The sequence below is a fragment of the Molothrus aeneus genome, chromosome 4 (assembly GCF_037042795.1).
Source record: "Molothrus aeneus isolate 106 chromosome 4, BPBGC_Maene_1.0, whole genome shotgun sequence".
In the NCBI taxonomy this organism is placed as follows: Eukaryota; Metazoa; Chordata; class Aves; order Passeriformes; family Icteridae; genus Molothrus; species Molothrus aeneus.
This window is the reverse complement of record NC_089649.1, coordinates 36,238,251-36,310,339: the sequence shown is the minus strand read 5'-3', so window position 1 is coordinate 36,310,339 and position 72,089 is coordinate 36,238,251.

Here is a 72,089-nt window from a genome sequence, read left to right as displayed (position 1 = left end):
GTGGAAGCTGAGAGACACTGAAAAATAGTGTGAGTTTTACTGTTTGAGTAGTACATCTGGATGAAAGGGAAAAAGAAGATCACATAACAAGCAGTAATACAATGCAGCCTCATGTTCTCTAGTAGATTGCAATTGAGTCATTGGAGTGGCTGGGTCAAGAACTAGGCAAGACCTGTGAGTAATTAGTGTGCTAACTATTAATGTAAAGTAGGGTTGGTTTAAAAAAAAAAAAGAAAGAAAGAAAACCCTCATAGGATACAGATTATAGTCAATGTCCGTTCTGGAATTCTTACTAATTATATTTACTATCAGAGGTCTATTGAACTTTTCCACTGCTGTAGATATTTGTATCATAATTGCCATTATCAAACCTTTTATGAAGGTTTGCCAAACATCATTACTATTCACTATCTTTTCTCCTTCGCTCTTCCTATGCCTTACCAGTGTTTACTATAGAGATAGTGGACATCAAAAAGAATTCAATTGGTGAAGATTATGTCCACTCCATATTTTATTTCAGGAGCAGAAGAGTTTGTGCAAAATTTATATTTTTTACCATGGCAGATTTTGCTACACAGAAGAGATTTCCGTAACTCTTTTCACTTCCATTAATCTAGTTAAATCAACATTTTCTTCCTAGTCTAAACTTATATAACTTTTACACTATTTGTAATTATTTAATTATTTAAATTGAGCTGCATACATCGACCAAGACTCCTAATTTTTTCATGCAACATCCATTAAAGGTACTCATAAAAACAAGCAATAGTAAATACCATCTGTTGCCTTTGCTTCCCTCCCCATCTCACCATCAGGTATTTGTACACATGGATAAGCCTGAGCCTTTTTTCTCCAGTCTGAACAGTCCCAGCTCTCTCAGCATTTCCTCATATGAAAGGTGCTGCAAGCCCTTAATCATCTTCATGTGCTTTGCTAGACTGGCTTCAGTTTGTCCTGGTGGGGAGCCCAGACCTAGACAGAGCACATGACTCACCAGGAGAAGGGAGAGGAATCATCTATGTTTCCAAGATTATTATTTTACCCCTAAAAACTAGGAAAACCTTTTTCAAAAGGAATTTTCTTTTTTGTATCTTTCCAATATCCTTATATTAGTGCATGACACACTGTTTTGCACTTGTTGGCAGTCTACTCAAGACCCATTATTAAAGAGCTATTACTTAGAAAGATTTTAGTTCCTCTTGGAATTTCTAGAACTAGCTAAGAAATTTGTCTGCCTGTTTATCAAACCAAAATTCTTGTCCCTAAAATTTGCGAGATGCTTTACCTCCCATGATATCTGTGTTTTACTTACTACATCCTGATTTTGCAGAGGATGCTTTCCCTGTTCTTTTTCCTCACATACATGTGCTGCTCTGAAATCTATTACCTGACCTAAATATTTTTCACACTCTTAGAATTACTTTTCAATAATTAGAATAGTCTCAGGGATGAACAGTAGTAAAAGAAAAAAGTTTAACACAAGTTTTATAACAAGTTGCTATAATCTATATTTCAACCATAACTTTTGGATGAAATATGCTAAACATTTGCATATCATAACACACCATATTTGTATTCCCTTACAATTCCTGGTTTCAGACATAATCAGGACCAATTTAGATATAGACACAGTGGGGAAAAATAAAACATTAATGGGGAAATAAAAGCCATCTCCCAAACTAATCAAAGAAAATACAAATATAAAGAAAAGTTATAGTTACATTTGATGCTCTCTGGTGCATTTGTTTTTTATTTCTTAAGGTTAAACAAGAAACAGCAATTCAGACAGCTCTAAATATCCTGTGCAGTAATCTTAGAATTTATGGGTACCTACCTGCTGGTTACAGTTACATAGTATTTTGAATATAATGGTTTAGCTTTAGCTTATTGCCATGCTAACCACTGCAGGCTCCATTACCTTTCAAGTACCTATCATAAATGCTGCCATTAGGCATAGCCTTCCTTATGTGATACTGTTCCTAATTTTTCCATATTTAACAATTATATCCATGTTCTTCATAATTTCACCTGTCTTACTTGATGAAAAGGTGCCTTTGACTCTAACTAGATCAAGTTAATTTCAGTCTTGCTTTCATTCTACTTTCTTTTATAACTACATTGCTTTTGGTTCATGTTTTGACAGAACTCAGCTAGAATGCCAAATTCTACATTTCTTTGAAGTGAAGGGCATTGAATTAGGTTAAATGTGGAAATACAAGCTTCCTAATTATGTATGTTACCACTCTGCAGAACCATTAATCTTTTAAAAATAACACACTTGTGCTTCAGAAGGCACTGAATGGGTTGTTGGCTCTCAACAGAAAACATGAACAGTAATGCAAATGTACAATCACTGTTGCAGGGGGAACTTTGGAATGATTTGGGCTTCAAGCTTTCTCATTTGTGAACAAGACCCAGCTACTACTGCTGAAGAACATGAAATTGAGCTGTCATTACTTACTCATTTTATTTTATAGAGCTAGGAATCATTAGGAATCAAGGATGTGAGTAATGAAAAATGGAGAGTTTATTTGTATCAAAATCTTACTGTTATACCCCTCTTTCCAATTCAGTATTATTTAAATTTGTCCAAAATTATTCAAGTATAATATATTTTTATGAATTCTTCCTTTTATTTCAATATCAAAAAGGTAAGTTTCATCCTATTTCCTTCTCACAATGATCCACCTCTAAGGCATTCCTTAAAATCTAATTTATCTCTAATTCTTAACAAGCATTTTAAGATTGTTCACCTTTTCCAAATATCCCCTGCCTTCAGAAAGCAATCATGCTCATGCTGTTTGAGATTAGTCCCTTAAAGCATTATTTTGCATGGCTAAAGGTCTTCTATATAGCCTAAAGCATTTAGGATTTAGTGTTCTCCTCCGTCATTTTAGTTTCAGATAATCCTTAGCCACCTATGGGCACTATTACATGGGAAACTGAATTTCCTAAATTCAGCAAATAACATTTTAAGTTGCCTAAACCTGGATATTGTATAGAAAAAAATGTTAGTAAATTAATAAATTACCACATAATGTACTTTGTTAATAAATTACCACATAATGTACCACAAATGACTTTGAGATACAATTAATTGTGAAAAGAAATAAACCTGATTGTGTTTTGCACTGGTTAATATTGGTATAAGAAAGAGTAGCTAAAGTGACTTAACTAATTTTTTCAATTTTTCTTGGGAAATACAGAAAAGAATTGGAGTGTAATTTTGTCTAGCATTCAAGAATGTTATTTTTAAAAACAGGAGAAAAGGAGGGAAGAAATACCTCCAATATGAAGGTAGTTTGAGAGAATTGTGGTTGTTCTGCCTGGGGAAGAAAGCTGGAGAGGGACATTTGACATTGGTAGGAAGTAATAGGACAAGGAGGAATGGCCTTAAACTGACAGACAGCAGGTCTAGGTTAGATAATAGGAAAAAATTCTTTACTGAGAGGTGGTGAGGTTCTAGAACCCTTGCCCAGAGAAGTGGCTGCCCCATCCCTGGAAATGTTGAAGGCCAGGTTGGATGGGGCTTTGAGCAACCTGGCAAAGTGGAAGGTGTCCCTGTCCACGTTGGAGGCATTGGAACAAATGATCTTTAAGGTCCCTTCCAATCCAAACAATTCTATGAGAAGATGACTCTCACAGTAGCTTGGATAATAAATTGTAGGGTGTCTTCATTAAAATTTTAATGCAACCAGGTAAAAATAATTCCAAAACAGAGTACCATACCAACTACTAGAAAAAAAATTAACTCTCTCCTGGATCAAGCTAGGACACATGGTTTTGACACCAGTGCCCCAAGACCCTCACAATTGTAATATTTGTAATATGATGGGACATTTTCTTCTCATCCACAGACCACCTGGACAAGTGGTAAGTCTTCCTGAGGAGTGTGGAATCACCTACTGCCTTCAAACTACTGATCCTTTGAATAGTTACGCACTGTATTTTTAAATTCAGAACTCTTAAGTGGAATTTTATGGCACTAAATTTGTTCTCTAGGTCTCTAGTTCCACCAGCACTGCAAGATAAAACATAACTTTTAGAACCTGAAATTTGGGACTCATTTTAGGTGTAACCATTTAGTTCTATATGTAGAAAAATCCTACGATTACCTATTAAATCCAACATATTTGCATATTTTTCCCTTCATGCTGTAAAGAATAGAGTGAATACAGCCTTGCTTATAAGTAGATTTTTCATTGAAATCTGTGAATGGGCATGGTAAGAGAGCAAAACAAGACCCAAAAAAATTACTTAACCGTATTTAGGAAGTTCATAACATAAAGAAAAATAATTTGCAAACTGACCCTGAGAACACAAGCCAACCTATTTGACAGGTACTGCATGACTGCTTTGGCAGGCTTACAGAATGCTTACCAATGAAGAGGAAGGTAGGACTGGAAAGAAAGCTAATTAATTAGCATTGTTAGTACCTCAGATCCAAAGGGCAGCACAGACTTGTAAACAGCATTACTACAGTATCCCTTGTGCAAAACAAGAGGCGGAAGAATATGGGGGAAGCTAGAAGATTTGTTCCACACAAACTTTGTTAAGGGAATAAGCAGATGACAGAACTCAAAAATCAAGTCAATCTACTTTCTCTTGTGAATGTTCACTCCACTTACTAAACATGGAAATTTAGGAGTTACGGATGTTAAAAAAACAGGTTGCAGCTCAGCATTTGCCCTAAGCCCTGCTCCAGGCACGTACACTAGTAGCAGAATGATGCCCAGTTTTATCCAGAGCAGTCACTCTGCTCCACCTGAGCGCAGGCTGACTTACAGATCTTACCATCCTTTGTAGACCCTCTACTGGAACCCCTCCAAGGTTTCAGATTTTCTGTGTGACATTGATAATTTGATATTGCTGCAGGGGCAGAATAAATATACAGTGGCAAGCTAGGGCTAGTTACACCTCTGCCTGGCTTCTACACTCAGGAGTGCTTTTTGGCTCCTGCACACTAATTTTCCCTTACAGCACTGTAAGCACAATCTCGTATTCCGACAACTTGAGCACAGGACAAAATTGGGAGTAAAACCAGCTCTGTACAGACTTCACACTGGTATCAGAGTTTGATCTTAGTGAGTCTGATCTTCAGATTTGATTTTTCCCACAATTCATTAATTAAATTAATCTTTGTTGTAGCAAGAACCCTCTCATTGTCTTCAATAACAAAAATGAAATATTTCTGGATATGAATAACTGACACTGAATATGATCCAGGCCCTTTCAAGGCATAAAAATATTTTACAAATATACACTACTTAAATCCTTGTTGAATGTGGCATACCCCCTGATGTAAACATTAAAACTAAAGACTTAATACCTCTCTTACAAGAACTTATCAGAAAAGGTAGTCGAGTAGCTACTGTTGGACTTTTGCCCTCAACATATAAAAGATGAATTTTCACATTATTAAAAGTAAGACCTATCAGTGTAACTGCTTCAGAGTGTCTATGTTGTGACCATAAATTTGCTGCTGTAGTACTGCTCCAGGAGTTTATCCAAGATGTTATATAGAAATAGAATACTATACAGACACTGGGTGTTATGTCCACTATGAATTTTTATATATATAACTAATAATGTGTTATGCACAAATATTGTCAGTGTCTGTAGAGTAGATATACACTTATAGAGATAAACACTATGAATAAAAATGGTCTCATACCTACTTGAAAGCTCCCACTCTGTCCTAAAGACCTATTACATAGTGTCAGACAAGACAGCAATGAGAAATGAGATACTTATATTAAGATGAAAATGAAAAATAGCTAAAGACAGTACTGGAAGTCCTTTTGGTGTTTTATCAATGCAATTACTGAAAGTGTGAATATTTTTTAAAAGACTGTACAGTATGAAAGAAATGCTAAATGTGGGGACAGAAAATAACTGAATGTAATTTGGAAATCCTTTATAATTTGTACACTTTATAGTCTTTTTTTCTAGAAAATGAACACTCTTGTAGATTTTGTGGCATTAAAATGCATTCAGAAATGACCTCCAGCATTCTTCACCTTGTTATATATGCATGGTCAATACATTCATAATAAGAGAAGTAGAAATTTACTCAGATAAAGAGTGTCTGATAAATGATTGCAGTCTTCCATACAAAATCCAAGAAAGGAGCTGCATGAACAAGAAATAAATGAACAAGCTTAGTGGCTTCATTTTGGAGGATGCAGCTTTGGCCAAAGTGAAGCAGCAAATGTCACCTAAAACAGATATTCAGTGCCAGAAAACTTAAATATTGAAATGCTGCACTTGTTAAACACTGTTTACATCAGAACATAGATATCCTGCAGTTTCTACATGACATCACAGAGAAAATTTACCAATTCTTCTAACCTTTCTGCAGTTGTTATACCTAACACTAGGAAGGAAGGCTTCTGAATCAGGACTTGGCTGAGTTTTCCAGCAGTTCAACTACAAAATTCCAAGCCTCAAGCACCAAATTGTCTCAAATTCCATCTTATAACAGTTTAATTACACGGCCTTCTAGGGAAGCTTTTGATCTTGGAGTTCCTCACCAGAGGACTGTGCATGATCATGTTGTTATAGCACATCCACAGTGCTGGAAGAGACAGCACAGAACTCCCCCTTTGGGAAGGTACTTGGGCATTTCCCCCTAAAACCTGAACTTACAGTAAGCCATGGAACTCCATGTTCTGTGGGCTTCCCCCAGCCCTGAACCAAATTGCTCTAAAATAAAACCACCTGCATATATATTTACAAACCCCGATCATTCAGTGCTGTTTCACTCCAATCTGCCCCAGGGGATCTATTTATAAGGCTTGAGTAGCCTTCAGGGGTGGGCAGTACCACAGAGAAACACAGCAGTTGTCCCCTCACCTCTGAGGACAGCATCTTCAAAATAAGTGGCCCTCAGGCAGGACACAACATGTAGGGAAAACATGAGTCTAGCAATAGATATCAGAAATACAATCAGAACTGATGAAATTAAAATATCTCATTTGCGTTATCAACCTCCTGATCCAATTTTCTTTTTAACGTGTACTAGAATTCTGATGGAGTTTGTATACAAATGATTCAAAATAACTTGCTTAAAAATAGCATCTCTCTGAAAACTTCAGTTCTGTTGTTTCAGGTGGGGTTTTTTATGTTTTTGTTTTTTAAAAACCAGCTTGCTCTATATAGCCTAACTTATAACTGCTTTGATTTATCTGCCAAAGCTCTTTTTAGAATAGTCTTCTACCCTTGGAGAACTAGTGTGAAGGCTGGGAACCAGCCTCTCATCATACAGAAAAAGCAACACAAAATTTCACAAGGGAAAAGAATTATGAAGCTACAATGGGAGAAGTAAACAGAACCTGATAGAAAAATATAATATACTTACAGTACGTTGTTTGGATCCAGAAAATTTAGACTTTTCTCTCAGAACCTATAGAAGCTGCATAAGAAAGAGGAAAATGTTAGTATTTATAAATTATATATGATATGAAATATTATATATTTTATTATTAACATCAATTAAATTAATATTTTACTATAGTAGTGGTTTGTTTTTTAAACTGAAGATATTTTTAAACACTCACTTGTTTTGATTCTTAGGTTCTTACATATATAAAAAGAAATTATCAACTTTTAAGTAATACTTATCACTCTTATAAAGGTGAGAAGAGAAACATGTGAGAAGCAAAAATAAGCTTATAAAAATATCTTTACATTTTCTGATTTTCATAATCCAACAAATTGAGTAGAAAAAGAAATTTTTAGGGAGATAGTAAATTCCTCACAATATAAGTATGTAAATTTTCATTTATCTCTTAGGAGAAGCTTTTTGGTTTTTTTTAAATAGAAATCAAACCTTTTTTTTTTTTTTCTCCAAAATTGTCCCTTGCACATACTGTCCTATGAAACTGTGTAATATATTCCAGAAAATGTTTTAAATAATGTTAATTTTGGAGATGTAGATAATGAAAATACTTTGCCTACAAAAAATAGTGTGTTTCATAATAAAAAAATATTACTATAGTGACAGTTCAAGTTGTTATGGTAACAGGGTCTGTGAAAAGGGTAAATGAGCTTACAAAATGTTTAGGTATTATTCTGTCAAGAATTTATTATATTCAGCTTTCCCATTAAAATTCTTTTGAACTGATTTTGAGGCTAAAGTATGGAACAAAAGAACTATACCGATATAGAGTGATCATTAATGTTCTGAAATATAAACATCTATTTTGTTTACACTCTTCATATGTTAACACGTGTAATATTTGTATACTCTGAAAGGGAGAGCAAGCTCATTAAGATATCCTATTAGCCCATTTCATTCTCATTTTAAAATTTGCCTAAAAAAAGAAAAAAGAAAAAGAAAAAAAGGCCAGTCACAGTCAGGCAGTTGCTTTGACTAACAGCAATTTTTAGGGCACATCAGAATTAGCAACTCTGTTGAATCACAGAGCTCTGCAAGCTAAATGCAGTGCTATGCACACACAGGTGACAATGTCTGTGACAGGGGGGCTCCATCTGCCCAGTGCAGTCATTGTCTCCCAGACTGGCAGCCTGTGTTTGCCCACAGCAAGCCTGGGGGGAACCACACCTGTAGGGGCTGCCAGGATGGTGTGGTGTAGGGAAGTGGAGGGAAGGAAGAGAGAGGGAAGTCCTGGACTTCTGGACCACACAGGCATGAGGTCCAGAGCAGTCTGAGTGCTGTCTTTTGTCTCTGCTTCAACAGAGAGAGAGAGCAGCTGCAAGACAAGACATGGCTTTTGATTCACTGACTGCTTTGTGGTCTTCACCTGATCTTTTGTGTTGCTGACCAATGTGACACAGGCCTTATTAATGTTGAATATATAGTGCTCTGCCAAAAAGAGCAACTCTATTCCTTACTTTGTTGGTTCTCAGCAATGGGTCAATTGGCTTTTTTGAGCTTCCCTGGAAATAATTTCCATGCTGAGAGTCAATCTGCCAGATATCAAGTGGAAATAAATCACACTTATGGTACTGAAGCAATAAAACTTCCTGTGACTATCCAAAAATGCATGAGAAAAGAGAAATGATAGAAATACTCTGGTTTACACACTGCATATTTTCAATAGATGATCACATATTTCACACATTTTGACCTAAGATCATAACCTAATCTGACTAATATAATTATGTAACCTATCTGGGGCACTTTCAGAGTAGGGAATTTGATCAAAAATGGGAGAGTAAAGATTATTTTGCTGAGGATATGTACTATATTTTGCTTCTATTATTTTATTATAGATTTGAAAAAATAATTTTCTAATTTAGTTTCTAATGTAAATGTTCTGGAGAAACAAGGAATCACTTCTAATTGAAGTGACATACAGGTGAGATCTGGGATATTTTTGTATAAGTAATCTACATTGGAAAAAACAGCCACTCCAGAAATGAGAGTTTTTGATCAAGAGTCCAAACACTGGGTCTGAGCTGTATTTGCAAATCTGGAGAAAGCTATAAATATATATTCTGGAGCCTCATCTGAAGTTAAAGAAATTAGATTAAATGCACTTCTAATGAAAATCCAGAACCTTAGCTCCAAGAAGTAACTTCATTTGGAACTAGAGAACACTGTGGGATGACAGAGCTTATTAAATACTTCTCTGTAATTAGTGCAGTGTTTGAACTATCAACTAGTAAAGTCTCAAACTGTACCAGACACCTACACTGGCAGATCATTAGTAAGCTGGAAAACCTCCCTTAATTTGGGGATATACCAGAAAAACAGACACCAACCATAATTTCTGGATGCACAAGGAGGGAATTCCATAGACTTATGCATCCAGTGTTGATGCATCTACAGTGGGTGTTGCCTGGAGAAAGTAACCTGAATTACATAATTTGAAATACTAGTCCTTTGAAACAAACAAACAAACAAACAAACCCTCCCCAATACATATTTTTTTTTCATAAAGGGTAGTCAATTTGTATGAAGAAAAGATAAAAAAAAATTTAACACATTATGTCTTTCCCATTTCTATTATTCACGATTCTGTCCAGCTATGTGAAGTGTTTAAACAGTAAACTCTATTTAAACATTCAAAAGTAAAATATTTATTCTGTGTTTAAAACTCCTTTTATAGAATAGCAGAAAGTTCAATTGCATAATCCCAGCCATTGTATGTTTCAGTGTATGTGACAAGAAATGCTGCTATTTATAAACCTGTAAAAATAATTCATAATTCATACTACAAATAATTAATTTTACCTTTCTACTTGTAAAATGTGTGCAGTTAGGGGTGTCTGCAGAGACAGGCTTTAAAGACCATTTATAGCTTTCTGTAAACAGAACAGTCTCAGAAAATAAGTGCCTGTTAAAGCTGAATTAATTTTTGAAAAGTTGAATATTTGGAGAGCAGTAGGTACATCCCTTATGCATGAAAAAATAAGCACATCCAGTTATAGATCAGAATAGGCAGTAGTTAGAGATCTAACTTTTCTATGGTTTAATACCAGAATATTCCTGAAGATGAATTTGCTGTATACACAGAATTTAACAAAAATTTTTCAGAGATTAAATAGTTTTCAACTGGCCCAGAAGTGCATGGCTAAAGCCCTTACATAATTCTCTTCTTCAAGATGGCTGTATTGATTTTTCCTTCACTGCAGGGAAGCTGCTCCAGTGCAGTGCTTTTAAGACCATTTGTTATAAACCAAGACTCATTCACCCCTGTGGAAAATATTTCAGTATCTTTTGGAGAGACTTAAAACCAGAAAGGTAAGTTTTGGGAGTATGATGCTGTGGAACAGCATAAACTCTCTTGCATGATACAAAAACATCAAGCATTTTTTCTAGGAAGAATTGTGGCAATATTCATTGTAGTACTACTTTCTACATAAGCAGAAACATGAATTAAATGCATGGGGTTTTTTTCTTTTTCTTTTTTTTTTTTTTGCTTGTTTTTGTTATTTATTTATCAATTTAAATAAAAATGCTATCAAAAAATAGTCATATGGAACCAGATCATAAAAAAAGCAATTTAGGTACTAATATTATTTTTTCTATTAACAAAAATGGTAAATTATATCTCCTTTTTTTTTCCTGTTATTCATTACTTTCTGAAAATGTTCTTCATATTGTATCTTTTATTCTCTTATATTATCATATGGGCATTGTAATCCGTTCTGCAAATTGCATGGTCTACTGATTAATGTTCAGTATATTTGAACCAAATCACAGTTATGATACAGCCCTCCTGATAAAACTATATATATATATATATATATATATATATATATGTGTGTAAATAAGGCAAAGACCCCATCTACATGAGACTCAAAGGCTTTCTATGTAAAGAAGTTAGATATAAGTAAGATTATATTTAATTTTCTTCAGCTCCTGAGATAATCTATGAACTAGTCTGCTGTGTGCTGTGCAGCTAAATATTCAGATTATTTAGGATCTCTATTATTCCTTTCCTGGTCTATTTTTATGTATACACAGAGTACTTTGTCTCAAAAGTGCAAATATATGCAGTGCTATTTTACTGTTCTGAAACCTCTGTTTATATATTCCAAGCTAGCTGGAACTTTTTCAAGGACCTTCATTATCTCAGACATTTTGAGAATATTTTGAAAGCTTGAATAAATTGCCTAACCACCAAATGCCTAGGGTAGCTAGGCAGTGTCTGAAGACTTAGTGAATTGAGTGACTCTTAAATTAGACATTTGCATGGTTATTTTTAATTAATCACCGTATAAAACGTAATTAGCATGCACCACTTATCATTTGAATAGCAGTTGGCAATTTTTTATTTTGTAAATTCTTCATAGAGCACAGAGTTCAGGAGAAAAGAGGGAATCCCAGAGGCTGATGTCAGGAATAATCGGGGTGATTTAGTTGGCTGATGTCCAGGATATAACATGCAGTATATTTCACTCTTTATTGGTCAGGGTTTTTTAACTTGGACGTACACAACTATCCACACTTGTCATAGCTTCTCTTTGTTTTGGAGCAGTAACGTTCTTGCTAAAAAAATAACTGTGAGACTTGCAGAGAATCTCATTCTCAAGTGCTGTGGGGCTGGATGCTGGCTGTAAAGCCATCAGGTAGTACAGGTGAAGGGCCCCTGCTGTCTTCAACAAACATTTGTTTGTGCTGGTATGAATGAAAATGCCTAATGCTGATTTAGAGTGGACTGAAGAACACACAAGAAGAGCTGTAAGGCAGGGAGCATCCCTAGATGAACACTGGGAAGCCAATTTCTTCCTGTCTGGAGGCAGCCCGCCCTTAGCTAGGATTCAGAGGTACAGATCCATCCTAACAAAGAAAGGAATTGATATCAAAAGCTGGTGCACACCCCCAGCATCTCCTAAGACAACAGCTCTCCCTGCCATGGTGCCTAGAGATGGGAAGCACTTTCAGAATCACACAGATGCACTTTCAAAAGCCACGGAGAGAACATGATCTGTGCATGCTTGAACAAGTCCATTGCCTGCAGTTACAAGAGATTGGTTGTCTGGTCCTGTAGCACACTGATTGTCTGGGCTCATTAACATCTGTTCTTGATGACATGGCTCAAAAAGGCACTTTGTATTTGTTCTGGAATTGGTAAAGTTTGGAATAATGCAAACTGATTTCTCAGAGACTGTGTTTTCATTCTATCTACCTTGGTAGACATGAAGGTAAGACCACACCTGGCATCTACAGCTCAGTCCTATACTCTGGCCAAGACAGATTACTGCTGCTAAAGTGAAAATGTCTTGGGATTTTGCTTTCTTGCAGCTAAGTACACAAATCTATTAAAGGTGACTTGGGCACTAATTTTAAGTTGATCATGTTTCCAGAAGAGCAGCTAAACACAAATATAAAAAAGCAGGATAAGCTGACAGCATTCTCTTGCACAGAGGACCTTTTCCCTGTGAGCCACACGACAGCATATGGACTGCATCCTTCACACCATGCATCACCAGGGTGCACTGCAGTCAAGAGGGTGCTCCAGAAATTTCATTTCCAATAGAAAGATTTTTATCTTTAGAAAGGTTTGAAGAATCGCCTAATGTGAGGATGAGTTAATTGCTACATTGCATTTAACACTGGCCAAATTCTAGAAATAAGCTGAAAAATCTTTCTGAAAGCCTTTTTAAACCCAGCTCTAAGTCTATTCTGCACCCAAACAATAGAGAATTATTATTCTTTTGGATTTATACCACTCCTACCTAAGCTTTAGGAGGCTGATTTAAAATAAGACTTCAGCATCTGAAGCACAACTTAGACAGAAGATGGAGACATAAGTCAGAATTTATTAGTTCTAGAAGTCCCTGTTTATCTACCTCAGCACACTTAGAACACTTCATCATTACTGCCTCCACTTCTTTATCCCAGTAGGTTCTCAGGAGCTGAAAGTTTTTCTTTGGTGTATTTCCATAAAACCTCCATCCTGACACTGCTGAGCAGACAGACCGTATGACCTCCCTCCTAAACCTAAAACCATATTAAAAATTGTTTCTTTTTTTCCCTGCCCCTGTGATTCTTACCACTTGAAAATTTTCATAGAATGCCTTCAGAATAAAGCTACCCATAAAGTCATGCTAGAGGTCTCTTAATTCTTCTAAATATTGCATAGAAAAATATCATCAAGAACCTTCATGTAGCAACTCAATTGTTAGAGCATCTAAAAATGGAACAAAAAAGAATATGTACAGCTCTAGTAGAAAAAGAAAAAAAAGAACTTACCTGTGAAGGGAAGCTCTAGGTGCCAAGATTATTTATATATTTTCATGAAACATTAACTGGGTAAAACACGTAAATAGACTACAGACTTATACACTAGACTTCTCACAGTAATCAGCTACAATTGATATCACAGAATTGCAATTACTGGGTTGTTTGGTTCATCCCTCCCCCTTTCCCTGTCTTTAATGTTCCTTTTTAAAGGAGAACTATCAACAAAGCACTCCACATCAGAGTTCCAAAGTAGAGAAAATTAAAACTTTGAGCCTACTCCGGTAGGTAGGTCTGATAGGTATGCTCTAGAGAGGGAATGAATATAATATATTCTTTTAAATGAAAAGTCCTTCACAGGTTTTGGTTTCCACTCAGGAGGTCAATGACTTAAAATCAAGGCACTAGCATTATTTTGTAACAATACCTAACTCTCTTTTTTGATTTAGCCCTAGTTTTTTTTAAAGTTTGTTATATTCGCAACCATAAAAATTAAAAATAAAATCCCTCCATGGTAATATCTAGCTAAATCAACTAGAATAAACCAAATAGTTGAATCTTGAAAACTGCTTGCTCCTAATCACCCTTTTTCCCAGGAGACTCACCTACACATAGCAACATGCTCCAAGCAGGAGGGAATTGCTAATGCCTCACCCAAATCTTGCAGGCAGTAAATGTTTTCCCCAAACCTGCACCCTTCCAGCAGGCAAGTGCTTCAGACTAATCTTTTCCTTGTCCCTATTGCTGTCCAGTGGGGAAGCTTCCCAATTTTTTTTTCCCCAGCAAATGCTCCTCAACTTTTCATGGACACTTGAGAGTACAACATAGATATTATCCTAATAAAATGCCATTTTTTCTACTTCAGTAGGTGCTAATAAAATGCCTTTTTTCCCTATTGACACCCTTTAACATACCACTTGTTTTAAGCTGCCTGTATGCTTGTAAACAGCTAAGATTGCTGTAAATTGATCCACCTGACATCATTCTTTATGGTGTGGATAGTCAGGATAAAGAGAAGGCCAGGTTAATTACAAAGATGTGTTAATTACGTAATTAACACATCACAATTCTCTGTATCAGGTAGAAAGGAGGAGAACGATGACGGGGAGTTGAGTGAAGTTATAGCAGAGATTGGTTTATGCAGGAGGAGAGCAGGGGCTGGCTTTGATGAGACACCACAGCTGAGTGTAAATGCACTCTGTCAAAACCTAAATCTCTAGCAGGCTGCATTAATTAGCTCATTCATCTGTCTTCTTGAGAATTCAAGGAGTAGAAGTAACTTAGCAGAAATAACTCAACATACTAACTTAGTCAGGAGTTTGCCTCAGCTTCTAGAAGCCTGGGTGAGTCTGGCCTTTCCTGAACCTCACTGAGATCTACACATAGAAGAGGATTCTACTTTAAATTCTCATTCTCTACATCTTACAGTGAGCAGGAATATAGGAAGGAATAACCTTAAATAAATTTGGTTACTCAGCTCCAGAGAGATGAATGCTTGGCTGCTATTGAAGACCTCTATCTTATGGGGCTTTTCCTTTTATTACGTATCTCATAAGATATATCTTGTATCTCATATATTATGATATTTGTCTCTGAGTAGAAAATCAGTTTGGATCCAACATACCTGTAAGAAATGTACTTGTTAACTGATGATCAGTTTGATCCATACCTTCCAAACTATCTGTGAGTTTTTGCGACTTCAAGCTCACATTCCCAATACAAACTAAGGTACCAGAAAAAAATCTAACCAGCATAAAATATGAGGTTTAAATGGAATTGAGGCATTTAGAGCATTTGTTGAGCATGTGAATTTTAATTTCATGTCAGTCTTTTTCAGGCAAAGAAGACAACAATTTACAGAAATCTGCTGTGCAATTCAAAATATTTTTAATCTACCCACTGAATGAATTTTTTAATGCCATTTAACCTTTGAAATGCATAATGCCATCTGTCACTCATACTTTATGCTATCAAGAGATGCAAAATCACTTTCAGGCAATGAGGGTGAGGGGCTCAGCTGTCTTAAAAGGCATGTTCAGAAATACTGACATTTTCTGAAATAGGGAGGGGAAATAAAAGCTGCGCATTAAAACCCCCCACTCTAAACCAATAGTTTACCTTTTTGGTAATTCGTCCACTCTCTTCTTCCAGTGTTCTAACTAAATGACTTGCAATTCAACATGTTGGTTTCTTCTCTGTTATAGGAATTTCTTTACTTATCAATTTCCAAGTGACTACTTTGTGTCATACCCCTACCAAAAAAAAAAAAAAATCCATTATTGATAGTCTTGTCACTATGCAAAAGTGAATTCAGGGAATTTTTTCATCTCCAGCCTTAGTCTTAATGTGTCTATAATTTCTCAGTTTCTCTATCACCAGCATCTATCACAGGCAGTGAAATTCCATTTTGCCATAAAAATTCTGTAAGCCTTGAATCACACATTTGGTTGCTGTTGCCCTATAAATTAGCAATGTCAAATTCAACTCACTCTGATGATATAACTTTGTCCAATCATTCTTTTATTACTTTGAGTCTTTCTTTACTGTTAGGTTGTGACGGTAGAACAACCATACTTGTCTGCAAACCACATACTCAATATTCAACATTCTGAGTGTTACTTATGCAACCAGAACTAGGAAAGAAATATCAAGGTCTCAGCACACAGTTAAAATTATTAAAATTTTTGAGATATATAAAAAATGCATTGATATGTGCCGTGCAATACTTCTCAAACTTTTGCAGCATATGTTTATACTTGGTCTCTTTTATGAGGCTTAAAAATATAAAGTACATAGTGTATATCAAAACCCACTTGGTTTCTTTTAAGTAGAATACTCTTGACCTGTGCATAGTGAAGATATGCTGTAGTTTATAGGAGTTTTTTCTTCCCTATTTCTTTAATTTTATCTCTAATGAATTCTTTTCCCTATTATCTTCTTTCACACAAGTTACTTAGCATTTTCATACTGCTGTCTCCGTGTCCTGCTCAGGACTCATGGTTTATCTTCTTCATTTCAGCAAAGTAGTTCCAGTGCCTCTGTAAAACTTAGCATGGATTTATACAGAGCTCTTTTTCATATTTTAAATCTTTGAAGATAAAGCTATTAGATTCTCAGTTTTGTAGTCCACAATTCTAAGCAAGGTCATAGATCTAGGCCTGTATAAAACAAAAAGAATGTTATTTCTGCTACTGGATAGATAAGGTGTAAATCTGTGGTCATTATTTAAAAGATGCAAATCTATTTGCACTCTAACTACACAAACATATTAAATGATGAACTGAGCAACATGAGTAATTATTCTTCCATGTTGGCCTTTAAGAGTATTACTTTCACTTAGCTGTTTAAAATTTATGTCAGCTTTTCTAGGTTTATGTCTAGTTTATTTCTAGTTTTCATGATCATACCTTTTCCAGGACAAAATCTATGGCTCATCTTCAAGACTGTTTAACAGTTCCAGGAATAATTAAATCCATGGATTTTCACAGTTCTATCACTCTCTGGATTCCTACTTAGTTAAAGAAACAGCAAGGTACTACCTACTGTTTTACTTTACAGTTTTTAGCTATCTAACTACATGATCTTGTTCGTTAGTTTGTCTTCAGTATTGAAGATATGGATAACACACAGATTTGGAAGTAAAGCCTCCAAGACCTGTCAATTAAGTAACAGTTATTTAAGTACATTAGATAAAGAACTGTCTTACATAAATTATGCCAAAAAGTCCCAGCACTGTAGTTGCAGGATGATCTATTAATATTGCAAATATACACTAATCTATCTCCATGGTAAGTATTCATACAGCAAGACACAGCGTAGCAGTTGTTAATCCAAAGGATTATGAAAACCAAATATTTCAACAGAAACCCTGAAAAACTCAGCAGTAGAAATCTGAGAGGAGGTGAGAAGCAGCAGCAGAAAAGGAAGACTGAGAAGGAGAGAAAAGGAGTTATGTTGGAGCAGAAATAAGTGGAAGCAGTCATGGAATAGCATTTTATAAAAGATTCTATAAAACATGAAATTAAATTGGTCCAAGTTGTCATATCTGACATTATTTTCTCTGTGTGATGGTAATGTACCAAATTCTTTTTCTACATTTACCAATTAGTAGAGGTTCAAAATTCTTTCAAAGAATTGATGAGTTTTAAAAATGAGATACAGCCTTAATTGTAGGCTTTATGATGTAGATGGGAATAGTTGAATACATATCCAACCTCAGAAGACACATTAAATGCAGCAAATATGGGAAATGTTATCTGAAATGGAGAAGTTTGCAAGAACAGAAACCAGGTGAATGAAACTACAGAAAGCTGGTCTGTGTTGTTCAGTGCTTTTAAGAATTGACTTCAAAATCAGTCTTTCATTTTCTTATAGAGACACCATAAAGAGTATTGAGCCATTTTCTTACTTTTCACTAAAACAGCATTGTCATCATGAATCATAGAATCACAGAATATTCTGAGTTCAAAGGGACTCTCAAGGATCATTTGGTCCAACTCCTGCTCCTGCACAGGAGCACCCTAAGAAATCACAACATGTTCCTGAGAGCATTTTCCAAACGCTTGAACTCTGTCAGGCTTGGTACTGTGACACTTAGCTGGGGAGCCTGTTCCAGTGCCCAAACACCCTCTGGGTGAAAAACCTCTCCTTGATATCCTGAACCTCCCCTGTTCAGCATCACACATTTCCTTGGCTCTTGTCACTGGTCACCACAGAAAAGGGATCAGTGCCTGCCCCTCCTCTTCCCCTCACAAGGAAGTTGTAACTGCAATGAGGTCTCCCCTCCGTCTCCTCTTCTGCAGCCTGAACAGAACAGGTGACCTCAGCTGCTCCTCATCCAGCTTCACCTCTAGACCTTTCACCATCCTCACTGTCCCCTCTGAACTCTCTCTAACAGCTTTATGTCTTTCCTATATTGTGGCACACAGGACTCAAGGTGAGGCTGTGCCAGCACAGAGCACAGCAGAACAATCAGCTCCCTCGACCAGCTGGCAATGCTGTGCCTGATACATTCTAAATTTCACAATGGTTTGCTGACATTATCATTATTTACACAGAGACTCAGATTATTTTGGAAAATTCTTTTGCAACAGTTTTTGCAGATATTGACTTTGCTTTGCAAGAAAAGTATTTCACATTTGTTGAAGTAAGGTCATTCATGTGACAGGTGTTTACTCAGAAAAGATAGAACCATGTAATCTCACTGTATAGATGTTTTACTTGTATTTTACATATAGTACACAAAGAATGAAAGCAAGAAAATAATAACATTCTCATTTTGCAGGGAAAAGCTCTGAAGAACCACCTAGGTTCAAACTCTGTAAATAAAACCTTTATTAGCTGAAGTTTCTTCCAATAAATGAAATCCAAAGTATGTTCATGGTAATGGAGAGAGTTATGGCACCTTGCTGTGGGAAATGTCCCAGTGCATTAATTAAGAACCTTGCATCTACAAACAGTCCTGTGTTTTGATTTGTTTTTCTAAATACACTTTAATTATAAGCTACTAGCTTCACTGACAACAGTGAGGAGCCCAATAAAAAGATCTTGAAGAGCAGGTACACAGTGACATTTTATTACTGACACTTTGATAGCACTGTGTGTTAGGTGCTGCAAGATGTTTTAAAACAGAGAATTATAAACTGTAGTATTGATAAAAGTGATGTATTAAAAACCCCTACTTTTTAAATGAAGTGATGGGCACAATCCTGCTTTCACTGAATTCAGAGGTGGTTCCTCAGCTGTACCATCTCTCCACCATATACTGCTCTAAAACATGATAAAAACGCTGAGCCCTGAATGTGCTGGAGAAAATGTCCTTTAAGCCATGGTGCCAGAGACACTTTTGGCCCACATCTCAAGAGTGTCTCTACCAGGCAAAACTGGTCATCCTGTGCAAAATTTTCCCTTCTGTGCTTCAACCTCAACACTCACAAGAACTGCTTTTTGACAGTTCAGTGATGCTAATGCCTCTGCTTTCTCTAGCCTCATTGAACAGTGATGACATAATGGATTTCATTTGGGCTTATATGAAGGACAGCACACACATGGAAAGTGAATGCCATTCCTAGATTTTGAGAAGTTTGCTTAGCTTGTCTCACCTTGTTTGTGCACATTTTCTGCAATATAAGGGCATTGGTTAGACCCCATGAAACAGTGAAAAATAAGCTCTTGTTGATGCTCCTGTGGAAAAGTATATAACTTGATAGGTATTTGAAATTTGGATTAATAAATGTCTTTAATGTGACATGTAATTGCCAAACTAAGGATAGCAATACCCAAGTTACATTGCTGGTGTAATCTCTAATGACTTCTGACCAGGTAGATTTATAGACACATTCCATTTCCATCCAGTCAAAAGCTGTAATAGTGCATCAATCATCAATTGACATTTCAGTTCTGCCTGAGGACAGGGGATTTACAGAAATGGGCACAGGTCAGCATCTAGTAGCTTGTATATTAGGCAAGCAGTACATGAACTCAGATTAAACAAAAGATTTTAACATAGAAGCACTTTTTACTTAAATATGCATGCTCTTCTGTGGTAATTTCCATTTTTTTTCTCATTGTATTACTTATTTGTGTTTAAAAAATCCCAAACAAACAAAAGAAAATGCAAATTCTCTAAGCATGTTTGGAGAATGATAAAGGCATTTCAAATAAAACTTTGAAAGCCTTCAGGGAGATGGTAGCTCAAAACAATCATTCACAGCAAAATGATTACTGCATGTAAGTCACATAAAACAATTGGGAAAAAAATAAAAATCAGTATATAAATGATAATTATTCTATTGATTAATTACTGTTTCATATACAATATTAAACTAATCTTTTCTTGTAAAATAGGAAATACTTGCAGCGCATTCCAGGTTTTCTTTAGTTATAATAAGTGTCTGCTTTTGATTGAATGCCTAAAGCCTTTCAGGACCTCTGACAGTTTTGTGCCAGGTTGTTGCACAGAGACCTGTTTTTGTATGGAACGCTAGAAATTTAGGAACTCTAAATTCTGATTTTTAGAATTTTCATTTTTGTTTGACAGCTCAAAGGACTCCAAGCCTGAGACTTTAAAAAAACAAATATAGATAAGTCAAGCCATTCCTTCTTCCCTTTAGAGAGCATATAAAACATGTTTATCTCTTGGGAAGAGTATAAAAGCATATGTGAAGCTAGAGAAAGCCCTTGGTGATTAGTTATTTTCCAGAAGTTTCTAATAGTATTTTGCAAACCTGTGGAGAACCATTCCTTCAGGACTTTTTGCTATCCTAGTCAGTTAGGTTTAGTTCTCCAAAGCTGTGCTAATTTTAATTCCTTCAACAGATACTGAAATGTATGTTTCCAGAGAATGTGAAAAGCTATTTGGAAGTATTAATGGGTAGGCAGTAAGTTATTCAGCTCTTTCAGTATTAACAGATATGGATGTTTAAAAAAAATGTGCAGAATAGTTGTGATAATGTAAATATATTTGTATTTGGTATTATAATGTTAATATATAAGAAGCAATTTTCACTCTATTAACAGAAGTCATATTAACAGTAAGGGTCTTTCAGTTTTGCCTCTCTTCTGGAATTACCTACTATCGAAAAATAAACTAAATGTCTGTATTAGAGAACCAGCTGAATAAACACAGCTGAATTTAGAGTTCTAAACAGATTTTATTTCTTCATGATTGTCATTTTCTCCTCAGGGTTGGCATGTCACCTGTGTGCTATTGAACACAACACTAAGCACTTGATTGACACATGAAATTTTTCAAAGCCATCTCCAAACTCTGCCTTTCAAAAGGAAGTTTTCCTAACTGGATTTCTCATCTAAGTGATTGGTCTGCACCAGACAGGTGGGATGTGTAGTGGTTTACTTCAGGCTCCTGCTCCCTTGGATGCTTCCACTGACAGTGGAGTCACACTTCGGGATTCCTTTCTCCCAACAAGAATATCATAAGGCAGGAGTGAAGTCACTCATGTGGCACCACCCACAGGACTGGAATGCAGCTGAGAGGTCACTTGCAGCAGAGAACTTGTAGGTTTGGAATGGTTTTCATGCTTCTCACAAGTGTTAACCTGGGATGAGAGAGGTTCTTCCTCTGCTCAAACCTCTCAAATGGAATGCTTAATTCAGGTTTCACAGTAGAGACAAGGAATTTAGAATAATCACCAGTCTTCCTTTTATATACATCTGGATTTTCTGGTAGATTAGCGTGCAATTGTGGAGCTGGTGTTTGAGTCCAGGCCCCAACTTGGTATTAGCTATGCACTAATATAACATGGACCTGGATTTATGTATGGAATATGTCAACTAAAAGCAGCTCTTCTTTTATGTAAAGAAGAGCTGCTTTTAGTTGACATATTCCATGCTTACATAAGTAAAAGAAATACCACAATCCTGTGCAAGACATACCTGATTAGCCCTTTTGCAGCAGATGATTACAGGACTTGGTTCAGTTGTGATGCTAAAAAAGAGTGAAAGGGAAATTTGAGAGATGAGGGTGACTATATAAATTACAACTTTTGGAAGATCCTTTGCCTTAATGTAACAATTTCCTACCAACAAAACACATGAAGCAATAAAAGACAATGGTAGGAACAAAATTTATCCAAAACCTCCAAGCAAGCAACTCCACATCCTGTTACATTAAATTTACCTGTATTTTTTCATGCTTTATATAATGTTAATAAAAAGAATGTCTTTATTTTAATGTTCCACTGAAAAATGGAGTTTGAAATTATGTAAGTAGGTCTACATTATTAGGAGGAGTTCTAAAGAATGTAAGGATTGTGCAGTGATCTATGAAGAGTTATACACTAAAATTTTGTTCTGTAACTCCTTCTCCATCTTAAAATTATCAGAAATGGCCATGAAGGATCTGATGATAAAACATATTTGTGCTAATGCTGCTTTTCACATGATGGTTTAAGGAGGCTTAGAAATCAACAGAGACTCATGAATTTGTGGTGTGAAAAGGAACAGCCAAGTATTTTTACTCAATGAAATTTAAGTTTTAAACTCAAACTACAAGAAGCACTTAATCAAGTTACTGGCTGACATTCCATTAATCCTCCATGAGAAAATAAGAGCAGCTACCACCTCTTCCGAAAGACCTCAGCTAGGAAAACCACATGCAGCATTTTCTTTGGGACAAAATATTGGGCAAGAGATTCCACTGCCTTTTTGAAATTTGCAAAAAAATGACTAGAGTTTGGGTTTCAGCTCCCAAATATTTGCCTACACGTGTCAAATCTTTAACACTGCAGTATAAAAAGCCATTGAAATTAATTTTATATTGTTAGTATAGCAAACGACCCCATGCCAGGTCAGTGCAAATAAGGAAAATCTTGGCTGGTCTTGGCCTAGGAAAATATAAAGTATGTCAAATAGATGTCTCTCAAGTGTGTGATAAAAATGCATCTTTGCTCCCTGCAGCAGTATGGTATCTGACCTAAGAGCATTAGAGAAGAGAGACCATATTGAATGCTTTCATTTCCCCATAAAATGCTGATCATGATAGTTCAGACATACCAGATGGAAGTACTAGTGATAAATGGTGTTGATGCCTCAGGAGAAATGAGCTAGTAAAGTTATATTATGTTCAGTTGGGATTTTAAACATGTAATATATTTAAAACTGTTATTCTCCTGCAAAATCATACTCCTAATGATTCAGTGCCATATCACATATGGGGGAAAAAATTCCTGCCACATTTACTACTATGAAAAGCAGATTTTCCACATCACAACAAAACATCTCTATGCACAGCAAATATAATACTTTTTAATACATATAAATCTATGCATGAAATGATGAACGATAAGTCTAGGAAAATATAAAAATGTTATTGCTCCTTTTTTCCCTATGTATAGCAATATATATCTGAGAACAGTGAGATGACACAATTCTAAATAAGATAACTTCACATTTCTAACAGGCCTTTTGTTCTTTCCTAAAATTAATTAGGAATTTTGTACTAAACTCTGTCATTTGCAATAGGGGGTACAAGGCTATTTTAATTCCTAATTTGACGTGGATAGCAGTTTAACTCCTACTAGAAGATCTTTTAAGAAATTTTACTTATCTAGACATAATTTATGTCTTCTCCAGAAGCAACTCTATGGAATCTTCTCTTTGAATGTCAGAGAATTTTAGAGGGAGAAGGTAGATATTCTGTAAGTCAGTCTCTTTCAACAAAACCTAAGGAGTCAGAAGGTTGCAGGTAATTTGCCAGAGCATCCCATACTCTAGTTGTATTCCAAGAACTTACTGTCACTTATCACTTTACTAGTGATATTCATTCTCCATTCATTCCTTCTTACTAAATTGCCTTCCACAAGCAGCATTCTCTTCATCTTCCATCACAGAGTTGAAACACCAGTGAAAAGAAAGGAAGTAACAACCAGCAGAGTTGTTAACAGAGGTATTGCTCAGCTGTTCATTTTAGACTAATAGTCAGAAACACCTTTTACTAAACATCACCTTTTCCATGTGTTCTCATGGGTAGCTACCATTTTTTTTTCATGTGTCTGGGTTAAGAACATGCTGAAAAAGCACATGACTAATTTGTTTTTGGAGAGGAGGCAGAATGCTTACAGGGAGACTGTTATATCCAAGTCAGTGAGGACCAACCACACCTTTCTGGAAATCAGAGTGTTGATGGAAATGAGAAAACATATCCAGATAATACATACTTGAAAATGCCATGCATACTCACTATTCTTTCTAAAACAGAAAGAAATTAACAGATTTTAGAACCCAAATTATCTGTAAATCCTTGAAGAATAGAGGTGCAAGAAGAACTCTGATTTGCCATGCTTTTTGTGCATATTGCTCAAACTTTTTGTCCTTTGGCAACTTGAAATTTAATTTCCTTTGTCTAACTCTTCTTATTTAATTTTATTAATTAAAAGGCAGTCAAATTTAGAAGAAGAAATATTACAGAGGTGTGTAAGAAAATAAGACAGTGAAAGTCTATCACGTAAAGATTAATTTGTCCAATTTCAAAATGTATATTACAATATTTTATAGCTGACAGGTGATCATGGGCAGATAGTCATTACAATTTATCACAGCAGGAAGTTGTTAAAATGACAATATGGGCAGGTATAAAATTATATGAAGGAAAAGTTATAGAAGATAATTTTGAAACTCTAACAAACTTGTCCTTTTAAAGTTTCAATCACCAAAAGAGCATGATCCAAATCTAATCTAAGTTTAGAAAGACAGAGTTGGATCAGAATTTCCTGTCTGGGGGCAGGGGGGGAATTATGCAGAAAAATTTCCATTGTTACTTCCTCCTATTAATCAAAATCTATGTTTCATTACACAGGAATCGTGTAAAAGTTTTTTCTTCTCCTTGTTTTGAATTTATTGGCTGCTATTCCAAGAAAGAGAGAATGGGTGTCAAACCCCAATTTACGCCTTTGCAAATTTCTCTCTGTCTCCACGTTTGCAACCCTATCATTTATCAAGAGTAGCCACATGTTATTTTTGTGTGGAAAAGGAATGTCCTTTGGCACTGATCAGCCTTGAGTGAAGTTTTATAGCAGTCTTATAAATTTCTCAATAGCAGGGCTTATAATGAAATTGCATAAAGTACTGTGACCTAGTCTGCTAGTTGGCACACTAGGCACTGCTGAATGGGGTCCTTGTTAGGAACTAACAAAAGGAGCTTGAAATTTTTCTTCCCTATTGCTGCTAGCACTGCTTATTGCTTCTACAATTCTGGAATTAAAAGGTCCATGAGTTCGGATATTATGGGCTTTTCTTTGGGCTTTCTGTGCTCCATTTGGTTACTGGGATCCATTGCAAGAGTAGGCCCTTAGATCATAAGATCACAAGCTGTTGGAGGAAGGATTGTATTGTACAATGGGGTACAATGTCTAGCCCAGAGGAACTGATCAGACACTCTAGAGATGCTGTTGCAATAGAAACACTAACAAATAGTTAAAGTGAAGTATCAGTTTTATGCTTTATGGTATGCAGAGTTAGCAGGGGTATTAAGCTCTTTCTGAGATCTAATTCTTTTAAATTTTTTGTCTGCTTTCAAGACTGAAAATGTCTCTCTTAAAGGAGGTATATTCATAGAACCTAATGAAAAAGCTGTTTCTGTCAGGAGCACTTTAATAATGAAATACTGAAAGGAGGGAGAAAGTGCAACAAATATTCTAACCTTTCCTTTATTTTACTGCCTGAATTTTAAAATCATCTCCATGATCTGCAACTTTGAAACTAAACCAACCATTCAGGCAGGTGATGCTGGGTTTCAGACCACCACTACTTAATAAGCAAATGCTCATTTTAATAATTTGTTTATATTTTAGCTTTCTATACAATCAATACAGAAGCCCTTCCAACCCTCACTTAAATTAAAGTGGGATTAAGCGAACCATGACTACTGACCACACTATAAAGCATTTCCTTAAGTTCAAGCATACATTATTCTCTATCTCAGGATAAGGAAAAGAGTAGTCTCACAGCAAAGCACAGTTCATTACCACAAAAGCTACAATCTAATTGTATTTAGCTAAGCTTTCAAATTAGCTTGTTAGAGGTGACTGTTCTGTGCTATGTATGCAGAAACACAAAACATAACCTTTTCAATTGTAAAACAATATGCCTCAAGACGACACAGTCGTCAGGTAAAAAGTATTACTAATTTACATGCATCTTAAACCAAAACCTGTTTTGACATGTATGTTGGTGTTTCTTAGCATTTCTATTCAGGTGCCAGCTGGTGAGTAATGAGATTCACACTAAGTAGCACCACCCACATAAAAACCATATGAGAGAACAGACAGGACATTCACAATTCATATGAATCCCTGTGGAAATTTCCAGGTAGGTGGGACCACTCAGCCAGATAAGGGGAGTTGGGCTGAATCTGAAAAGAGAAGTGAGTCCATCTGTGTTTCAAATGGATTCCAAAACACAGTCACAGCATTTTTAAATTCCTGTTACTTGAATGTAGTCACTCAATCCTTAAAGCAGAATTTAGTTGCTGGAACCCAGAATGTCATTATGATGCTCAATACTGATGGGGTGAAATTTATTTGAGTACAGACCTGGAGAAAGTTCTCTAATACCTTATAATAAGCACCCTATTGAGAAAATAAGTGAAATATCTACAATGCTCTGCACTTCGTGGGGAAAAATTCTGGCTTCTGCTGAAGCCAATGGCAAAACTTTCTTCTTTCAATGAAGAAATACCTCACCAGTGAGATAAAATACAGAGCGAATTTGCAAACCCTTAAGCAAGGATTAAGTAAATGTAAAGTCCTTTATATTCTTTGTACAATGAATGGATTTTGTATTTTTCCACAATTTTCTGAAACACCCACAATTCACTCACTGATAATGAAATGTAGGAATATAGATTTTTTTAAAAAGTTTTTAAACATTACTATAATAATGTGTTTTTAAAAATGTAACATTTTGTCCCTCATTGTACCATTTGCATACTCACAAAGTCTAATTATAAATGTGCAATGGAACATAAAATGCCATGTGAAATAAGCAAGAGAAATTGATTTCATGTATTTTTAGCATATCTCACTCACCACTGTTCTACAGAATATAAAAAGAAAAGCATTTTCAACCTTATTTGTCCAATTATAACAGATTGCAAAAGCATAATTACTGTTCAGAAACTTCCAATTTTGTCTACATGAAATTGAATGTCTCTTACAACAATATAGACTTGTATCCATGTAGGAGGTCTTGGTTTATTCATCTATTGTTATGAATAATAAGGTTTTAATCGACTACTCAGGACTGCAGTCATGCTATGCTAGCATTGAAAATCATGGATGTCTAGTCCAGAGGCAGAAGTTACCCAGATGAATATTCATGAACTTAACTAAAATTCCAGTTAAAATTCAATTCCATCACTTTATTAATACTATCTGCTTATATTTAAAGTACTTCTGAGAACAACATCAAACATTATTATCTGAGAAAGACGATTAAGTAGCTTTTTATGTCCAAAATGTTCATGCATGACTGTAACATCCATATGTATAAGTTTAATACATTTCCTTCTGTCACTTTCATACATTATTTAACTGAACAAAATTCAATAAAACACAGACTCAATAGTTCACTTGTCAACATCAACTACAGTTTGCACAGGCTTTTCCAGCTAATCCATCTGAATGTAGTCCTTCTTTGCATTTCTTGAGTCAACTTATTGCATCTCAGTTTACCAGAATAAGCCAAAGTGTTTAAACATGAAAAACATGAATTTCACTTCTGTTTGCAGGTTTTTTCTCTACTGCTCATAAGACCTAATAGCCTAAATAAATTCTATACAATCTCATCCAGTCAGTGTAGTGCTGTCTTTCCTTTTGGCCTCTCCAAGCCCCTAGAGAAAACATTTTCTATTCATGCTGCCTTAAATAAGCAAGGAAAACAAGGGATTGGGGAGTACAAAACTAAGTTACTGAGTAAACTGAAAGCAAAGAATTCCTCCACAAGTTTTTTGTCTGTTCTTTTAGAAGAGACAGGGTGGCCTCAAGTTGCATCATCTTTCTTGGTGCAGTCCTACTATCAGAAAACCTGAACAAATCTCAAAAGTCATACTCAGGCTACTGTGACTGACACATGCAAAACATATCAAGGACTGCATATGCTTGAGGACTGAACCTTTATTTCCAAAAATCTGTTTTGTGAAACTGAATAAATTAGATGTTTGATTAAAGATAATGTCAAGGAAAAGTACCAAGAGGCAAATTCTGAGTAACAAAAGGATTTTTTCCATGTGGTCAAATTAAAAGATGAGAGTACTTACATAATATAATTTTTGGAGTTCAGAGAGGATAAAGACAATCTAACTGCGCTGTCCCCCAAATCACTTTGCAATGATCAGCCTCTCCTTTGGAGAGATGGTAGATGTGGAGATACCTTGCAAAATTACATGGAGATGTGCACAAATGACAAGGGAAAATCCCTACTTACGCTTATTTCCTAGGCCTTTTATACATTTTGAAAAAAAACAAACCAAAAACCACAGAGTGCAATGGCAAGGTATAAAAATAGAAATCAACGTATATTTTAAATGAGATGCAAAAACCCACAATATGTAGGCCTTGGTCTTTTTTTGCCCCCTTTTTATCACTCCCTTTGTAGCTTTACTTGTTAGCCAGTTTTCTCCTATGTCCTTCTGTGCAGAACAGATATGCCTCTCTGATTGCTTGGAGGTTTAATGTTTGCAGCTTGGCAAGGAGAAATATGATTGTGACTCCTGAAGCAGGTATTTAAATGCCTGATCAAAACATTCAACAATAGATGTAATTAAATAGGCTCTAATTCTACTTATGCGATTCAACATAAAGGAAGGAGCTCTATTACTTAGTGTTTTTGTCATTGCTTGGAGAAATGACCTTAATTTATTGTAATTTCCAGCTGGAAGATTACCAAATTGATTTTGAACTTAAGTAGCCCTGTGGGTGCAGAGGCATTTACTGCCAGATTACATGAAGCACACTGATCACTTCCAATTATAAAAAACTTATTTTTATTAATAAATAAGTTTACAGTTTTAAATAAATAAGTCCTACAGTTTACTTTTCTGTTAGAATCATCTTACTTTTTTTTTAGGTCCACCAAATCTCAATCTTCCACCAAATAGCTAATCAAAGTATATTTACAAAAGAAAATACAAGTTATATAGTGTATACATAAAGGTATAATTTTGTGTACCATATGAATTAAGGCAAAATAAAGTAGAGGTTTGTGTGACTGGGCTGAATTTTGCATAGAATAACCAGGTTTATGCAACTGATCTTAAGAGAAATCTTGTAAAGTTTTTATTGACAATATGTTAAAAAAATAAATTAAGTTTTATAACTCATCTTACCATAAAGAAGATCATGCAGTCCAGCTCAAACTGCAAGCCATGTGTATCACAGTTCAAATGTTCATTAAATTTCCCAACTTCAGTAGAATCTTCTGGTTACAGACAGCTATTTTATATGAAAAAGGTGTTATACACAAGGAAAAAGATAGTGTTTAAAATTACAGTGAACAAGCCACAGTGGATCAAAATAAGAGCCCTACCTCAGACTCAAGCCATGGAATAATTTCACAAAATTTGAAAGTTTAAAAACAAATTACAAATGGAAAATCACAGCAAGGTAGGTACGCACATTAAAAAATAACAAGCATGATCAGATTAAGGACATTTTGCGACTACAATCACTAATCACAAATCTCAGCAATGCTTTATGATGCCAAATTTGAGAACTTTAACAAGTCCTTTAATGTCATATATAATGCCTTTCCTGATTAAGGTTGATAACTTAATCAAAATGCAAAATATATTTCTTTTTTCTTTATGTTACTCCTCTTCCCATTCTCTGTAAAGCTTTATAAGCGATCATCATTCTTGAGCTGGAAGAAGACCAGGTTATATACATTTGAGATTTGATGAAAAACTATCAATTTTTCACCTGCATATCATGTAAAAAAAATTAGCTGTCAGAAAATATCACTACATTTCACCATGTTATACTGAACTCAATTTTTCAGACTAGTTCTGCTTGGTCTACAGAGATGGTACCAGAAATACTTCTGAACACCTTACAAAACACAATATTGGTCAGGACCCCCATGAAGAGTTTTTACTGGAGAGAGACCCAAAACAGTTACTAATTTTGGAATAGAGAAAGGGTATATGTGGATGCACACATGCATGTGTCTTAGCATTTGTACTTAAAATACTTTCTCCCAGAGAATTTTAATTGGATGCTTTTCCTGTTCTTTATTAAAATGTGCACTTGCTGATATCTCATATATTTTTCATAGTGAATATGGTTAGGAAATTAGAAATCCAGAGGCAATGCCTGGAAGGGGATCTTTAACATTCAGACAGGATTCCTGCTCAAATTGGAACGTTTGTCATGCTTATTGTGGTGATATCATAATCTGTGCACAAAATAACTAAATCTCATTCAGGGATGAGTGCAGTACACTCCTACAGAACTAAATGTGGTTCAAAGCTAGATTAAACTTCCACTGTGGTCCAAATACCTATTACGTTTCTTGTCACTTCTCTGTGTTTTTGTATAAAATACCTACAAGAAATTCATATCTGTCACAAATAATTGCATTCTGATCCATCACTGGAGCCAACTGAAACCAATTCCACCCCAGATTAATGCAGAATGGCTTCTTTCTTTGTGTATACATAAGGAAAGATTAAATGTTCATTTATGATTGTTTCATTTTTCCCTGATAATATGATATATTTATTACTATGTTTTCCAAAGTGGCTGCACTGTAAGTTGTTTTCTTTTCTCAAAAATTCCAATGTCTGAATGAAATTCTTTACTTGTTTAATGCTTTAGAAATATTGTGCTATTTAAAAATTTTTACTTCAACTGAATGGTCAAAGAATTTCATTAGTAGCTATTAATTTGGGATCCAAAATGTGTTGAATACCTACATGAAAACTCCAGAATTTCCAGTACTTCCTCTCTACCTATTAAGTTTGTCCCACTTCCTCGGTACTGAAACCATGACTCTTTTCACCACTTTCAGAATATTGAACATATATTGAAGCATTACCAATAATGGGGCTCCCAATGCACTTCTGAGCAAGCTGGAATTGTGACTGCCTGGGTGTCATCAGCTTGGATGCTTGAAAACATTCTGAAAAGATACATGACAGCAAAGCCTGCAAAATAACCCAACATAGTGAGGAGGAATCACAGAGTGAAGTTAAACCCTGTGCTATCCATTATGAGTTCACAGAGCACAAAGCCAGGCCATTTAGGACTAAAGGCCTACAAAAAGCACTGAAAACATCTTTCATGACCCTAGGCAGACATGGAACTTGTCAGGCTCTGGAGTTCCTCTTGACAGAAGCTGCATGAACTTGGGCTTCACTGCAGGTGCACCCATCACTCGCTGCCCTTTCTGGAGAAAATGGCTTTCTGACCACCAGAAGCATTTTCTGGGCTTTGTCTTACAGCCACTGCTTTCCTGAATCATAGCAATGGAAGAAAAGCAGAACATCCTGTTCAACCAAACTGCCATCCCTGACTTCCCACAGATGAATATATGTCTCTTCAATCCTTGGCAGCTGATCACCAGCTGAGAAAGTGACATGACAAATAATAATGACTTAAACTTTATGGAACAGATCACTTTTCACAAGACCAGGTGTTTACCACAGAACATTTTTAGGTGTACTCACCTGCCAAAACCCACTCTCCCGAGGAAGGTAATATGAGATAACTAACTATCTGTGTCTATGTGCTGACTCTCATTGGTGATATTATCAGTGAGAGTTTATGTACACTGGAGTCAGCATGGCAATGTGATACTGATAGCATACTCTTTTCAGTAAAGCTACAGGCATGAGACTGAACCATTTCTATTTCAGTAGTTGGCAGTTCAAGTGTTCCTCTCCTAGTTTCACAGTCTAAAACACCTGGTACAATGCTTTGCTGTGTGATTTCTGAATTAAAACCAGCAATTAAAAGATCACTTTTACCAATACAGGACTCCCAAGTCTAATCACACTCCTGCAGCATTGCTGAGTTCGTACTATGTGAAGTTTGCTAGAATGCTGTCTGAACTGGGGACAGGAGAAGGTATGTGACGTGCATGAGGACATCACAGAAAGGTTTGCACATTAGGCACATCAAATCCTTAGGCACCTACCTTAGCACACAGTGCACAGAGTGTAGGCAGCATCATCCTTTATTGTTCAAATTTTAATGCAAGACGTCATGAGATAATCCAGTTTTGCCTGAAAGCAAATGAAGAAAAATAGACATTTCTATTAGACTCAGCTCTACCTGGATACTTCAAATGAAGGAGTATTTAAGACAACTAGATGGCAAGCAAAATAAAGGTGGTATTTCTGAAGGTTTTATTTCCACAGAGGGGAAAAAAAGACTGAAACAGAAACTTTTGTATGTGTTGTGTACAGAGTTGAAAAGAAAGAGTAAGAAGCCTGAAGCAGTTTGGAAGATTTTTCTCAGACACTCTGGGGAAAATTTCAAAAAATCCTATAGAAAAGGAAGCCTTACATTTTTACCAAAAAACCCCACCCAAAATATAAAGGTCAACCTCCCCAGCACCTGAAGTTTAACAGGATAGTAGAAACACTGCAGAACTTCTGAAATACTGAAGAAAGTTTTTACTTCAAGGACAAGTGAAAATAAGGGGCTTACTGAAAGCCTGAGAGTAAAAGGATACCACTGAGCTCAGAAAATAAATAAATTCCTGAGAAGTGAACCCAGGGAAGAAATGCACAAGAATAAAGATCTGAACTGTAGTATATGAACCAGGAAATTATATCAGTCAAAATTTTAAATTTAACTAGTGCCACAAGAAACATTATACCCAGAAGCAGCCTGTGACCTCTTCATCAGCTGTGTTTTTTTAAAGCCAGGAGTGGGTGCAAAGGCATCCTCCAACCTGCTACTGTTTGCCAGCTAGGTAGAGAGGCCATTTGTATTCATATGTTGAATTCTGCCAGAAAGGATAGTGACAATCCAGCTTAAAATATTCCTTACCCATACTGAAAGAATGTGATGAATGTTTGCAAATGCTTCAAGCACTGTTTTATTGTAAGATTAAATGCCTCTTATTTGGATGCTTACTCTTTTTGAGAGTCATATCTGCTCACACTTAGCAAAATTATTCCTGTCAACTCCAAGAGTTCCATTTTCTGTTGGACTTCTTTGATCTCATCAGCACCTCTTAAGTAAACTGCATTTCTTTTTGTTTTCATGCACTCCAAAGGCTCATTTTCAAAATTAGTTCCTTATACATAACTATTCATTAGGATTTCTGAATTACTTAGAGTAATCGACATTTTAGGAATAAAAGTATTCACCTATTAGAGAGGCATTTATTAGCACCCTATGCAGCAGTAGATTATAAAATTTACCATCATGTAACAACATTAAGGATCCAGAACACTCTCTGTAAGTGGTGCTGTCTTAAGGACTTTTAAAAAATGGTGTCTCTGAAACCCACAAAAACACTCCATCTAATCAGAGGGTCTTGGCTTTGGCCTGAAGTGGGAAGGGAAGGGAAGGGAAGGGAAGGGAAGGGAAGGGAAGGGAAGGGAAGGGAAGGGAAGGGAAGGGAAGGGAAGGGAAGGGAAGGGAAGGGAAGGGAAGGGAAGGGAAGGGAAGGGAAGGGAAGGGAAGGGAAGGGAAGGGAAGGGAAGGGAAAGGAAGGGAAGGGAAGGGAAGGGAAGTCTTATGGATAAAATATAACGAGGAAGAAAAACAAAAATTATTTCATATCACAGGGTTCTCATCTGTTCCTGAAACACTTATATGCATATAAAGTACAGAGATGGGTGCAAAAAAAAAAATCAATCCTTTTCTCATCTCTCTCTGTACAGACAAGTGGCTTCATGTACTTATTGGAATAGCCTTTACCACCCTCCTGCCCAAATGAGAGATCAGAGATAAGGCCATGACCCTTGGAGTCTGGCTCTATTTAATATTTTGGAATCTCTTAGAGATCCAGCTTAGAGCAGTGAGTTTGGGATTGCATTGATGAATGTTTTGCACACAGTTTAAAAGGGCTGAGCATTTTTGGACTGTGGCAAATTTCAATAATTCGTTAAAGCAAACACTGATCTAACAAGAAAGCTAAGAGCTACATGCCTTTTGAAAACTTTGAAACATTTAATTTACCTTGCTGCATTTTCGCCATTACCCTGGCAACAAGCTCTCTTACTGGATATGTACTACTTGACACCCAACCTTTGGTATAATTCTACATTTTCTTTTCATTTAGAGTTGGATTTCCGATAAATTACACACCAAAGGACTCCAAAGATGAAGAATTGAAGAAGAACAGGTGAATATTTGTCACAGTAATTTGTTGTCCCGATGACATTTGATAATGTAAGAAGTTGATTTCCATTTGGTGCAAGGGGCATTAGTGCTCAAAAACAGCCTGGAAGGGTTTCATTACCAAATCCATTACAGGAAAACTAGCATAGAGCAGAAATATTGTGAGGGCAGCACCATTCAGAAAATATAGCTTTTATATCTAATAACTGGTGAAGGACATGATTCTAAAGTGAATTGAAAGCACATGCAGTTTCCTGTATTTTGAATCCTATCATTTGATGAAATATTTTGCAGGAATTTTTAATGTCCTTTAGAACCATTAGCAGGATTTTTTAATTATAAGTAGATCTTAAATCTGTCTCTGGACAGGGTAAACATTCTTTTTTCTATGAACAAGTTCACATCTAATTAGTTTACTGCACGTTTTCACTTTATTTTTCACTATAATTAATCCTGTACTTAATTTTTTCCATATCAGCACATTTCAGTGTTAAGCTGCTATTTATAATGAGTTTGAATTATGTCTTGATTTGGTTCCTTCCATTTATATGTGTGCTCCATATTCAAAACAATATTATGGTCATTCTGATTTTTCTTCTAATTTCTGGCACTGCTTCAAAACAACAATTTATAAAACACTAAATGAATTACACATTCTGAACTTAGGTAAACGATACTAAGGAAATACAATTATATATGCCAAGTGTCCAGTTGCCCATATAAGAAAGCCCTTACAGCATCCATCACTAATGGAAATGCCTCTTCCAAAGAGAAATCCTGCTCTTACTTGAAGACAGTTGGAGATTTCAGTGTGTGCCAAGCTAGTAATTTCTGACTGGCAGTTCTTTGCCTCTTCCACTAAAGTCATGCTGAAGGCTGTGTTTGAAATATCTTAGCACAGTTGTGTAAGCACTTGGATTCAGTAGGCAAATCCCCCACAAAGCTCAGAGAACAAGACTTAGAATTTTGCATTGACAGATTTAGTGTGAGTTTAATCTTCTGCAAAATACTTTCACTCTGATTCAGAAGTTGGTTTGGTAGTATGTTGCAAAAAATTCTGTATATTATTCTTTCTTTTTTTTCCCTAAGATAGTCTGGCAAGTATGATATCAAGACAATGAGCAGGAATTCTGACAAGGTCAGTAGAAAAGAAAAGCAAAGCAAGAGGTTCAAATGTACTGAGCAGGATCTCAGAATATGTAGTGCCTATGTTTTGTGCTATATTTGCAAAAATACCTGCTGGGTGTTTTACTGGCTCAACTCAAGTCAGTGAAAGTTTTACCCTCAAGTATGCTGAAATCAGAAACCTCATCCTTGGCTTTATCATTCCAGACCTTACATTCAGCACAAAGCAGGCATTTAAAATGAAATTTCCTGAAAGGTGGTTGCAGTCAGGTGGGGGTTGGTCTCTTTCTCCAGGCAGCAACTAACAGAACCAGAGGACAAAGTCTTAAACTGCACCAAGGGAAATACAGCTTGGATATTAGGAAAAGATTTTTATGGAAAGAGTGATCAAGTAATGGAATTGTCTGCCCAAGGAGGTGGTGGAGTCACCATCTCTGGATGTGTTTAAAAAAAGATTGGATGTGGAACTCAGTGCCATGGTTTAGTTGAGGTGTTAGGGCTGGGATGGACTCGATCATCTTGAAGGTCTCTTCCAACCTTGTGATTGTGTGATTCTGTGAATCACATCACCAAATGCCATGCCAGCATCTGATAACTTTGTGAACACTAGGACAGTTGTCATTCATGTTTTTGGTCTGCCTTCTGCAGCTTCAGCTTCAACCACATTGACTTCCAGATGTGTGAAGATCTGTCAAGTCACCTTTGTTTACTGTGTATGTGACAAATCCCGTGGTTCTTATAACTCCAAATAAATTCTGAAATCAATAGCATTTTCAGTTCCTTCATTTTCTCACAAGTATAATTATTAATATAAGACACAAATTTAATGGGAGCTGCTATCTAAGAACCATCATTCACATTTACTTGAATTCATTTTCTTGCTCACACCAAAACAAGACAACCACCAGTTATTCTTAATGCCATATGTACAAAACCTCTCCTGCACAGTTCCTGTGAAGCCTGTGGTTAAGTCAGGCTGTTGTACACAAGCGATCAAGTTCTTTTGTCAAAATGAAGCACTATTTCAATGCTGAAAGCAGATAATTTGACTTTATAAAAGGTAAAATCTCTGAGCTTTGTAGAAGCTTAGATCGACTCTTCCTAGATGTTTTCTTTATTGGCTTAGAAGGAGAGTTTTTATTATTCTGAACCATAAATCACAGTCTTATTTGAAGTAGACCTACTATTTTGGGGGAGTACAATAACACTCTGACATGCTAATTTATGGTTTTACATGTTGGCTCCATTGTCCACTGTTTAAGATAAGGCAACTCACCCTAAGGTTTTTTTTCTGTTCTGAGCAGAGAAATAAATCTGTAAATAAATCCAGAATGAATGCTAAAAGGAAACTGCTTGCACTATTAAGGTTTGAAATGTAGAAGCAAACACATGGAATTTACATTTTAGCAAACTTCCCCTAGAATCATGTTTATCAGGATTTATTTAAATCCTTTATATACTTTTTGGAAGGTATTCTGAAAAGCAAGAAATCTGATACTGAATGCCTGACATTAATATAATCAAACCTTATTTAATTAGGTAATTTTTTAATACATGAAAAAAACTGAAATGCCAAAAAAAGATAATAAAATAAAAAATGCCTTCACCTCCGAGATGCAAACTTAATTTTATTATAATTTAGAGTTTTAATTCCTGTCCTGATGTGACATAAAACTTGGACAGAGGAGTGGATAGACACATTCAAAAGCACAGGTAATTTCTTTGCTTTGCTTGGGTGATCTATTCTGGCTGATATAATCCAGTGGACAGCAGCAGCACCCCAGTGAGCTCTGCCTAGTACACATCACTCTCCCACTTTTGTGGTGTGATTTAAATGCCTCTGCCCTTCTACTCCTGCCTCCCCCCACTCCCAGTTTCATCTTTTGTACTTGATACACAGCCTTGGAAATTTTGTACTCTGCACTGATCTTCCCCGATGCAATGAAAACAAGCAGTATTTTTCCTCCACTTAGGCCAAACTGTACTCTGATATCTGAAGAAAATAAGGATAGACAATCTTTAACAAGCATGGAAGAAACTGTGCCTTTTATTTCATGGCCAATAAGCTGCTCACAGAAAATAGGAGAGAAGTACTGGTCAAAGATAATATGTTTAAGGTTTATCTGAACATGGCAACTCTGGCCAGCTCACTATCAGGAATTCAGAAAATATATCAATACTTCTATATCTGATTAATTATTAAAATTTATCTTAGATTAGATGGGAGATTTAGGCTTACCTGACATGAGAGTCCTCATGTTTATACACTACAGGGAGAAGGAGGGCGAGATACATCTATTATGTCTCTTTTAGTTTTTAAATTCTCTGCTAGCTTTGCCAAATGGTTTCACTGTCACTAACATTGACATTAATTTCAGTAAATATTCTTCAAGTGCAAAGCTACATGATATGCAACTTCTTTGCAATAACTCACTGATCTTTATTATAGCTGTCAGGTGATGCTGAAATTATAGCAACACCAAAGACATTGCCAGAAGTCTCTGAATCTGATATTTTAATTCCTAATACATAACATGTATCTTCAGTATTTTGAGCCTGCCATAGTATCAAATTTTGATCATTAAAAATAATTTTGACTATTAGTCTCATTCTACTATAAAGATGGAGTGAAAAATTCCAACTTTGTGCTAATTTTTCCAAGTTGCCTGGTCTTCAGCCAAAAATGACAGCAGGTCTTCGATTGCCCACGCTTTTGCCTATCTGCCATAAAAGGCATAATTTTTGAAACCTTCAAAGTCAACTTTCTTTTGAGCATCCAAGCAGCCATAACAGGACAAAGAATATCATCACCACACCAGTGAGCAGCTGAAGCTACCATCAGGTTTGTGTTTGCCTGTTGAAATACGACATAATCTATATAACATTTTGTAATACAGCCATGCTGTACACTTTTTGGAGTTTAAATCAGATGAATAAAGTGGGAAATTAGTAGCTTGGGGCTCAGATTTAGAGACAATAAATTTCATCAACATTTCTGATATGCATCCTGGAAGGACAAGGTGTTTTAATAAAAAAACTAGACCCTTGGATAGAATACAATATGATAAGAGACATGAGCATTTCCATCTCTGATTCCCATTTCTGTTCTGAACCTATTCTTATTCCTTCAAAAAACCTCAACCAACCATCCAAAACAAATTTAAAAAAAACCAAAAAAGCCACCAAAAATCCATAAAACAAAAAATCTCCTCCAACCCTGAAGCTCAGAAACACAGGAAATAAGTAGAGACAGAAACTGTTTAGCTGAATGAGATCAAATTTAAGTGCCTCCAAGATTACCTGTTGGAAGTGCACCTGTCAGACAATTCCTGACATTAGAATTCATGTCAGAAAGTAAGGATTAACCGAATCAGCCATTAGCAAGAAAAATGGAAAGAACAAATAGTTACAGGAGTATTGTAAGGCCTAAAGGGTACAGTTACCTGTCTCAAACACTGTCAAGAGCACAGAAGGAACATGACATAAGCTCCCACAGAGACAACTTGAGATAAGCACAGAAGGCAGGAATCTGAGACAGGAAAGCACTAATTCCAGCCCTGGCAGAAGTGAGATCTGGTAAGAACATTCTGGTTAAACATACCCAGACAAGAATTCCCACTGCTTATGCACATATCACTGATCAAGCAAAGATCACCCCAAGTTAAGGGAATGCACCTCTGTGGATACCTGGAACTTGGACTGTATAAAGATGGTGCCCTCCAGAAGATCAGCTCTGGGACCCCCACCACAAAGAAGCGCACGGTGAAGAAGGACCAACAGGACACTGGTGGTGACTATCTCTTGATAGCTTGATTTCTCTCTCTCTGTGTCCCTCTCTCCTTCTCTCTTCACTGCCCTCCCTCCTTCCGTCCCTTCTCTTGTTCTCCCTTTCTTTATCCCCCCTTCCTTCCTCTTTCTCTCTCTTCCTCCCTGTCCCTCTTTTATTTCTTTCTCTTCTATTTCTTTCTCTCTACCTCACATTTGCTGTTGAATAAAACACATATTACTGATTTCAGCATATGGTCTTGTTTGCACCTTAATTTGGGCAGAAGAGTCTCTCACTAATTGGATCTTAACTGGTAGCTGAAAATGGAATGTTTACATATTGCAATACTTGTCAATCAGTAATCACATCACATTAAAGTGCAACATGGGTTTCATTTCTTCACCCTTTCAGCTCTGAGTGATCTGTGTGTTGCATAAGATTAATCTTCATAAAAACTCCAAATCTTGTTACAGTGAGCTATAGCAAGACTTACCACAATGCTCCCAAAAGGGAATTTTTCTACAATTGAAATATCTACTATACATTCTGAGAGTTGTGCCATAATTATGAAGGTTGAGACATGCTCATATACATTATTGCATGTATAACCTTTGACAAAATGATTGGCCTGTGAGGTTGCCTGATACAGGCAAACATATTATTGCTGGACTTTTGTCCTCTATGCTGAGCTTCAATCTTTGGCGTTGCTAAATGACATTAATTATTTTGGATACGAATGAATCTTCTGTAACTGAATTATTGGCATTTTTCTTATGTTGCATAACAAAAATAGTGGGACTTTTTGTTAACAAAGTGTTAAAGGATGTGATAATGTCAAAAAACCAACTGAATACAGAAAATACTTTCTGTGCACTGTGCTGGCCACAGCCAGCTACTGAAGCCACAGATTGTTGCAAAAAATGATGAGTTGCTTCTGGGACACACTGCAGTGACCTAATATGCTACATGTTGTTCTGCAAATATCCTACTAAAGCATAGACAGTATATTAATATGAAAATATTGCTTCAGTGAAGATTCTTCTCTGTCAATAACATTAAAAATACCTTAAATGGGAATGGAACACATACAGGGTATGTCTCAAAGGGTAAAGGAAAAAGTCTAAGTTTTGGTCTGGATATTTTATTACATTTGCTAATTCAAGCCATAGATTTCTGTCACAAATAAAATTTACTAATTAAGCTTTGCAAATGATTTCCGCAGAAGCTGCATTTATCTCATATAATGTTATGGGTATTTATTTTATAGTTCTGGGGTTCCTCCGAGCTATCAATTTATATAAACGAGTTACACTTCTTTTCCAAGTGATCATTGCTAACTGATATTCCCGTGTGAAATAATGTTTTTGCAACAATATAATTTCAAAGTTTAGTGCATTTAAAAATAATTTTTATATGAAAATATGCAGCTGAAAGTGAAATCAGAAAAAGCAATGTATAATTTACTTTTTCATCTTCAGTTTTAGTTTTCTTTTAAATACTGACAAAACAAGGTAGCCATTGTTTTCTTTCAAAAGCAGGTATTCTTACAAAAGTAAAAATTGGAAAAAGTCTGTTACCTACTTGAATTTTTACTAGATCCTCAGGGATCTTTCCAGTCCCAGCTTCTCTTCTTGTAGCCAACAACTGAAAAGAAACAGAGCTGCTTATCTCTTCTTTTTAGTGTAATCAAAGTGAGTTATTAGCAATTGAAGGTTTGTCACTTAATGATAGCATAATTATGAAATTTTTTTCTTAGAAAAGTTTGGGCAAAATTTTGAAACTTCTCCTTTGCAAAGAATTCTGACATTTTGGCATGATTTACTGATTTAAAAACGGTTTTTACGAAGCAGAGCTAAAAATGTTTTAATTACTTCAAATCACTGACAATGTTTGTACAGCCCCTTCTCTACATGAGGAGGTTGCTGATTCCAAGAAGGGGTTCCTTCTACGTGTTTACTAGAACACCATGGCAAAAATGCCCTGCACCCTTTTTTTTCTTGGTATCACACTCCAGATGAGCTAATGCTCCAACAGTCTTGAGAGATTTTACCAATTTGCCCATAAGTTTTCTCTGTTAAACAGTGAGAAAGATGGTTGTTTCTTTCTGTCTCTCCAAGAAAAGTCAAGTTGAGGTGATGGTTAAAACTTGAAAATAAATATGGCAGACATACACATAGAGTGATAACTGCCTTCCTGAAATGAGCCTATATTTTTTTGAAATGTGACAAATGAAACTTCTGTTTGACACATATGATAATAACATACGATATAAAGATAAATTTCCTTGGCTGCAGTATGCAATGTATATCAAAATACAGTACATTTCAATAAATTGCAACATTTCTGCACACCTTCTTTCAGTATGTGATGAAATGCTGCATTTTTTTCACCTTGGTTCAATTTTCTTTAGGTTGCTACCAATAAATTTATTTAATAAGCATCTACACTGTGAATAAAATAGTGCTACTATATTCAGTGTTGTTTTGTGATAGAAAACAATTTGTTTACTTCAATTTCTGCACTCCCAGATCAGTATGCAATACAATATTTAGTCTGTCAGTACAAAATCGTTGAAGTACATCTTAGACAGTTTTCAGTGTAATCTTAGGTCTAAAATATATATTTTGCTAGTCTTTATGCAGGTTTTGGATAACTGAGTTAAATGTATTAGTTAAATATGGGCAACATTTAAACATGACCTCTCTTTCTGAAATTGTAAACAAAGCTCAGCTTGTTTCAACATTAAACTAAACAATAACAGCATGTTGTGTTTATCATGTAAGGGCATCTTTAATGTTTATACAACATCTATAATAATGAGACTAATTCTGACTAGAGCCTCTAAATGCTACTCAATAGAAAAAAAAGGAATAATGAGTATATTAATTTTATTTTTTAGTAATCCATGAACCCAGTAATGCAACCAGAACAGCTGGCATTCTTACTTAACTGATCAGCAAAAACTGAATAAGCAGTGTTATAATGAGATCTCATGATATTAAAACATCATTTAAGTTATGGTGGTTATTGTTATGGGTATGCAGTAAAATAAAACATTTCAAAAGCAAATTATGAACTAAACAATGCTCTGTAAGATTACAGAGTAAAGCAATTTATGTGATACATTTATCAGGTAGTTGTTTTACTCTGAGGCTAGGAATCATTCTGCCATAAAGGACACCTAAGGCAACTTTGAAGACTCCACAGCTTTTCTCATCCCTTTTTTGTTTTCTATATGCTCAGGTTGCCTCCAGAAGACGAGGGCAAGTTATCCTCACTTTTACTGCTAGGACATGGATCGCAAATATGACTTTACCACCCTGCTGCGGTAACTAGGGAGCACTGGGCTTGCTATATCATCATACAGTCTTTAGCATGATTAAAAGGGCTCTCCAGTTTCTTGTTTTTTCATCCAATAATGCAAACATTACTTTCTGCACTACAGTAAAAGATTTTTTTCCCCAGTTATTTATATATTCTATATTCCTGTTTTTCATTGTCTTCCATAATATAGAAAATATAAGATCTACTTTTCCACAGTTGCTGAACATTTGATCAAACATGATCAAATCATAGGGAGTTTTAATATCAAACACTTCTCTCTGGATTTTTATTTGATTCTCATTGGGCTTTTTTCAGAAACCTCATTTGTAAGCCTATTCCTCTCATTTTCAATAAGGGAATCTTTGTGTCCAGAATTTTTTCCCTCTGTGTTTAAGGCCTGGGAGGTAACTGCCTTCAGACAGCAGTTGGTTTCATGTCAGCCTGCATGTTTTTTCTTTATCTTCCCAACTGGTCGTCAAACTCCTAGCAATCCCCAAATGGAGCATTCTGTTAATGCAACTTAAATATTTCAAGCAGAGTAAAGAAGATAGCATTGGATACCAAATCAATACTATTTTGTCCCTAGTCAATCTTCTCCACTCTTCCCTAAAGAAGCCACATGACTCATATGACTGTCTCTATAGCTTAGGCTGGAGATATTTTTAAGATTCAAAATTTTGTAATTACACATAAACACAGATAAACATAAAGTTAAAAGTGCTGTAAGGGGAAAAAGAAGCATCTTAGCAAACAATATTTTGCTCCAGTGTCCCCAGCCACATGTAAGAGTATAGTGCCCTCAGCAGCTATGTTAAAGCATCCTCATCCTTCATCTAATCATTAATTACATTGAAGGTCATGAGTTAACCATCTGTCAGGGTGACTGGGAGGCAGTTCGGGCTGGGGGGAGCAGGGAAGAACAAACAGGCAGGCTGCTGTTTTCTCAACTTGCCACAGTATAATTTACAGAAATCTCAAGCACAGAGAAAGCCGTAAACTTAATCACAAAATGCATTTGTGACTAAGTTTAGGACTTCAGCCACATGGTAAAAGGGGTTTTAGAACTGTAGGAAAGATTAGATTATTTTTTCCATCTTTCATTGCTCTCCTTTTGCTTTAATCCTGCATTTCAGTTCTTTGCTGGATATACCAAATTTTGCTGACAACAGAATAATGATGACTGGATACATTAAAAGAAGGATTGCTGAGTGGGTAAGATTAAAGATCCAACTACCAGATAAGAAAGTTAGAATCTTACTAGACCTCATACAAGATAAACCATGAATATTTTTTCTCTCTTAAGAACCCCAAATCCTCTTCCCTATTGATTTTTTCCCCCTATGTGATGGAAATATTTGGTGTTTCTATATAAAATATTTCAGAGAGTATGTCCATCATAATTCTTCCTGAAACATGACTACAGGAAATTAAATAGGAATTTTCTTTATCTTACATCATAAAAACTCTGTAGTAACAGATAACTACCAATTTTTTTAAAAAACCCCTGAATCTACAGGAACCATGAAAGGTCCAGGTTACCTGATGCCTCTTTTTAAGCATAATCTGTATTTGTGAATATAATCCTGGGCTGTACCTTTTCTTTCCACCCAGCAGCAGAGGCTGATACTAGGTCTGGGTAGAAGTGTTGCTGTACATATCCTGAGCCACAGCATTACATCAAAGAAAATACAGAACAACATTATTTCTTTCCACGAGACACATCTAGACACATTGAGAAAGGATCCTGGGGATTCTGGCTGTACCCACTTTCCATGAGGGAAAGAATGCTGACAAATACAGCAATTCTGCAGTTTGGGGTTGACTAAATAAGGGTATGTAAATAGTTTTACAATCCAGAGCTGGTCAAGGTATTAGAGTCTTCATTATTTTGCCAAAAATGAACATGGTACATCTTGTGGGAAACATTGGGAGAAAAAGCACAAGAAAATGTTCCTTTTTCCTCTCCACTTGACTGGAAGCTCTGGCTATTTAAAGAGAAAACTTGCCCTCCCTTGCAATAGAGATACACATTTATTTTAGGTGTGTCTTACAATGTGTTTTTATGCTTCAGTATCACCCTTTCTGTAAAATTTCAGAAGACTTGGAGCATGCAGAAAACCCCAATGCTTATTACACTGACCAGCACTGTCTCCTAGCCTTAGGCTTCCCCTGTGCATATGCCTCGGCCTTGTCTATCCTATGAATGTGTTTGTGTTCTGTGTTTAAAGAACAACACCCCCAACCCAGCATGTCCCAGTGCCCTATGCCAGAACAAATAAAAATCAATATAAAAACCATGATGGGAACCATTACTTTCTCACAAGCACTGGGAATTAAAGCCTGGATGACCTGGCAATGGTAAAACATTTATCACTTATTGATGGCAGAATAGAATCTCATTACTTTTCTATTTCAATACCACAACAGGGATGAGAAGCAAATAAAATGTATAGAAGAGGTCATCTGAAGAAATACCACTAAGAGCATCATTATGAAATACAAATATTAATTAAAAAATACATTATATACTGTGAAATTTAACTCATACCCATAAACCAAAATTCTGCTAAATTCTCTTTAATAATGCATCTAGTCTCACTGCAAAAAGCCTCAGAATATCTGTAAAAATTAAAGATGATGCATGTAAGCAAAGCTTTTCAGAATTGGAAGTACTAGCTAATATAGCCCCTTTAATCTGCAGCAGCAACAGTTTAAGAAGGATTCTTCTTAACTGGCTTCCCTGGATCTTATCTGAAATCCAATATGTATTTTCCATGGCCAGAGTAGAATCATGCAATGAAGAAGTCACAGGAAAATCCCATTAGGCTCTTCTGATTTTTGAAGGACAGAATTTTAACAGAGAAATTCCATTCACATTCCTGAGTGGCACCTATTCCCTGGTCTCACCCAAGGCAGAAGCTGACTACTAATGCTCTTCATGATCATTAATTTGACACAGCACTCCTCTGAGTTCTATTCCAAGTCAAAAATTTTACTAAGTAAGTTTGTGGTCAGTGTAGTGAGGATCATAGTTAACTTTAGATTATTTATATCATATCCAGTGAGAAACATTAATAGTTTGGTTCACTCATGATTTTTCTTTTCTGCAGAAATGTTTCATTTTGAAGAGGTTTAATAAAAATTAGACTGACACATTTAAACAAGCAGTATTGAATATCACAGCATCCCTGATTAAACATTTAGGGTGGCCTGTCAAATTCTTGGCAAAGTCTAGAATCACTCCAATTTTCCAGAAGGCATTGGCATATACATAATGTCACCATTTATCACAGATCTGCTGAGCTGCATTTTTAATGAAAAAGAAATCTTTTACCCTGCTTATTCTACACTGTGTATATTTACATTGTATTTGAATACAGACTAAATTTTAAGGTGAACCATAAATTGTTAAAAACATAAGTCTTAGAGTTCTACTTAGCATTAATTGCTAATCTTACAAATACAAGAACTCAAGACCATAAAGACAGCTTATAATTTATAGATCCAACAATTAAGGATCCAAGAGTCTTTCATATATTTTTCTTTACATCTCTATCAGGCAAAGTAGTGACAACCAGAGTAGAGATAGCATAATTTCTTTCATTCAATCCTTGACATCACCCAATAACTCTCCAAAATTTTTCTCTCATGGATTCATGTTTTTATATGAAAATAAAACTCAGAAATTGTCTTTAAAAAAATAAACAAGGAAAAGTAAAAACATTCACAACATTTTAAAGGAAGATCCTCATAATTTTTAATCATAGTCAGTGAACTTACATTGACCATAAAAATAAGTATCTTGCAGAGAAAGATTCTTCACTGAATCAAAGTTTTTGGTTGTTAGTGTTTCTCATTCAAACAAATATTCAGGCCATTCAGGCAAGTATCATTTTGACTCTTGCCATTATTAGTTGTCTTTATCCAGAGAAATAGGGGTTTTTATAGAGGCCAACGATTTTGTTTTACTCATTTAGATACATGAGCGAACAACAAAAATGATTCAATCTCCCTTTACAGCAGAGATAGTAAGGGTATCTATGGACAGTGTGGGCTCTAAAACACTACACTTAAAGATACAGTGTAAAATGTAACACTCTGTATTAGCAACTTCAAATAACATATGGCCAATCTTTCTCACCAATGGCATGAATTCCTAATTACCTCCTCTCTGAAAAATATTTAAAATGTCACTATGAAAAATTGTATAGAACATAATCTTTCAACAGCATTGAATTGCTTGTGTTTCTTACATGGACTTGAAGGTGGTATTTCATATTGGTCATACTCTGGCTTCAAAACACAGTGACTGCTTTACTCAAGATTACATCATCAATTATTAAAATCTATAAATTTATGGATTTTATAAAAACAGTGCTTTGGAAGGCATTAGTATACGGGCATACACTCTTGCATGCATTTCAATGATTCTCATATACTCTTGTCTTCGAAACTGTGTTTTTTTGAACCATTTGTTCACCATTCAACTGCATATAAATGTAAAGCAGGGTAAAAGGAATATCAAAATGTATCCATCATTCTCAAACTGAAGGAAGCATCAGAAACGCACTTGACTTTATCATCAGTTCAGTGGAATATATCTAGATGGCAGAATGCATCTATTATACAAAGAAGTTGATCAGTAAGAGGAAAGCCCACTTTTAAACTACAAGATCTAAGTTTCCAGCTTATATGTGAAAATTCTCAGAGGAGCCATCATCTCCTTTCTGTCCATCACCTTTGCTCCTTTCTCCAACAGTGCATGTTGTTTCTGTCACCTGTAAATGCACAGTGACAAGACCCCAGTAACATGCATTTTTCCTCTGCTAACCATTTCAAAGAAAGAACTTTTGCTTTTCATGAAGGATTGAAAAAAAAATAATAATAGTAAAAATATTCCAGTTATTTCAAATGTCCTGTTCTGCTTTAAATACTTTGGAGGCTTTGGAAATATCTGTAGAAAACTTTGGACAAAAATCTTAGAAATGGAATCTCAATTGAGAGAAAAAATTTCATTCTAAAGGAATTTTTAGTGTTTGCTGAAGCAACTTCTTTACTGGACCTTGAAATTTGACTGTTTTTTTGAATACTGACAAGGCTGTGGCAAGCAGAATCTGTTCTACACAAAGGGAAAAAAGTCACATTTATTTCCACCTGGAACTATATTAAAGTCGGTTTTCAGAGGACTCACTTGTCCTTTTGGTTGATATTTCTGTGTCTGAGAACCTGGAGGTTTTGAGTTTCAGGACAGGACTCAGGCAGATTTATGCTTAATGTTGTACATGAAACAGGAAAGGGAAATAAGGAGAAACAACAGTGGAAAACAACACACAAGGTTTTTGTGGGTGAGATGGCCAAAGAGCTGAATTGATTTTATCTTTTCTACCAGTCTTCCAAAGGAATTCCTAATGGAAAGTGAGCTAGATAGCTCTACTTGCTTTGTTTCTCTCCTAGGAACAACTTGACGTGCAAGGGGGAAAAAAAGAGTATAAACAGGAAAATGTGGGACCACCCCAGTACAAATCCACCACATTCATATCCTGGGGATCTGCACTGCATATACCAATCACAGAATATTAATTTATGCATTCCTTTGAGCTGCTGGAGCATCTCTTAGGCAATGCATCTCAGGTGTTTCATGCTCACTGTTCATCTCTGAAGTTTAGGCTAGTGTCCTGTCGTGCCACAGAGTCTCTCCACTTAAAAAATTATTTTTGTGGTTTCTAAAGGTCAGATCTTTGTGGAACATGAAAGAAAATACTGATTTTCTGGGAAGGAGTGATCCCATTGAAAGCAGTGGAATTAAGTTTATAAAAAATTCTGCTTAATTATGGCACATAGCCACACCAATGTTTCAATTGGAAATTTTGGTGTTTGCTCAACAATTGACTTTGAGAACTGAATTTTCAAGGTTAAAACTAACAGCAATATTTACAATTCCCCAAAAAATTAAAATCTCAGATTTTAATACTCTCTCAAATAATATTTTCAATTTGATATTTAATAGATGAGGTTTTTTTAATGTAAACAGAAAACAGAACTTTTACTTCATAAACTGCACTTTACCACCACTCTCCAAGAAACCTCCACTGTCAAAACTAAAAAGAATCCTGTCAGCAATTTCATCCCAACTCTATTTTCCCACCCCACAATTTTATTTTAAAGTATGTTAAATATGTATATTTATAGAGGATTTTTAGTGCAATGTACCAGAAAGGGAAATGATGTCTGATTAAGTTGTTCCACTATGTAAATGTTTCTAATAATTTATAAATCAAAAGTAGAAAAAGTTTAACTATAAATACAGCTGCTGCTAGAATATTTTATCCATCAGAAATTATGTGCACAATGATGGTCTAGTGAAGTTAAATACTAAAAATAAGAAAATAATTCATGACAGAAAGTTCATACATTCTCATTTTCTTTTTTAAAAAGATTGCAGTAGAAAAAACCAAAATGTGTGCTGTGACATTATTCACTTTTCAGCACTATTAATTCAATTTACTCTGGCACAAATACTGATGCTTTGCAGAGCACACCATATCTAAGACCAATCGTTTCAAGGGTGAATATGGGAGGGATTTCATTTATTAGATTTCTCCTGTTTCCTTTAATATCTCTTTTGGTAGGGAGGATCATTTAGGCTTTGTTTCAGATCACAGCTTTTTACTGTTAGTCTTCATTAGTGATGAAAATCTGGAGACCTACTACATATTCATTTAATATAGAATAGAATTATTCATGCCTGAGACAGAGAGGTAAAAAAAAAAAAGAGAAAGCAAACCTCCCTACTAAAAAAGGACATTAGTAATTTCTCCCTGTCATTTTTTTGGCAGCTGATGTTCTATGTTTTGTAAACCATTCCATCTAAAACAACTGAAGCTGTAAAACTAATGTAGCAGGTCAGGGAAAACAGCCAAAGCCAGGTCAGAGAATCTTAACCCATGTCACCAGTCCAGTCAGTCTTGTGTCACATCACTTACTCTTCCTTTTTCTATGCAAATTTAGCATTGCTTCAAAGGAATATTATCCTCTACAGGCTTTCAGAAGCCGTTGCTCCAGATATATAAGAACTGGAGGTTTTGGATACAAAAGGAGTAAAGAATTTTCTCAAAGGAATTTTTTAGAAAGAATTTGCAATAAGAGGATATAAGAGAACTACTATTCATGTGACAGGAAGCAAGAAGAGTAGCAATGAAAAACAAACCAGTAAATTGAAGCAAGGGAGATAAAGGAAAAGAGGCAGTTATTAGTTTAAATATGTGAGGCAAGACCCATTGTCAAAAATGTGGCAAAGGGTTTGAATTTGATTCTGCAAGAGATGAAGGCAAAACCCCCAGAGCTGAGCAGAGAGAGATGAGCATAGAGGATGACTTATCAAGTATTCACATTTTAGATACAAAGAAGGGGCAAATTGCCCACAAGGATGTGAACTGAGAAGAGGAAAGAGTGGATTTTGTTTATAAAATGGTAAGAAGGCTAACTGAGCTAAAAAAGAAAAGAGCCAAGAATGGCACAGAGCAGATTAGCCAGAGCAAAGAAAACAGTGAAGCTCATGAATAAAAAAATATTACCCATTGATCTATTCCTACAGTACACCTTTTGTCATCTTTCAACCACAACACCAGAATGGCAGCTGTGCTACTTTCAAATGCAAAAATCTTACCACCGATTCTGTGAATTTGCACTGGCACATGTTGAAAAAGTTGCTGCTCACACTGTCTTTAAAGCACTTTAGAGAACAGAAACTTCACATTTTCTGTAACAGCAACTAAGGACTGATGAATGCAACAAGGACATTTTATGGAATGACCTCCATCTCACTAGCACAAAAATAGTACTTAATAAAGATGCCTTTCTCCAAACTTACAGAATATTTATCTACACATCTCAGAACAAAACACAAATACTTCTTACACAGTCCTACCATGTAACTCTTTCTGTGATTCATTGACTTCGTTTAGAATGCATTACCTGGTATTAGACTTAATACAGAATGAAAGAAAAATGCCATTCTAAAGGTCAACTATCCAAACTTAAAAGAAGATTTTTAGAGATGGGAATTAAAACCAGACATATTAAAAAACCCTCTCAACATTGCTTATTTTTACAGGCCAACAGCAAAGAAAACTTGGTCAAACAGAGTGAGCTTTAAGACATATTAAAGAAGAGTTCATTAAAATAACCAGGAAAAATAATCTTTTGTACATGAAACTACAAAGCCATTTACTTGTAAAGCCATTAGCACATTTAGAAGTGTTTCTGACTAAATAATTCCTTTTTCTAGGTACTTTACATTGTATGATTTTCCAATTTTATTTTTTTTCACATATAAAATTCACATACTCCTTTTTGTTGCTAACTGCTAAGATATAAAAATAGGGAGCCCCCAACAGCCAGCTAGTGGCTCTCAATTGGATCAGTATGTCAGAAAAATGTTTTTCTTTCCAGCAAGATGAAATAATTAACACTGCATTTTCCAAACAGTTTCTATTTGCTGTGAAGCATCCACTTCTGTCATGAGATGCATGACTCCTCTGGGTGACATTAAGTTCAGCTCCAGCAGAAATCTGTTCCTGATCCTTATTGACATAAGACCAAAGTGGTATCTTTGTCTACACCATAGCAGTATAATCTACACAGTTATCTATTTCAGCACAAGTTCCCACTTCTGAAGTAACCTGTTAAGAGTAATTCTTCAGGACATTTCTGAAATAAGATTCTCTTGTTCACAGATGTGGAAGCTGAACTTGTACACCCAGGAAATGCAGTCTACATACAGCAATGAATGGGAAATCACCAAAGCCCAGCTGGACTGATCTACTTTATCATTTATTCACCCTCTGTTAGATGATCAAGCTTTTAAACTTAAAATAGGAATGGGTCCACTTGCTCGACAGATCAGAATCTCCTGTGCATCAGTGTAATGCAGAGCATTTATGGTTTCATCAGTTTTAAAAGATAAGGAGATAATTATTTCCACTTAAAATGGACATAAAAAGTGAACAGTAAAAGTGAAGCCCTACAGATGTTAATTTTATTTCTGTATCCATATTTCAGCTCTTTGATGATCAGAATAATTTAATATTTTCTAGGTTTTAGGTCCAGGCAAAATCTTGAGAACCCTTAATTGTAGTTTATAGCTTTATTTTAAATAAATATAGCAAGCAATTTCTAGAAATGTCGAAATATCTGAGTTTTCCAAAAGTCTTTTGTCCTACACAAAGGAGAAAAGGAGATGTTTTTAAAATTCCTACCTTTAATTTTAGGCAAGTAAGAAAATTGCCTTTGAGTCTGGGGAAATATCTTGGCATTTTCCTGCAAATATTAAAAGAGGACAGCATTGCATGGAATGCAGAGACTTAAAGCTTCAAGAGTCTCACTAGACTCTATGAACTTCTACTGTGCAAAAGAAAAACAGGTAGATAATGACACATGGTAGAGTTTAGTAATGAATAATACACTTTCCTTGGAATTTTTCACCATTAAATAAAAGACACAAATACTTAAGAAACTCTAAATTAAAAAAAAAAAAGCCTTTGCACTTTTCTGGAAACTTAAGGGATTTAATTACCAAGATACAAAAATATAACATGAGCTTAACAAAGAGTCTTCCAAGAAGCATATCAGCATCAGAATATGATTTTTTAAAAGCTGACTAATATAATCATCAAAGTACTGCATTCCTAGCTGCAACTTTGCCTTGGAAGCTAAATGTCTAAGCATACCTGATGGACATTTCCTTAATGTGTCCTATCAGTGTGTCATGTAATTGACATGCATCTTTCCCTTTAAATTAAACCAGATTTATTCAGCAATGCAAAAACCTCCCACATTTCTGTCAATATATCTCTGCACACAGGAATAGAGAAATTAAAAGTTTCCAGTCTGGTTAGCCATGAGCAGATACAATGCAGTGACAGCTTCTTCCTTGAACATAAAATTTAAGCCCTGAATATCTGGGTTCCGTCTCTCTCTCTCTCTCTCTCTATATATATATATATACACACATATATATAGGGGTGTGTACACACAAAAATATGTATATATGCACATATCAAATATTCAGTAAGAGGAACAGTGAAGATCTTACATGAATGATCAAAGTTTTAAACAAATAGAAAAATAAGATGAGCATTTGCGAGGTGAGACCTCCAACAACCCGTCTGCTGAGACACATGTAAAGAAAGTTGACTGGCCAATTGACTTAAAACTGCATCAAAAACCTGAACTGGTAGACAGAATGCCTTGGAATAAAAGGAAGCAATTACTAATGCACTTTCATCCAGGTTCTTTCAAAATGTGACCTACAGGGGTTGAAAAATGCCTGTTGTGATGAGAAATTTTGTTATATTGTGGCTCCAATAAAGGCTGTGTTTAAAGCCCATTTAAAACTAGTGATAGTTCCAGTTCACTTCAGGGTTTCAGAGAACAGTGTATTTTGTTGAAAGAGGAGAGATACGAAAAAACTCCTTATTAAATTACTGTCATTAAATCTAAAGGGTGTAACTGTACCAACGTAGGTGTTTACAAATTAATATTTTAAGGTAATGATTTCAATTATCTGTAATTTTGACAAAACAGAATCATTAAAGATTAAATTTTCCATGTAAGGTTACTTGAATTTTTTTTACCTTGATTTTGGCAAAAAACAATTTAGAGAAAATTGGGTTTTCCCTAATATTAAAATAAATTCTTATTGATGATAGATTCTCATCAAATATTAACTGGAAAAACTGTGCTTTCAAAGTATGCATTTAAAATATAACAGGGACTGTTCTCACAGAAATCATGAGCTGGCTATGCCTGTGGAAGTTTGCCCAAATTGTCTGCTTTTAAAACCATGTTTAGAAAAGTGTTTACGTGTTTATAAAAGACAGCTTTACTGTAATTGATAAATTACATTTATACTATGAGTGGTTCAGACAGAGGCCATAAGATATTTTCTTAGCAGCATCTGAGGATCATGTGTGATCCAAGTCTGCCTGTTAACACTGATAATAGGAGCCAATCTCAGGCTCAGTTCTTCCTTTTTCCTTTCCTCTCCAATCTCAGCTTCCCTAGAACAAACTCGGGGTAACAGCAACATCACAAAACCACACTCACAATTAAGACAGCTGAATGAAAACCTGTAGAATGAAATAATATTCTTTCCTTAGCTACTGAAGTGCTATGTATTAATGAGCAAGTTACTTGAAATACATTTCTCTTGGATGGTCATTACTAAGGTCATATAATTAGTGATCACCTGATTTCTGACCTATGGACCCAATATGCAAACCTACTGAATAATAAATGCTGCAGCAGAAAGTCAGCAGGGGCTTTGCTTTGAGCCACTGTACCAGGGAGCTGTTTGGAATGCTAAGTACTCTGCAAAGCAGGTCATGGGTGGCTCAGTTTGTCACCCAAGCTGAGTAGCACTTTGACCTTCATCTCCATGTATGACAGAATATGACAGCATGTCACCTTCTCATCTTGCAAGGTGATCTAAAAGTAAATATTTTTAAAACAAAGCAGGAATGTTTGCTGTGGAAAAGCAGCACAAGGCAGTGTTGGAAATTCTGGAATTGAAATAGGTTGGTACAATGCAAATAGTAGTACAGAAAAGCAAAATTGAAATTGATAGCTTCATCTGTTGATGCCAATCCTGCCTTAAGTCTTTGAATCTCTCCAAGTAAAGCAAATTAAAAAAAAAAAAAAGTGCCCTGAGCATTAGTATAATGTGAAGTTGTACTGAATGATTAACAACCTGTATGTTATTTCCTTCTTGAAGTTCATAATTAATGCATCAATGGACCAGTCAAAAGACAGAAGAAAAAAATATCTCTATTCAATTAACTTTGTTCTAGGATTTTCTAGTATATAGAAGGAAAATTGACTTTTCTTCTACCTATTCTCCAGAATAATATCTGGAAGAGTCTTAATGTTTATTCAATTGTTTTTTACTCACGCACATTTAAACATAGTATAAAAGACTGATGTAAATACAGAAATTTAGTTAACTTTGTTACTTTGTTAGCTCATTTTGCTTATAGTTGAGGTTATAGAAGTTCAACATGCATCAAATTCAATATGAATCAGATTCAATATGTTACTTGAAATGACATTTTCATTCCTACAATAATGAAAGTGAATTAAATATTTTTTCCTCAATAATAATTATGCTCATCTTTCCAGTCCAGTCTCAGAGAACATGTTGTGCATATGTATAAACAGCTTTACTTTCCTTCAAAAGAAAGACTAAATTTTGTTGTTCCTGTTGCTTTTACCTTCTCTTCTTGATATACTCAAAATTACAATCACGATACCCAAGAACCCTTATTTTCAGGGAATTGGGAAATACAGACTGCCATTAAATGTTATTTCATGACTCAGCTTGCTGAGTTAACAATAAAGTTACCTGTTACTCCTCAGCTGGCAGTTTTTGAAACTGAGAATATGAGCAGGACAATTTTTTCAGTGATTGAACTTCAAAACTTGAAAAGCCTGCGGATTCAACACAAAGTTTGGTCAAAATCAACAATTCTTGCCCATTCTTGTTAAAAAAAAAAAGATATTCAGTATTTTCAAAGGCTTTTGACAAAGCAGATTAATCCAAACATAGCTCCATAAAGAAATTTCAGATTACTGGAAGTAGCAGAGTATTACATTTCACAAGAATGATTAGGAAACTTTCCAGTTGAGGCAGATGATGGCATTTATGTGATGTGTGCAAACCACTACTCTGGGCTCATACTGCGAATTTCCTTCAAAAAAGGATGTATAAAAGGAAAACACATAATTGGCAAGCCTGCAAGTCAAATTTAATCAGGTCATTAGTTCAGAAACCCAATGGTGAGCTTAATTAGATATGAGTTATCTAATAATTGTGAGTGTCTCTGAGGTACATTTGTTTGGACATCTATTACTAAGGGTCCCTATCATTGTTCTGACCTTACAGCTAAACTAAGGAACAGCCCCTTTGAGTCCTATATTGGGTTCCAGCTATCTACATATTAGATCAAATTATTAATTTGAATGTCAGTAGAGATGAGTTCTTTGTAAAAATTCTGGCAAATTTTTAGTGGTTGTATTTCCTGTTTTCACATATGCTTGGCTTGAATAAGTTTGATACTACATCTTTGGATATCTTGAAATCTCAGATACTCACTGGTGTCCCTGGCTAATTTGGCTTTTCACTCTCACCTGAGATAAAACCCTGGACTCTGTCTAGGCTAAATACACCCAGGCATAGCACAGTTTCACCTTGCTTTTCACCAACACTTCTCTTTCTGACATTAAATCTACCTTCAAACCTAGAGCACTATGAAATTTCAACACAGTAGATACGAGTATAAAATTATAAAATATGTGCCATAACTTTTGTTTCGTCAGCTAATAAATCTCTGCCTCTTGGGCTCAGAATTTATCTTATCCAGTATCCACATCTGTCAGTACAAGCAAGAGCACACAGTTATCCTTCTAGGAAGAGTAAACAATACATGCACACTATGCATTTAGATTAAAAATTACTTGTAGAACTAAAGGTAGAAATCTATTCTCATATTTATGGTAAATATCAAAATAAATGCCTGATATTCTGCACTCAAAATTGCTATGTCAGGAAAATATGTTTGTGCTACTTACTGACAAATACAGACTTGGGAACTAAAGTGAATATTTGTAAACATTAAATGCAGTATTTTTCTTCCTATAAGTACCAGGAGCTATAATTAAATTTTCCCCAAAAGGCATATTTATGAGTAGATTAGCAAGTAGGTGTGAAAGACCTTTCAGGATCTTAAACAACAACCAGTTTCTCTCTTTCTGATTTTACATATATCTTACATGGAAAATTTAGTTTCTGTTTCATCCTCAAGCAAGTTACTGTATTGTAATGAAGCAATCACCTCAGAGAAGGTGCTTGGACAGAAAGTTTCTCTTGGTCTGGGTAGCACTGTGGACAGAGGTATCAAAGGCCTCTGTTAGTCCAACAACTTATACTTACTGCATTGAAAATTAAAATGAGAAAAAATTGAGACTGAAAGAAAAAAAATACTACAGTTTTCCTTCAACTTAGATGAGATGTTATGAAGAAATAATCAAGCTGGAACTTATTTGAATTTTTAAATCAATACAGGAGTATTCTGTCTGTGCAGCGATAAGACAGAAAGATTCAGCCTTTCTATTGGGCTCAAGGCAAAAGTCATAGGTTGAAGTGTAATCAAAAATTATCTCCTAGATCTTTCTAGCCTTTTTTTAGTCCCCCCACCCCTGCAGAGGAATCCTCACTTGATGGTCTCAGAGCCTCAGATTATCTGTCAGACAGAGAAAAGCTGTCTCAAGCAGCAAGGACCTCTAATCAGATATTGACAGATAAGATGTTCTGGGTGATGAAAATAGATTTAAACTCCAAAGTAGCATTTTTTTTATTAGAATCATGGCCTAACTGTTAAAGTCATGATATAGGCTAAATTATAAGGTCTAAGTCTTCCAATCAAAAGCTTATCAGCTTTCCCAAATACAATGAATATAAATTTCCCACTTTAGCCAAGGTCAAAAACACACAGATCAACAAAATTCCTCATATTTTCCTCTAGATTGATAAAATACATTTCTTAGTAATATAAACAATTTTCACCTGCTTTGAAAGACTTGCAAGTTTCAAAGGTATATAGAAAAATTGGAAATACTGACAGAAATTATCATACTCTACATTTAAGTAGTAGAGCATTCTAACTGAGCCCAGTGTAGTATTTAACAGCTCGCTTAAAGAGACTCCTGTAGCTAGAAAACACTACTCAGCTTCAAAACTCAGTTCAGGCTTACATGAAATTGATGCAGTTAATTATGCATTCCATAGAATTATGTTATGTAGTAGAAAAGAAAGCACGAGGTAACAAGAATTCAACTGTCACTAACTAAATGTAAAAAATTAAATACAAATGAAAATCATTCTCTCCGCTGAGAAATAGATAGTTTTAAAGTAAATCCAGCTTGAACTGATAGGTAAAAAATTCCCAATTCACAGCAGAATCCTACTAACAAATGCTGTTGGTTGAGGAAGAAAAGGGAGAAGAATGTCTTCAAGCTGACATCCTGTAGAACTTCAGCATTGAATCAAAGTAATTTAAATTAATATACAAATATTACCCTTATGGTGATGATAACCTTGATGCTGCTTTGTTAGACCATTGAAGCCTGTACATTAAATATTTTCCTAAAAGCACAGGACACTTGAAAAGGAGGGGAAAAAATCCCAAATAACAAAATAACAAAAAAATATCATATATATATTTTCCTCATATTTGGCTTTGGATTCCAGAGGATAACAGCTACTATCAAAAGGGAGTTCATAAAATATGCTGCAATGTAGGAGAGGAGAGGTGGGAAAGGAAAGCTATCATTTTTGTACAGATACATCACATATGTGCATCACATAGGGTTTCAGCCCAGGGAATATCCTTCCCAGCAGGATGATGACAAAAAGTCATTGTCAGAACAATGCAATATCAGGCAAGGTTAACATAAAGTGCAGTATCAGAGAGAGAGTGAGTGTTGAAAGAGGTGGGTGGGTTGTGCCTGAGATGGAGATGTGGTCAGCCTGTGTGGTGCAGAGAGCCCCAACTGTGAATAAGCAGAGTGTTTATAATAGATGTGCAGTAATGACACAATCCAATAAGACATGTAAGATATAACATACATCCCACAATATCCTGGGTCCTATTTCATCTATATCTCAAATACCAGAATACAGAAAAATAAAAAACACATAGATTTTTGTGAATGAGTTTAAAAGCATTGCTAGAAAAAAAGAGAGTACAAAAAAGTAAGACAAATGAATGAGGAAGCTGTCCTCTGCACTCATGGCACAAAATTCAATGTAGATCAGTACCTTGAGGTCATATTTACTTGGCCAGTGCTAAGACTAAATTACACCTATGATTCAGAATAGTTTTTATAAAACATTTTGAGTTTATAGGCAAAGTGTATTACAGAACACTTGGAAATGTAAAGTAGAACTTTGTTTTGAAGTAACTTGGTTATTGAAGTATTTTCAAAGTGCTGTGGCCATGCAATCTAATTCACATGAGAATGTGACTCACTGTCACACAATAATGCTTCTAGTTGTATATTAACTTTTCTCTGACTGTTAAAATTATATGCAAAATAGACATCTACATTTTCATGCAATTGTGTGCTAATGCAAATTCAGTCCTTGTTAAGGTAGGATGTGATAAAATAAACCTGACTTTTTCAATTCTACTAAAAATTTTTTTCGTGTAAATATTGTCAAAGCAATCAACAGATTTCATGTTCTGAGCACTTTTTAGATAGTTTAAATCAAATATATAAACCCATATTGCATATGTATAGAAATTGAGGTAATAGCTACAAAAGTGAAAATGCAAATGAAGTATCCTTTCACTTATTAATATACAATCAAAACAGTGTGAGAATCATTACAGCTGAACTAACAATAATAGCAACAATAGCAATAACAACAACAACAAAACCAATTCTATTATGAGATTCTAGCCTGTGCCAGTATTTAACAATACTCAGGAAAAATACACTCACTCCAGTCTGCTTACAACACCCAAATAAAACCTTTCCAAGGTAAAGAGAGCTTTCCCACACAAGCACAGAAGACATTTTCCTATATTCTCACTACATTCCTCAAGAAAGTTTTTTTAAACTATCAAAACAATTCCGGGAAGGTATGACTTGTAATTTACTGCAAATCCAAAATTTAGCTAAGCCTGTGCCTTTTCTCTTGTAATACTCACAAAGATTTTTATCAGCTTTGACTGCTTATAGGCTTTGTTGATAGAGGAATCTCTTTAAAAGCAAAGAACACTTAATTAAGTCTCAGAACATCAACTTTAAGCAGAAAAATGACATCTGCTTTACAGATAGGGAATTTCATGAGTTCACAGAAGTAAAACAAGGTCAGCTGTGGAACAGTCACTGAATTAAAGGTTAATCTCAAACTGGCAAAGCTCATGTTAAATTGAGAGGAGACTAATTTTACTGCAGTTTCCAGATTGACAGTGCCAGGCACTAACTTGTAATTACAAGGATTTTGAACTAACACTGGCTTGGTCTTTTTTCTCCCAATGTAGATAATTTCCATGTTCTTTAAAGTTTGCTCTCTTTTTCAGATCAATTACCCCCAAACATTTGGTAATCAGTAGATACCTGCTCTGGCTCTCTCTGCAAAGCAGTGAACTGTCAAATAAACTGCATAATTACTACTTCCTGATCCTAGCACTGTTATGCTATAGTTCTAATTTTGATAGATTTCCTTTAGCACCTTACATTTACAGTCCAAGGTACACCATTTACAAAATGATGTATCATTTAAGCAGGAGTCCACTTTATTTTCACTTGAAAGGACATAAACTTTTTTGGATATATTCAGATTCCAAAGGCAATTGTATCATTGATTTCAGTTCACTCAACAGTTTTGGTATTTAACTCAAATTTTGCTTTCATTTAAACATATTTTTGCAGCCTTATTTTGTGTTTCTTCTCAAATCACATATGTTGCCTATTTAATTAATAGGTTGCATTTACTAAGATTTGTATCTTCAGGTAAATGTTAACAATGTGAATTCCTCTCATATGTAGAAATTGTCATTTCACTGGACAAAAACTCAGATTTTATGTATGGACAGTTTTGTAAGGTTTTAAGACATGAGCATGGTTTGGAATGCTTTTTAATAATAACCCCCCTAATAATATAGTTATTATATTTAATAATAACTAAATAAAGGTTTATTTAGCTCCAAACAAGTTAAATTTTCTATCTCCCAGCCTCACATTATTAGTGTACCATGCACACCAGCAAGCTCCAATGTTTCATTATGTTCACTCGCATGATATGCCATGGCTTCTCACTGCACATAGAGGTGGTTGATAGCCAATCTGACACCTGTACTAGCACTGGATGGCTCTTCTCTCCTTATTGACATTATCTGAAACTACACCAGAGGGTTTCACCTGGAAAACAGTGTTTAGACACTTGCTTGCATTCTCCTCAAGGTAGGTGAGCCTATTAACCTAGCTCCTTTGTGTAGATGATAAGACTGAGGTGTGTACTCAAGTAGTGTGTCTGTGAAAACATGCTGCTAAACATCAATATCAAAGCCAATTGCAAATTCCAACTTAATTTTTCTCACTTTAGCTAAAGGAACTAGAATTGCTTTAACTTAGATCCTGACAGCAGAGAGGAGTAAGTAAACAAATTGAAGTGGATTTTAGCTTTCTTTTAAAACCAAAATAAACAAAACAAGCTTTTCAGACTTTCAAACCTTCCAATAAAAAAAAAATTAGTCCTATCTAAACTGGCATACATAAATAGTGCAAAAGATTGCAAGTGTATTTACTTAATTAAAAATGAGGCCTAGTTTATAAACCAGACTTCAATTCAGCTCAAGTGAATCCAAACTAATTAGAATTGGTGTATTTCCTACATTTATGTAAGGCTCTGGATTCATCTGAAAAAATCCTTATGATTGCCACAATAGATGTACGAAATGTTACAGCTATTGGCCATATTTTTTTTTTTGACAAATTTTAAGCAGAGTTCTCCCTTAACCATTATAAAATGTTCTATTAAGGGAAAAAAATGGCTCCATATGACCAGACCTTTCAAAAAGACTTGGAGCTAATTCTTTATTTATTCTCCTTGGGCAACTCCTTATTCTCCACAGCAACTCATGTTATCTTCAGCCTCAGTTTATCAATTCTTCTGGACAGGGCTATTTTTTGTCTTGCCTTCATAGAATACTCACTTGCAGGAAGCAACAAACATAAGAATGGTGGCACAGAAATGGTTTAACCCTTCTCAAATTAATATGGTTCTTGGGTTAAACTTTTCTCTGCGTAAGCAAAGCTATACAGCATTTTTACTCTCCTGTGAGCTACTTAAGCTCTTTTTCTTTACACAGGCAATCCAATTTTTTCTTCCCCTTTTTATAAAAAATAATATTAAATTGACAATAGTCAGAAGTAAGTTCAGCAAAGATAATAAAAAAATAAAGTTTCCCCATCGTTTTTTAACATTTGGAAAAGCCATTCTCACAAATGCAGCATGTGTCACAGCACCAGGGTACCCAGAGCTCCAATTGGCTTACAGTGATTTATTATAAACAATAATTCTGTATCCTAGCAGTTGCTGGAGCAAGGCTGTGCTGGAGGCCTTTGCACATACATATTTGAATTAATGAAGCAGCAGTTTATGCTGTTGCAAACAGCTGGGGGTGCTTAACTTGTTTTTCTCTACAGAACTTTTGGATTTCATTTGTTTCTGGCAGTTATGGAATGCAATAAAAGGAAGAATGGTGAATGAAGAGAAATAGAACTATGCAAAACAGAAAAATCTAGACCTAGGTCAACAAAATATGCTCCTCTGATGATACAGATACATTTGTTTTCATTTTTTGCATTGTTTCATCAGTCCTACTTTCCCCCAAAATGCTGCATTTGATATCAGTAAGATTGAATTGATATCAGTAAGATTAAAGACAGCTACACATATATCTGCAAAACATACCAGGCAGCATGATACTGACCTTCCCCCTTTTGCTGATCAACTCTTCCGCAGAACTAGAAGGAAAATAAAAAAGTGATTTTAGCTGGGACAGCATGTTCTTAATATGGTTCTATTGTTTCTAGACCTGTGCTATTATTGTAAGGCTCTTAAAAACCTTGGAACTGCACTGTCCTGTGAGGATATGACACCTCTGGTTTGCCTTACCTGGAATTTCTTTCCTCCTGAAGCCACTACTGTAGATAAATTGTACTCACAACAGGAATTTGTGATGGTTACTGTGGGCAGTCCCACGGCTCAAGTGCAGGTGGTACATGCTCATTTTCAAAGTTCTTAGCAAAATAAAATTTAAAAGAAGAAATAACGGGGCAGTAAATGTAAAACAGTGCACCTGAGAGTGGATTTTAGTATCCAGCTGCTGAAGAACATGCAGAGAGTCCTGAGCGGCTGCTGCAGAGCACTCGTTAGGATCAGAAAGAGGGAGGCAAAGACGAGAGCTTCAGCAGCTGAAGGGAGGTTGAAGGGCAGCTGCAGAAACTGGAACGCATGTGATGCTTCATGCAGAGACTGTGGGATGTGCAGCTGCTTAATTCTCTATGGAACATTCCTTTTCTCATGAATATTCCTTTATTCACTGTATCTCCTCCAAAGGGTTTGGCAGTGCCACATCACAGGATCCTGTCTAGTACTCTTCAGAGTCTAACTTGCTATTGCTTTTTAAGTCAGCTAAAGCTCTGAAATGATTGCTTATAGCTGGGGCATGTTTTGATTGCTCTCCTGTCTTCCTTAGGCTATTCAAATGAAGGCAGCAGCTGCATTTTGCCATTCACAGTCATTTATGCCTAAAGGCTCATGTTTCCTGTCAAAAGCTGGAAGCAGTCATTGTATATGATTTTTGTTCTTCAGTTTAATCGTACATCACCAACGTGTTCTCATAACATATTCCATCTAGTAATGACTTTATTGATCCACTCTTCAGTCTTTCATCTTTCCATGCATCTAAGCACATTGTAACAAAACTTCCACTGATCATTTTGTATCTTAAATTACACATAAATACATATTAGAGAGCTATTCAATAATCACTCGGTATCAACAGGCTTACTATACAAGGGCCCAAGACAACCTTAACTGTCACTGGAAATAATCACAGCTAAAAAGGAACAGAACTAGGTTGCTACCGTCTGCTTCCCATTGCAGATTAAAAATGAAAGAAAAAAATTAGAAATAATAAGCAAACATGAAAGGAAAAGAAGCCTATGATCAAAAGCACAAACCATAAAACCACTTTCTTTTTTCTTAAAAATAATATTAATTCATGTGCAGCAATTTTAACATTTAAATTTATTTTGCTAAAAACATTTTTTGACAATTAATAACTTTATATTCTTACATTCTAGACATCCTGATCAAGATACACTTCACTATCTAAAAATACTTACTTATTCTGATATACTGCCTTCTTTTCCTCTCATATTTTTCCAAAGAATTGAATCTATCTGTGTTGAAATTAAATCTTCTTCTACTGCATCCATGCTTATGGTTTCTATCACATCCTATTGCCTCACAGCCCACAGTGCTGGATTTCTAATATTACTAATATCACTTCCATAGCAACCCACTAAGATATCATAAACTTGGCATTACAGTTTCATTCCCAGATTAGGTCTAAGGTGGAGCTGATTTCAAAAAGCAGCTCTTATTAAAGCATACATACACATAATAACCAAAAGTAATTGCCATTGGGATAGGGATAATAGCTTTCAGAATACTGCAAATCAATTTCACAAAAAAGTTGTCCCTTTTCAACTCTGACCAAGAAAAAAAAGAACTTGTTTTGTTAATGATGTTTAGAATACATTTCCCAGCCATCCTTAAAGAGAGAACCATATAATCACAGGGATACAATTACTGAAAAAGATAATATTACTTATGTTTTTCACATGCTGGATTCATTCCATTACACAGTGGATACAGCACAGTGTAAAATGAGGGGAAAATCTAGGTCCATCCTTTAGCTGCAAATCTTAAATATGCACAAACGAATGCACAGAATGAATAAGTGAATGAGAAGGAATTCAACTTCAGACACTGCCAAAATAATTTTATCAATAAATCTCTTTACTTTTAAGTATAAAATGTAATACATTAAGTAGAACACATATCATTTGGTCAGCATTCTGGCACGTCTTATGATATATAATGACTAGGGACAAATGGGCTACACTTGTTACTTCCTGACTGGAGTTCTAAGTGAAATTGGTGAAGAGTACAATGCAAGAAACCATATACAGCCTGTACTGCCACAGGCCTTGCAAATGGGTGAATATCTCAGAAATAAAGGGCATTATTTCAGGAGTAACTAAATCTGCAGTGGTTTTACTCTGTACACATTTCATTGGCATCAGGCACAATCACAGAGGAAAATACTACTCTACTGGTCCCAACACAGGTTTTCTTTGAGGTTCATCAGGAACACAGAACATCTAGGTCTCTTGACTGAAATAGCATAGAGAAAAGAAAAATCCACTTGTCTATTTATGAGATATTCAAGAAGGTTCCTCTTACAGCTTTAGATAATAGGGAAGGCTCTGTAAGAATGAATTCAAAGTGAAACAAAAACAGGAAAAGGAATTAACAGTTTTCAGCAGAGAATACCTCAGATTTGTTCTAGTTGTTGGTATGTTTAGTGTATCCACAACTTGTCTGAGAAGGTGAAGAACTAAGTTTCACAATACAAGGTTATTTAGGATAGTAAGGAAGGAGCCAAATGTGCATAATTTCAGGGAGGAAAAAAGACTGAACAATTATACCATAAAATGGCAGTTAGAAACAGCTGTAGAAAGATAGTGATACATATGGAAAAAAAAATCTGAATTTCACATACAAAATAATTAATGCTGTGCTTTCTCAGGAGTGGTTTTCACTACTTTGGTTCAAAGCTCAGGAACAATGATAAAAAAAAAGGAATTGAATTGAAGAAACAGTAAGGAAAAGAGCAAGGTGGAATGCATTGCTATGCTGTCAATGGAATGCATCATGCATTGATGTCTTGAATACTGTATGCAGTTGGTTTTCACCTCAGCAAATTTATGGAATAACTGGGAAAAGTCCAGAGAAAAGAAATAGGTATGACTTAAAAGTAGAATTCTTCAGTCTGGAAAAGAGAGAGTTTACAGGAAGATGAACACCTATATATTATTTTTAAAAAATGAAGAGAGACAAAAGGAAAACAGTTTTTAGCAGCCTTTTCCAAGAACTATGGAAGATCAAATCAAACAAGGATGCAGATAGAAAACAATGGTAGTGGGTTTTGCTTAAGTTTTGTTGTTTGGTTCAGGTTTTTTTGGTTTAACTTGTTTGTTTGTTAGGTCTTTGTTTGTTTGTTTTGTTGGGTTTTGTTTATAACTGCATGGTCATACATTTAATTAACCTGTGGACCTTCTTGCTGTAAGATCTTGAAGGCAATAAAATGAAGACACAGAAAGCTTACCTGAGTTATACCTCCCTATATACTGGACTGTTAAAAAGCTGAGAAAAATAACATGGCCTCATGATGATCTGAGGTACAAACTTGGGCTGGAAGAAGCATGCTTGGGAGCTTAGGCTAACACTGTGCCCTTGTCAATCTTTGCTTTTGTAACACGTTACTGCCAGTGGGCAGTGTGGCTGGCATTTCCAAAGAGATATAATACATTTTCCCAAAGGTCACTGGATGTTTTTCTGGGTTCCTGTGGAGCTTTTAAGTGCTGTTACTTCACATAGATCCTTAATTTTTTTTTAATTTTTTTTAATAGCATTATGCCCCTCTGCAGTGTTAAAATTATTTGTATCAAGCTCATGGATGCAGGAAGAATATCAGACCAGGGCCAACAGCCTGCACTTTTCCCTAAGGCACAGGGTCAAGCAAACACAAAACTAGAGAAACCCTGCAGTTTGTGCTGCCAATACTGCAAAGTGGGACAAAGCACACTCAGGCTGAATGCTACCCAAGAAGTGAGCTCTTGCCTCACTTAAAACCTAAAATTTAAGTTCTGCCTTACAAATTGTAACCAGAGGGATAATTCAGAAGGCAAGAAAAAACCAAGCCACAGCTTTACATCTATTTAGTCTATGATTTGTCCTTCTTCCAACATAGATTAAAGGAACTGACAACTCCCTACGTTTTTCAGGAAAAAGAAACAGCAATTTTTTACTGTCAGGGAGAGCATATTAATTAATTATGAATTAAAACATGACAAACAAGGATTTTAACAGTTAAAAACCTTCAGTTTGCTATCTGAGTACCATGCAGATGTATATATTGAAACTCATTGAAAAAAAGTATAACTTAGAAAATGCCCTGGAAAAGAGAATTCCCACTTATGCATGCTAATAATGTTAATTACCTTGGCTTGCAGTTATTATTTTATGTGGGGAAATAAAAAAAGAGTTGGGTGGGTTTTTGGCCAGCATTCCTTCAAAATAAATATTTTTGTACAAGAAAGTGAGAACATGAATTATTGAGCAGGATAAAAAGATTCTTATCCCCAGTTTCTCATTTCTGCATCTTTGTGATATTCAAGCCCTTTTTAGTTTGCTTTTCTATCCTTATAATTAAGTATGTCTGTTACAATTTACATTTGCATTTACAGACATACAAATGGTAAAGGTGATCTTTGAATTTCAGATGGTACATTAAAAAAAACCCCTATAGTTCAGTCCATTATATATATTTGTTTAAAAATGAAATCTTAAAATATTTCTTTTCTATCTGCATAGATTAACTTGTTTCTGCAACTGAAAGTAGGAAGGTATTCTACCTAGATGAAAAAATAACACTTCTGGGGCTGAATCTTATTCTCCACTGAGACACTATGCCTGATATTGGTTGTGTTCCAAGGCACTTCTACTTTTACTTGCTTGGGAAACATATCAAGATCTAAACCTGATATACTGAGTGCATTGATTTACCCAGCAGCTCCAGAATCAAATCACTCCAATTTAAGAACAAGATTATATGTCTAAATATGACATAATTCCAGAATTTGACAGAAAATGAATCTGTAAAGACATTCAGGGAGGTGCTGAGATCCAAAACTGACACTGCTCAAAGTTTTATGACTGGTTACTGTTTTCATCAGGCACCCAGTAAAACTACATTCCTAGAAATTTCCTCTTTTGCAGAAGCAAAAAAAATACTAGTCATGTAACTTTAGTTTTGTGGTTCATTCACCACTGTAAAGGACTATAGTGAGTTTGAGATAATAGTGTTCTTACCGCATCTCTTTCATCTATTGGGAGCTAAATGTTATTCTAAAATATGCAGGGTTTCTTAAAACCAAGCAAAAGGGAGGAAGATCACACATGTGCTTTGCAATTCTATTTCACATTAAATACCGTTCTTTTCCTGCTTGAGATGTCAAATACTGGGTATCATTTGTCACTTCTGTCTCAGCATATTTAGTTTTGTGGACAAAGGTTTTACTTTTGCAGATAAAACCATAGTTCTGCTATGCTGCTGAAAAAAGTTTTAAAATACAGATACATATTTTGCATAGTTGTCATATATTTACTTTCAAATGTAGAGAAATAGGACTCTCTCTTCTGAAGTTCACAGAAACCTATGAGCTTTAGTCTCTTGTCCTCCACTACGAGTTAGTTACGACAGGAAAGTAAGAGGCTCAATGCCACACAAATTACCGTTTCAGATTACCATTTCAAACAATTGTTTTCTCACTGTTGTTTAAAACACAAAAAAGAAAGCTTGATTTTTTTTTGTTATTTCTTAAACTAATCTGTATTCTCAGTGACATAATATATTATTTGTCTTCGCCTTTTGTCTTTAATGGTTATTTGTTGCTTCTGTAATATTCAAGTGATGAAAGCATGTTTCCTGCATTTATTGGCATTATTTCACCTAAAATGCTCATGTCACTCCTTTGATTAGCAGTTGAAAAGTCCAGTAAAATAACTTATTTATTGTAGTATTTTTCACCAGTACTGAGACAGTGTTATAAAACCTGATGCATTTGAGACTTACTTCCTTTTTTCTGTAGAGGTGATTTTCCCCCTCAAATAGCTTGATACCTATTTCCAGTTGGTAACAAAGTGAATGAGAAAATAGGTGAGCAGCTGAAATAAAATATCCTGCAGATGAAGAGCATCCTGACAGAATAGCTCATTTAAACACCACAAGCAGATTTCAAAGCATTGGCTTTAAAAATAGACTCATGCAGGATGAATAATCTAAATATTTGAACTCCCTGAAATTTACATTTGGTTTAAATATTTTGACAGAGTTTTTAGTTTAGAATGATTTTTCTCTATTTCTGTGATAATGGAAATTGTAATGAAATACTTTATCTTAGTGAGAAGGCTCATCTTGTCTGACTGGCTTTTGATAAACAGCGGGAGCACAGACTGGAAAAAAATTGAACTAACTAATAGATAAACCTACTTATAGATGAAACCTGGTACAAATCTTGTAACTAGAAGCTCTCATTGATACAGCATTCAGAAGATCAGGTCATTGAAAAAGTCTCCAGTTTTCTTTTGGTCAGAACAGTAATTGTCCAATATCTCATAAGAATTTTTTTAATGTTAACCTAGTCACCCTACACACCCAGACTCCAATGATATTTTCTAACTCAGGTACAGAATCAACAGATTAAGAGAAATTGCTCATAAATATAAACTTGAAATTTATTTTCTTCCTTATACTGAGCTATAAAAGACATCTTTTACCAGACAGGATAAAAAAAAACATCACTTTCAATTTCAACTATTGCAATCAATAGTTGAAATTTTGGTAAGATAGTAATACATTTTAGATATAGCATGTCTCACATCCCGATGTTTAATGCACATTCCTTTAAATATCTGTGGTTTAGTTTTCTTCAGTGGTTTGCATTTTTTGTAATAAATACATTCTTTCTACTAAGCATATTTTATGTGCAGCTTAACTATTGCAAAAACTGTAAGACTGTAACTAAGCCCATTTGGCCATAAAATGGATGTTTCAATGAATGTAAGAAAGCATGGAATGGAGAGGATAGGACAGGAAAGAGCCGGTGTTCTTCATTACTACTTACTTTTTTCTTTTTTCACTGGGCTCCTCTTTCCAATATCGAGATGATCTTTGAATCGAGGTCCAGTCTGCACTGGATCTCTGTGTAGAGACAACTCATAGAATGCCAACGTGTCAGTGGACAGCAGTTGGAGATGCTTATTACAGGGTTCAATGCTTCAAAACCGACTGGTCAGATCCCATGATAGCTGGAAACATGGAAGGCTTGTTGTTCAAATAGATATGACTAAGCAAGTAAAATTCAAAATATTTGCCTTATTTTCTAAAATATTTTATATTAACATCTGTATACCTTATCAGAAATGGGACATTGGATACAGTATTTTTTTCAATTAGAGTAAGTTATAAGTACAAACTAACTTCTCTGTCTACCATGCTATCTAGTACGTTAACATGTTACGATCTGAACAAAATAATTTTAAATTGTTCTGTGCTACCTCTACCTTTGTTACTGATCCACATCAAACAGGTGTGGCACACAGCACAACCATTCTGAAAAATCTCATTAACCTGAAAAAAAGTAGACAGGTCTTTTTGTAATCAATTCCTTCTTTACCTAAACACAGGGAAGGATAACTATAAAACTTCAGGTTTGTTATATATTCTATTTTTAGTTATAAAAATACAAAGTTTGCTCAATTTTCATTAAATATTCTGATACTATCCTCAAAAACCAAGCACAAAGTTAAATAGGAAAATTGTCCTAAATGGACTTAAACCTTCTGGAAAACAACCAGAAAAACCCCCCAAAACCCCACAAAGAGGATAAAACAATACCTAAATTAAATTGCTTATAATGCTTTATTCTATTAATAAATAGCATAAGAGCTGAAGGCTTGATAAAATTGGCTTTGATACAAGAAATTAGAACTACTGCTCTTCTCAAGTAATTTCCTAAGTTTTTATTATAGCTACATAAATGAAAGAAGTTTCAGTGCCATATATAATATACGGTAGATGACTCAATATATATCTTTGATGTAATAATATTAATACCTTTGTTTCCAGATTCATTCAATCATCTCCCTGATGAAAGAGTCTGCATGCTAATTTATAATCTGTCAAGAAGATTTATTGATTAAGCTAGATTTGTTGCCTGTCTCTTGCCTGTTTAGAAAAAAAAAAATTTGCTCTCAGGAGGAAACCTTGTGGCTATTCTACCATTAGTCATAGCTGTTGTCTCCTACACAGGAAAGACACTCACAGTTCTTTGTGCTGCATATGGAATTTTGTTAATGTCACTAGTTGGAATAGCAAAGACATATTTAACTCTGAAATATTTACTACTTTTTTTTTCAGAACTTTCATAATTTATGAGCATTTTTATGTGTTAAGAATAGTAATGACCATGGGAAAAGTGGAAAGGATAAGAAATATGGATTCTTCAACTCCAACACAGAAAAGCTTTGATTAATTCCCATATATGTTTGCACGTGTCACTGAATTTCTTTACTTAGAACAATAAATAACAGTAATAAAACATTAAAGAATGGTTTATATCACTGTGCTTTTAATTTGGACAGAAAAATTTCACCACAAATGCTTGCCAGAACACACATTCTTGTAAAACTTCTTAAACAGTTTGTCAAGGTAAGTAGTTTCACAATGTTAGTATCAGAGAATCACTACAGTGTTAATAACTTTAGATAAAAATTCCATGTAAAAGAAGGGACTTAGGACACTTCCAAACAAGTTACAAACCTGCAGGGCCATGATTCAGTTCAGTAAATACCATATAGCACCATGTTTAGACATGGGAATATTTACAATGAGACTTCCTGACGAAAAGCTAAAAGCTATATAATCAATGGTTCCTACTGTTTCAGTAAGAGGTGCGTGACCATGAAAGTCAGTGCCTAGTAAAAATAGAAAGATTCTGGCTGTGAAACAGAGAACATGTATTTTTTACCAGAAGAATGTGCTCCACCACGGAAAAACAAGGGAAAAAAAAAAGAAATGAAATAGTGAAAATAAACCCATTTTGATTCACTTTAAAACACCAAACATATAAAGCCATTTAGCTTGATATAATAAACAAAAACTGTCAATGACAACATTGAGGGTATTGCTATGCATTTGAATCGAATCAAAATGTCTTGGTTATACAAGTTCTTAAACAAATATTTAGAGAAGTAGAACTGTTCCCTTCTCACTCAAAATTTTAGCCCAAAATACCATCTCCTGTAGAAAATATGAATGTCCAAATTTGAACATATTAACTTATTTTAAAATCACTCTAAATTTTTCAGCGATTGTGAAAAATAAAGTTTAAAACTCATATATTTAGCAACAGAATGCTTTCTTCATGATGACTTACTTACTGATGAGCTTGAAATCTTCATGGTTAATGAAATAAAATCCTAACTTATAGTTATTCTAGGCAAAATAATTTAAAATTTGATCTCTCTGAACTTCAGTGGATACCAACAGTCTTTGATTATTTGATCTGGTTCCAACAAAATTCTACTTAATGATCACGGTAATTCCAAGGCAGTGACAACAACACAGTGATGATATGAGCTTTAATTCAATGTACACTCACTTGCAAAGCCATACAGAAAACATAGCTTCTATAAAGTACATTAATACAGAAATCTAAAATGTATAAAAAATCCTGTATATTTTCTTGTCCTCTTAGGTTTTATGTCAAGACACTGGAAGGTCTTTCAGGCTATTGCACCATGTGTCCCTGTTTCACCAGCCATGAACTACTGCAGGAGCTTTGAGAGTACCTGATTAAATGCCTGTGTGTTTCTCCTTCAACCTCTAAGTGTCTTCTTGATATAGATGACCATATC